Source organism: Prinia subflava, chromosome 15 (assembly GCF_021018805.1).
Source record: "Prinia subflava isolate CZ2003 ecotype Zambia chromosome 15, Cam_Psub_1.2, whole genome shotgun sequence".
Classification (NCBI taxonomy): Eukaryota; Metazoa; Chordata; class Aves; order Passeriformes; family Cisticolidae; genus Prinia; species Prinia subflava.
The window spans coordinates 7986245-8057901 of record NC_086261.1 but is presented as its reverse complement, the minus strand read 5'-3'; the positions used below and the strand labels follow the sequence as shown (position 1 = coordinate 8057901).

General features: G+C 43.5%; 2 protein-coding genes across 2 annotated transcripts; both read left to right on the top strand.

Annotated features, from left to right (window-relative positions):
- The first annotated feature begins 11431 nt into the window (after positions 1-11431).
- Positions 11432-14431, top strand: BCL2A1 (BCL2 related protein A1). The gene is made up of 2 exons (XM_063412550.1): positions 11432-12116; positions 13552-14431. The coding sequence occupies exons 1-2, from the start codon at positions 11697-11699 to the stop codon at positions 13654-13656; spliced, it is 525 nt and encodes a 174-aa protein (XP_063268620.1). The 5' UTR covers positions 11432-11696; the 3' UTR covers positions 13657-14431.
- Positions 14432-16697: 2266 nt separating this feature from the next.
- Positions 16698-40992, top strand: MTHFS (methenyltetrahydrofolate synthetase). Its single transcript, XM_063412731.1, has 3 exons — positions 16698-16974; positions 20827-21091; positions 39695-40992. Exons 1-3 carry the CDS (start codon positions 16837-16839, stop codon positions 39916-39918), a joined length of 627 nt encoding a protein of 208 aa, XP_063268801.1. The 5' UTR covers positions 16698-16836; the 3' UTR covers positions 39919-40992.
- Positions 40993-71657: the final 30665 nt, after the last annotated feature.

Genomic DNA, 71657 nt, shown 5'->3' with positions numbered 1-71657 from the left:
CTTTTGCTTGTAAACTGCTTGGTCTGGACTCAATGAGAGCAGCTTTCTGTAGCTTGGAACTAACATTTTTACCAAGTCACTTTTCACATCAGAACACAATTTTCAGTGTGTCATTGGGGTTGTAAATGTTTGTCTCAGCACTCTCATCTTGCTACTATCACCAGGAATTAGGCAGTATGTCTGCTAAAACTGATCCCTATTCAGGAGTGTGAGCTTCTGGGCCAGACTTTGTTACACAGCCCTGCTTCCTCAGAAGTGTTCAGAACCCTTTAGACCTGAGATAGAAGCTGTTCAGGTTGGATCCTGCAGCTGCATTCTACCTCCCTCCATGCAGGAGGATGCCCCACCAGCAAACCTTACACAGGTGCACGTGAGGCTGCAGGACAGGGCTGTAAATCCACAGAAACAATAAAAGGGGACAGGATAGCATGGATGTTTTAGGATGAAAACTATGTCTCAAAGAGAAACAACAGCTAGAGGTCCCCAATGCACCCAAAACACCTCCTGATTTCCCAGGAGGCCATGGCTAATGGAGACAGCGTTGTTTGGCAAGGAACTGCTGCAATAAACCCCCAGACATTTTCTTTGTTGGGTATCCAGCTGGACACCATGAACAGAAAACTTGACTACATCATGCAAGTGTTGTGTTTTTACCTTCCAGGGGAGATTAGTTTCCATTAGATTACAAGTTAATTAACAATAAATGTAGTTTATTGTTATTGCAGTTGTTTCCAATTTGCCAAACATTACATACTAGCCAAACCATTTCTTTATTTTAAAATGAGATTTTTACCCTTTAATGAAATCTATAATTCTAAACTATTTTGGAGAGCTACACAACAAATTAATTTAGTACACTAAACACTAAAGAATCTGACCATGACCAAATAGCAATGCACTCACAAAGTGACTATCCAGAAAAAGTGATTAGCAAATAACAAAGGACAAAATACAAAAGAAATGCTGTTCTACACCAATTTCCAATCTCTACAAAAATAACTTCTATCTAAGTGGTTAAAAAGGAAGAATGTTTTCAGGAGCAAGTCCCTTACATCAAAGATCAATGCACAAGAAAACAAACTGCCTCAGAGTGTGGTAATATAGTTTAATGGAATAATTTTACAGCTAGCAAGCCATATTGTGAAAGAAAAGTGATTTGAAAAGATGAACTTGATAAAACTGCCTTTCAGGTTGCCTCACTAGCACTCAATCTTAGGTGACTGAACCAAAACATGTATCCAAAGAATTACAAGCTCTACATCTTTGGCATCTCTAAGGCAGATCTAGCTGCTATCTACAATGTCATGTAGGGGAAAAATGGGATTCAAGACATATACACACATACATAGAAAAGCCAAACCCAGCCTCTCACTCATCACATGCTACATTAAGCTGTGTACTAAACCAGCACCTAGGCCTGGCTGAGATTAAGGTCCCAGTGTGTCAACTGCTGCATAAATAAACAGCTCCACTGACTTCCAGCAAAGGATGGAAAACAAATATTAGGGCCCTGACTCACACACAGATGGCAAATGACTGGAGTGATGCACCTTTGAGTCAGCTCTTACCTGCTTCAGCTCCCCTGAGCTCGTGCCTGCGGAATTATCATCATCAATAGCCTGAGCACGGTCCAGCCCAGCTGAGGCACCACATACAGAACCCCCTTGCCCCAGAACACCTCCTTGGGAAGGCTGCTCAAATACAGGCAACAGGCACTGACCTGAATGCCAGTCTCAAATTTCCTCTGTTTCAGAAGTGGGGAACTGGGCCATAGAGCCACCAATGGTTTTCTCCAAGGACATGTAGTAGGCATGACTAGAAAGTTAAATCGTGTTGCAAGAGCCAGCAAATCTTTTGGAGAAGCCATCCAGTAGATGAGGAACCCAAAATTTAGCAGGTTGAAGGGGTCTGCCACACACAGGAACACCAAGTTTTACACTAGATATAATGATTCTAGATTTTGTGCTTTGCCCACCTTTGGTAGCAAATACAGGCCCCTGCTGATACACCCAGCAAACCACTCTGTGCTCAGTGAGACAACAGCTCTCAATCCCCTGTAGGCAGACAGAAAAATTAACTCCCTCTGGAACTGCAGTGGCCATTTATTAGCTCAGGAATATAAAGGAGAGACCAGTAAAGTAAACTAATTACATTTCATGGGGGCTGTTTGGATCTGGGTTCTGAGTTACGAAATAGATTGGGAATGGCTGTTTATTGTCAAGCCTCCAAAAGGAGATTGAGGGCAAAGGAGAAACAAGGATGTTGCTATTATTTACGTTGCTTGAGCACTGGCCATTGGAAATGCGTTTCTCATTGAGTGATTAACAGTTATCCAGCACAAAGAGCAAATAAAAACCTTGTCTAATTCAGTCAGCCCCATTCTCCCTGCCCTTACTGCATTAAATCACATGCAACTGGCTGATTTATTTACTGTCGCTTCTTAATATCGTTACTGTGCTGTGATGCCATGTTTCAAAATCAAGAATAATTAAGAAAACATAAGAGATTTTTAACTAAAGTTCTTTGCTCTTGAAAATCGATAACTTTAGGCTTCATTTAGCTCCCTGTGGATAGATTCACATCCCTGCACAGATGAAGTTACCAAAATCAATACAGCTTTGCAGAGGCACAGGGGGTCAGTCTGTGCAGAGCTCCTCTGACTTCATGAGCAAAGCACTCGCTGCTGGGTCCAAGCTTCCATCTGCATTTGGGTTTAAAAAGGTTTCTCAGCTCCAGAATACACTGTGAAAGCCCTTGATTAAGTCATTATGATGCATAATTCCCTGGCATGCCAAGAATCTAGTCCCAAATTGATACAAAGGCAAGTCTGCTGAGGATGAGTGGGTATTCTGGGGGTTTATTGTGAAAACTCAGAATTACATGCACTGAGCTGCTGGTATGGAGTTTGCTTGCTCTTGCTACCAATAGCCATTAAAATGCCTCACAGATTAAACACAATCACCCTCACGAAAGACTACCACAGTCCCACTCCTGCAGTTATGTGAGGCCAGTGGGGTTTGTGTTGGCTCAGGGCTTCTCCCCATGCTCTGTGAGCTGGGGCAGGACACTCCTCCAGGTTTGCATGGGTGAATTCCCACCATAGAACAACCCCCACTCCCAGCTGGGGCATTTCAGAGTTGCTTTATTGCCCATAACAGCTGGCAAAAGTCGAGGTTATTTCGAAGGGTCTAAAAGAATTCAGCTTTCTTAAAGACAGAGCATTTTAGGGCCTGAGCAGGCCCTGGGATCAGTATCACTGCTAAGATGCTTACAGGCTTAATTCCCTCGATGACCCCAGGCTCTGCACACAGCCACGGCAATGAAGATGGACAAATGTAATTTGAAGGACAGAGCACTGTAAAGATCCATCATTAAAAAATGAGCTCAAAAGCAAATCTCTTTTTATTCTGCTATGGTTAAAGAATGGCAGCAGGTTTGGATAACTAGTCACGGTAGCATCAGCTTCCTTCACACTTACTTAACAGGACATCATTTCACTTAAAAAGATTGAGAGGACAGTGTTACATACTCAGACAGCACAGCGATGAATGTGGTATAAATACCTGGGGAGACAGATTAGTTTACTATTTCTGCTCACAGCCTTCTCCTAGGAGCACAGAAATGCCATCTCAGCATGCTTTTTGGAGGATTAGAAAATCATAATAAACACAAGGATAAAAATATGCCATGGGAGTTACAGCTAATTTCTTGCTATAATTTGCAGCAATTTACACATAATCATTTGAAAATACTGCAGAGTGCCAACAGCCGAGTGTCTGCTGCAATGGTGCAAATCAGGAAAATGAGAAATGCAGTTAGGGTTGAAGAACCATCCAGAAGGGGCATTTGGGACATCAAGTTCACAAGCTCTTCCTTGCTGTTGGGTAATGAAGGAGATTTTATTCTACCACACGGAGCCCAGTTTCTTAGGCTGTAGGTGGATGGAATGACCTTCATAACAACTGACTTTAGACTTCAGAAAAGTCCTGCCAAACAGCATTGTAGACTGTGCCTTTTTCTTCTACATGAAGGGGTTTTTAAAATTTTTATTAAAAAAGGAGGCTGCAAGCAGTAGGCACCAGCATCACGACATTTTCATGCAAATACACATTTGAAAAGGTAATAAAACTGTAGTAAAATTACTGAATTAGGGTTCAGAAATGTGTTTTAATATCAATATTTATTTTGAACATATGAAAATTACTGAAATCCCATTACACATTCATTTCCTAATCATAATTTCCATCCAAATATCTGGATTGCTTAAAAAAGAGGAAAATTCTATACACTGTACATTTGTATTTTTGTCTATTTTATAACTTTAAATATTTCAAAACAATTTGAAAGGGGAATAAAAACAAATGTGCCTCCAGACCAGAACCCTGCATGTAAAACTAAAGATGAATTATGAACCTCCATGAAGAGGAATTTGTAGTAGAAATACCAGTGTTGCTGCAACAACAACAACAGCAACAACCTCTTTTATAGAATCATCAACAGAGGGGATATGAAAAAAAGGGGGTGAAATGATTTATTAAGAGAATACATTCTCTTATAAAGGAAAGATATTTAATCTGTGGATCACCAACACTTGAGCCAGGGCAGAGGTTACCAGCAGTACCAGAAGCAGATGCAGCCTTGATTTAAATAATGGCAAGGTGCAGGAGCAGATGCAGGGCTGATGTAAAAGATGGAGAGGCACAAGCACACTCCTGGGAGGGCTGATGCAGAGAACTGCAAAGCTCCAAGGCACCCAGGTATCTAGTAATTGGGAAGGTGAGCTTGAATTTTAAAGTGATTTATTTTAAAAACATGAGATATATAATCTCTTGGAAAATCAAATAGCAAGGAATTTAAAAGCATGCCTAACTTTTAACTATTAGTAGCTTTAATGAATAGCTGCTTTTTTTTTTTTTCCCAAAGACACCTGAAGGAACTGGGCACCTATATCTTATCCATGCTCAGTGGAAACTCTTCACCTAAATCTTGTTCATATTTTGGAACTGTGATTCAGTGGGAATCTCTGTATGCTAAGCAAGACTCAGATTTGTCACTGAAATGCTGTCTCACCACATTTTGAGTATCACCAGTGCTAAAATAGGTTTAGGTGTTGAATGCCTGTCTCTCCTGGCAGCACTGGGTTGCTGAAAGACACAGATCTGAACAAAAGCTGCTGATCAATCACAAATGATGGTGCACACATTCATCTGCCCCAGGAAAATGAGCCAACACTCAAGACCACCCTTGTTGTGACACCCTTGACTTGTGGGTGCCAGGGACATGCAAAGTTTTGGTTATCATTTTGAGGCATGAGTTCTTGACTTCTTATTTCATGAATACTCAAAAGCAGATTTTCATTTTTCCCCTTCTGGGAGCAAGTATTTTCATCCATGAAGCTGACTCCAGTGTTTCTGCTGGCATCTGCAAGAACTTGCTAAGCTTCTACCAAGATTTGTTCATGCTCCATTGTCTGGGAAGCTTAGGGACCTTTACATTTCTGTGGCTCACTGCTGACAATGATGACTATGTGTTCAAATTCTCCTAATCCGAGATAAACATTTGGAAAGGCTTATGAGAATGTAGAGCATGTGTCTGCACACATGCACATGATGACACGTGACACATGCACAGTGCAGAAGTATGTTTGGCTGCTCCTTGACTCATGGTGATGACAGACCCAGGGATTCAGAAGAAAACAGGCTCTGACTTGAGATGAGTTACCAGGGGAAGTGACGAGGCAGCAGCTGAATCCTGAACAACACAGCCCAAGCTGGCCATTCCTACAGTTCCCATGGGTCTCTGGAGTGCTACAGAGGAGTCATAAGGGGAGTTGAAAGATCACCTTCTCCTGTGTAAGCAATGGAGGAACCATGGTGTACATTGCATCTGACCCATCCTCTCAGGCTTTCCTGTGTGGTATTTTGGGAGCAGGAGAGAGCTTATGCCATATTGCTCAGCCCTCAATCATTCTAGATGGCACTAGTGAGCTGGAGTAGTCACTTGCTTTAGTTTATGCTGGGACCACTTTGGCTTTCCAATTAGCCCAGTATACCTCAGCTGGCCCAGAGGATGCAAAACCAGCTGCATCCTCCCATCCTTTCTGGAGCTCCTTCAGTGCATGTCTGACACACAGAATGCAAGCTGGGTCAAAGTCTCTCTTTTAATTGCCACAGAATTTGAGATCCAGGATCCTGATATGTTGTCTCCATCCTAGAAACATTAGGAGATGGTCTTAAATGTTATAAAGTTAACTGCTCCCAAAATTTGTGGAGATGACCTTTCCATGCTTTGGACAGGAGGCTTTGGTGCCTCCTGGCTGGCAGAATTCATAGAATCAGAGAATCTGAATGGTCTGAGTTGGAAAGGATCTTAAAGATCACCTAGTCCCAACCCCCCTGATGTTGGCACCTTCTCCTAGACCAAGCTGCTCAGAGGCCCATCCAACCTGGCCTTGAACACTTCCAGGGATGGAGCAGCCACAACTTCTCTGGATAACTTGCTCCAGTGCCTCACCACCCTCACAGTAATGATTTTTTCCCCTAACATCTAATCTACACCTATCCTCTTTCAGTTTGCAGCCATTCCCTCATGTCCTGTCATCCATGTCCCTGCAAACATTGTCCCTCCATCTTTCCTGTAAGCGTCCCTCGGGCTCTGCATGGCTGGAATTAGGTCACCCCAAAGCGTTCTCTTTTCCAGGCTGAACAATCCCGATTCTCCCAGCCTTTGCTCACACGAAAGATGATCCATCCATTTAATCAACTTAGTGGCCTCCTCTGCGCCTGATCCAACAGATCCACAACCTTCCTGTGCTGGAGGAGACGGACACAGCGCTGCAGCAGGGTCCCAGGGCCGAGAGGGACAATCCTTCCTTTGCCCTGCTGCCCACGCTGCTTTGGCTGCAGCCCAGGGATTCAGGAAACGCGGCATCACCTATTAACATAGCTCATTATGTGTGTGCTGCACTGAGAGCCCAAAATCCCGGGCGTGCGGTGCTGCTCCCCCGGCGCTGCAGCGCAGCCGGCTGCGACTAGATGTCAGCACTCCACTGGGCAAGCGGCCCCGGCACGGCAGCATCCGCGGCCAGGGAGAGCAACACAGCATCAGAGCACCACAGCATCACAGCATCACAGCACCACAGCATCACAGCACCACAGCACCACAGCATCACAGCACCACAGCACCACAGCATCACAGCATCATCACAGCATCACAGCACCACAGCATCATCACAGCATCACAGCATCACAGCATCACAGCATCATCACAGCATCACAGCACCACAGCATCACAGCATCATCACAGCATCACAGCACCACAGCATCATCACAGCATCACAGCACCACAGCACCATCACAGCACCACAGCATCGCAGCATCGCAGCATCACAGCACCACAGCACTACAGCATCACAGCACCACAGCATCACAGCATCACAGCACCACAGCATCACAGCATCATCACAGCACTACAGCATCATCACAGCATCACAGCACCACAGCATCACAGCACCACAGCACTACAGCATCACAGCATCATCACAGCATCACAGCACCACAGCATCACAGCACCACAGCACTACAGCATCACAGCATCATCACAGCACCACAGCATCACAGCATCACAGCACCACAGCATCACAGCATCACAGCACCACAGCATCATCACAGCATCACAGCACCACAGCATCATCACAGCATCACAGCATCACAGCACCACAGCATCACAGCATAACAGCATCGCAGCATCGCAGCATCGCAGCATCGCAGCATCACAGCACTACAGCATCATCACAGCATCACAGCACCACACCATCACAGCATCGCAGCACCACAGCATCACAGCACCACAGCATCGCAGCACCACAGCATCACAGCACCACAGCATCGCAGCACCACAGCATCACAGCACCACAGCATCACAGCATCACAGCACCACAGCATCATCACAGCATCACAGCATCACAGCATCACAGCATCACAGCATAACAGCATCACAGCATCACAGCATCACAGCCCCCAGCCTTGCACCGGGCCTGGGCAAGGCTGCAAGTGAACAGGGCTCTTCTTTCGCAGTGAAATCCAATAACACACACACACACAAAATCTATCTATCTGTCTATCTATCTATCTATCTATCTATCTATCTATCTATCTATCTATCTGTCTATCTATATCTCTGTTGCGGACCTCAAAAAGGGAAGAAAAAGAGGGGTGAAAAAAAATCTTCACTCATTTTCTTAAGGCCTTGAACTATTCTTCCAGACACACACACAAAAAAAATCACAGTTCTCACAATGGCCTGGAACTGGATCAACTCTGGCAAGGCAGATGCAGCACGGATAGCTCAGCAAAGCTTTTGTTATTTGGCTTGGTTTTGTCTCAAACGCGATAACATTGTCTCTCACAAGTTTTATGAGGATCTGTCAACTCAGTCCCCATCTGTTGTGGAAAAATAAGCCTTTTCAGATTAGAGTAGGATGTGGATTCAAATACACAGGGCACAGATTTAAATCAAAGTATCTGGAGCCCCTTCCAGTTGCCAAGTAGTGAGGGGAGGGTTTGCACTTGAGCTTCCCTGTCAAGCTGGTTTCTGTTTCAAGCCTTTTATTGACAATTCACACTTAAACTATACCCAGCAAAGAGGAAAACAAGGAAGAATCCGTGCAGTGTATGAGAATGCAGTCTATGCAGCACTGGGGAGACAAAGCAGGTAGGAAACAAAGTGGAGTTTCATTAATTCAGAGGTATTCACTTACAACTACAAAATGAGAATTAAGTCTCCTAGAAGCAAGCAAGACACTGCCTAATGTAGAAAACGAGAATCAAGGCATTAGAGTGGCATGATGCAAGAGATCCCAAAGGTGATTTCTTAGAGTGCTCTGAGTTGACCATTATCACTTGTGTGTACAGATACACCAGCTGTCACTGCTACTGAGAATCCAACACTTGGAACTGCACCCTGCACTGCACACTATTGAAAGCACTGAAGGAGAGAGACCTGGGGCATTTTCAACAGCTCCATCCTGAGCTCTGATCACCAGTGTCACAGCTGGCTGTTAGAGATGTCTGCTCAGAGCTGCCACCCCATTCTGGGAGCTGAGCCCTCAGCTTCACCTCACAGCCCTTTAAGAAATCAAGAGACTGTAACCAGCAGCATCTGCACTGAAACTGCCAAGATATTACATTGATTTCTTCCAATAATGGTGACATATTCATAGTCTTATTTCATCACCCTCCTCAGAATCCTAAATGCTTCACTAATGAAGAAATTTCTGCATCTGCCTGTGCTCTGCTACTGTCAATGATGAAGAAAACAAAACTGGTCTCTTTAGGTATTGTTCACTGTTCTCATATTCAACTATTATATTCTCAGAGAATACCAAAAACTTTTCATTAATCAATTACTAAGAAATTCAGGAGCAAACTATATTTTCACAGACTTTGCTATATAGGAAGAGGGTCTTTTGATGTCTGCACTAGTACCTCCCTAAGCCCTGGTTACAGCAAGCATCTGACAGCAGGGGAGCTGGCTGGGTGAGCAATGACTTCCCTCTGCACCAGAAATTCCTGTCCAGTTGGAAAGAGTTAGGGACTGTCACAGTTGTTTTTTTTTTTTTTTTTTTTTTTTTTTTTTTTTTTTTTTTTTTTTTTTTTTTTTTTGTTTTTTGTTTGTTTGTTTGTTTGTTTGTTTGTTGTTGTTGTTGTTGGTTTTTTTTTTTTCCCATTTGCATTCCTCATAAAATGATAGCATTTTGCTGAAATCACTGAACATAACAAAGGCAAAGTCAGCCTGACAGCTCTGCCAAGGCAACAGCTGCAGGTACTGGATAGGAAACACCTCTGAACTTTCAAAATGAGCTTTGGTAAGAACGTTTGTGTTTTGGTGTATGAAAGAGGGGAGATCCAGCTTCCCATGCCCAGCCTCTTCCCAGTCCTGGCATCACATCCTTCCCTGGGGCCAACATCTAACATTTGATCTTTTAGCTCACACTGCCCTCTGAAAATCATTCTCTCCCAAAGATGAACACTAAGCCCCCTCTCTCTTTGCTTCCAAGAGAAAGTGAGGGAAATAATCCTGAAGTACTGGATGCTGTGCTGTGCTGGTTCCAGCTCAAGGTTTCAAGCCCCACTAGGATGGAAGATTACTGTGTCACTCTTGGCCAGACTCACCACATACAGAAAAAACCTGAGCAGGAAATGGAAACCACCCTGGTCTACTCAATTGGTTTCTGCAAAAACTGTGATGTCAGAAGCAGCAGCACACGCATTTTGGGGGCTGGCTAGGGTTAGCAGTGTGCTGACACCAGAGCTGTTTCACAGTCCAGACAGGCTTTCCCCAGTGTAATTAGGTGCCAGTGCTGTCCTGACACCTGAGACAGCACCTCTGCTCCTCCTCCATAGGTCTGAGCATCAGGGAGTGCCCAGGACTGAAAAGAGGCTCACAGCCACTCCTGGGACAAAGAAAAGCTGTTGGTGCAGGGTGCTGGGAGTGCCTTTTGCTTTCAAAGGAGGAAGAGCAGTGAAAAAGAGGTGGGTAAAAAGTAGAGGGATAAAGAAAGATGGAGAAAGAGAGGGGTCTCAAGGCATCAAACTCCTTGCTGCTCTTTGAAGCCTTTGCAATGGGGTGAAGTTCCCTACAGACACATCCTGGCCCTGAGCAAGATCAGATTGCTTCAGGAGAAGATGTTTGTAAGGAAAAAGCTGGCTAGATACCCCTGCTTCTTGTCCCAAAAATAACAGCTTGACAGAAGACTTGAATCTAAGAGCAGTTGTAGGTATCATAATACCTCTTTGTTACCTGTCCTAAAAGATTCAGGTGGTATCACACATCACTGGCCCTGTATCTTCTATCCCATGTTCTGACACGCTGCCTGCATTAGCATTGCCTTTTATACTTAAAATGCCTTTCACAGCACAATTCCCCACGGGGATAAGAAATCTTTGAAGCTTCCCATTCAAATCTTCAAAGAAGGACCTTGAAGAGCACTCAGTGAGAATGTGGGAAAGTCTGGAACAGGGATAATGCTATAAAGCTGACTTTCCCTTTTGTCCATCCATAATTGTACCACTGTTTTGCTTCCACTTTTTGCACTTCTGTAAAACTCCCTGAGTGCTGAAGAAAGTTTAACCATTCTTCCATCCCGTTGGGAATGTCTACCAGTTTCTTCACAAAGTTGTGACCAGAAATAAATCTGCAATTCAGATTGCAGCCTTAACCCTGGCAGTGAGGAGACTGAACTGGGGCTGCTGGGGGGCTGCATCTCCAGCAGCATGCATTTCTTGGGCATGTTTTTTCAAGCCAAATGCCTAACCTTTGCTAGCACACACCATTCTTGGAATTTTGCAAGCCAAATGCCAAACCTTTGCTAGTGGTATGTAGCAAAAGTCCCTAGAAAATGCCAATTTATGCTTCTAAAGAATGTGGTAAAATCTGGCCGATTTTAGTCACGGAATCACACTATTTGGAGAAATAAATCTCTTGAGACATAAAAGCAGACACTTTTTCTTTCATTTCCTCTATGACATATTCCCCAATGCGCACCATTTAAGTCACTGCCTTTTACAGGAAATTCTGTGGTAAAACCAGAAAGATTCCATCAAAACCAGACGAAACAAAACCCTGTGCATGTCCTGTGCCTGCTCACTGCCGACCCTGATTAAGAGCAGTGAACTCCTCCCTGCATTTTGTATTGAATGGAAACTGCTGAGTTCTATTACGTTTATTACTTAGCTCAGGATTATCTGCAGTATGTGCTCCAGGAATCACAGCTCGGACCAGCCCAGACCAGGGTTGCTCATGTCTTGCGAACCATTGCATCTTCCCTGCAAGACCAAACCGAGGAGGCTCTCAGGCCACTCCTGGACAGGATTGACATCACCTCTGTAGCTGTTGCCAAGAGAATTTTCAAAGGAGTCATGGATGAAAAGTTTGCTGATGGAAATACTAACTGGGGACGAATCATGACCATATTTACGTTTGGAGGTCTTCTCACCAAGAAGCTTCAAGAGCATGGGGTTCAGCTGACTGCAGAGGAGAAGGAGGAGATCTCCTATTTCATCACAGAGTACATCATAAACAACAAAGCCGAATGGATTGATGCAAATGGTGGCTGGGTGAGTTTCTCCTTTTCTGCCAAAGTCTAGACTAGGAGATTTCATTAATTATTGCAATAGATACTGGCAAAACCATTTTATTCAGAGTTGCATTTGGTGGTTTAATACTTGGTGTCTGGAATGTCTCATTGAGACTTATAGTGAAAGCTTTGCTTCTGCTTTAAACAGAACAGTGAAAAAAGACAACTTTCTTTTTAAAAGGCACTTCCCAATTTTGAATAATATGATCATATCATAATTCAGGTTGAGAATGACCTTAGAAAACCATTTGATCCAGCCTTCAACTCAAAGCAGTTTAAACCACACATACCCTGAAATTTCTATTAAATCTAAAATTAAGTGGCATCCTAAGGTCAGTGCAGAAATTTTTATTTCATATAGGAGTTGGTCCAAAAATACTTAAGTTCAAGTTAAGGAAAGAATACAGAGGTGTGATCCTCACAAATGAAGTCAGCACTTTTGCTGTGGATTTCAACAAAGCCATTATTTAATCCCCAATATCAGTTTTACTTACAACAAACGTACAGGTAAGTACAACTTGCATTAAATCTTTTCTGTTTGGACTGAGATCATCCTAGAACTTCCATCTATAAATGGTCTGAGAAAAATACTTGTTACTAAGTGGACTGTTTCGCCAAGCCGCTGAAATTCCCATTCTGCCAGTGAAGGGAAATATCCTCCTGCTCTACAAAGTTTCATCATACCAATACTTCTTTTCTTTTTATTTTTTTTCTTTTTTTTTTCCAGTTAGGGGAATCTGAGAATCAATGACACCAGTGTCAGTTATTCCCTTGGTACTTTTTTCCTTTACTTATATGTAAATGTTACTTTCTCTTTCCACCCCCTCTCATCCCACTTCTCTCATATTTCCTGCTACTTTTTTTCTCCCTGATTTATTTTCTAGTCTCTTGCTTTTCCTTTCTTTTTTTCTTTCTGCTTTTTTATATCTTTCTCTGTGGCAGAAAAAAAAGATGATAGTGACTCATGGCCTCTTGATGCATCGGATTTATTATAAAGGCTTCTCCTTCCATCTCTTTCAAATAGAGTCAATTTTATTTCAGAGAAGTATCAACTCCTGGCAACATTCTGTCATAATAGGTGGCTCATCATAGTAGAATAAGGAAGCTTAAAGGAAAATATTTCTGAGTGTATTACTACATCATAAACATAGCACTTGTACCTTCCTGGAAGATCTGGGCTCAGATGATAGAGTTCACATTTACACAAGGAGGGCATGGTCTTGACTTGGAGATAAAACAAGCATTCAGCAAGGTGCAGCTATTTTCAGCTACTGTTTTTAAAGCCCTATTCATTTTTTGGAGGCAGAGCTCTGAAAAGCTGTCCCTCGCTGCTGTTAATCTGACACAGAGAGTGATGTGGTTTCCCTGCATGTTGGTTTTCAGCTGTCCCTAACCATGCATGTTCTTTTCCACAGGAAAATGGCTTCCTAACAAAGTTTGAAAGAAGATCACTACTGTCTTTCTCCAAAATTACAGCCCTGTTCATAGCTGTTGTTTCCTTGTTCAGAGAGTACTACTGAAGCAAAAGGATCTGCTATTCATGTGTAATCTAGATATTGCCACAAGCTTCACTTCTCAGCCTTCCTCCAAGCAATATAAACAAGAGAATAATCTCCTTCCATAATTTGTTTTTAATTTATTTGTATTTATTTTGACTAAACTTAATGTTTAACATGCTATCCTGGTTACCAAATCTGAAGATGAGATCCTTCCAAAGGGGAATCTGCACAACATCATGCAGAAATTCAAGTCTACCTTTCCAGGCAGGATTGCTTTGAGATCATTTTTCACATCCAGACAGTTCTTGGAATCTCTCTTGCATCTCCATGAAAGGACATTGTTTTAGTGAAATACAATCCAATGGGTTAAGAAACAAGTTTTTATGTCATTTGTTTTGTAAATGAAATACTACTGTAATGCATTTTATTGCAACCTCTGTATAAGAAAAAGAGGAGGATTTTGTGAAGAAAAAGAAACGGGAACTCCAATATAGAAGTGGGTAGAAGTTACTCATACAGACTAAGTAATTTCTATGAAGAACTGTTTGTGGAAGCTAGCAACTTAAAAATGTGCACTCACTTACTGTTTTAGCAATGGTATGTGTTTCTGTGCTTCATTTTTTTAATCGCTCACATCTACAATGAATGTTCTTTCATATTTGTGTGATGTAGTCATCTGGCTGAACATTTCTTAAACTAGATGTTTAAAAATAGGCAAGCACAAAATATTTTTAAATGAGAAATTTGTGTAAATACACTAATATTTTAAGAAAATATTGTAATGTAAGAAAATACATTAAAATATATATTTTAAAGCCTTAAGATTGGTCTTATTTTTCCAGAAAAATTGATGCATGGGAAAAGATCTGCCTGAGTAAGATAATCTTAGAAGAGTTATCACAATGCTGCTGGAAAATCCAAGTAGTTTATGGGTTTGACCTGGTGTCCACAGCTGTCAAGACTTTCATTTTGTGTAATACTTTTTAGGTACTATCTGGTAGCTTATAAAAGAAACAGATATCTTGTGGCAAAATAAATGAACTGGGTCAGTTCTGATGACAGTAATTAGTGTTTTGGGATACATCATAAAACTCAACAAATTCAGAGAGTGATGCAAGAGACTTCCAGGCTTCTACAGTCTGGGTCAATTCATGTTTTTACTCAAATTCCATTTGCTTTCAAAGGCCAAACAGTAGTTCTTCAAGAGTTCATTCTAGAAGGGTTTTCTTCAGGTGCTGTAACTTTCCATTAGGGAACTAAGGCTGGGTCTAAACACTCTTCTTTTTTTAGATGTGTTGGGAGGTGAACCAAACTGAGCCAGCACTCGCCTGTGGCACACAGCACCACTGTTCTCTGAGACAGATCCTCTAGGAAATCCAGATTTGTGACACTGAGAGAACAAATCAGCCTCTTCTGGTAATAGGCTCTCCATCTTTCATCTCAACACAAGACTTTTCTGCATTTTTGCAGTAAGAACAATTGTTCACTGGAACAACCTGCCCAGGGATGTGGTAGAGTCCCTCTCCCTGGCAGTTTTCAGGATACAACTGAACAGGGCACTAGATAGTTTCCTCTAGGCTCCCTTTTCCAGGAATGGTTGGACCACACAAGCTTTCAATGTCCCCTGCAGCCTGGGTTGTTCTGTGATTCCATGGTCTAACATGGTGGGTTTAACCATAGAACACAAACTGATGCTAATGTTTGTTAGAATATATATTTCTCCCTCTCCCTCCCCAGTGAAAACCAGAAATATTATTTAGCATGCAGGCAGAATTTGTGAGGTAAACTTTGTTGCTGTTGAAGAGAAGATGGCAGTGTTCAGAAAGCAAGGGGCAGCTAAAGGAAAAAGCCCACCTCCAAAACACCTACAGCAGCACCTGTCAAAAATGACATTTTAAGATGTTATGACATATATGTGTTTATTAGCAGTCTAAGTCTTCATGGTAAGAACAGTAATTCTTACTCAGTTCCTTTTTGAGCACTGCTGCAAGCATGTACTACAGTGGCTAACAGTGATCTATTAATACTGCATCCACTTCCTTTTACACTGATCTAGTAACCTATTTTATACTCAGAAGTACAATTTTTTAGTTAAATATAAAGGGTGACTGTGTCTTTTCAAAATGTAGGTGATACAATAATTTTAGAAGTTGCTTTCGTGGTAAGGGCAGGGTTTAAACAAAAAAAAAGCCTGAATCATTAATGGTCCAGTGGGCTCCAGGTTAACTTCACCAGGACAAAACTTCCTTTTTTCAGTGCAGAGCAAGAAAAGCAGTGATGAGGTGTACCACCCCAATCCTAAGCATAGTAAAATGCCTGAAAACAGCAGGGCTATTAGCTAAGTTTTATAAAATAGTGTAGATGTAACTGTCATGAAATTATCCATACATGACACTGAGCAGTGCCCAGGTCCAGAGGCACTGCTGCTGAAGGGATCCTTGGATCTCCCAGAGGAGAACAAAGTGCTGCTTCTAGAGCCAAAGGTGAGGTTTAAGAGCTGCACAGTGGCACAGCTGATGACTTCATTGATGCACACAGCAGCTAAATTGAGATGTCATCAAAAGCACTCAGAAGAGATTTATGAAAACAGCTGTTCTCCTATAGAACTGTCTCTTTCTGAACTTAAAATCACAGAATCAGTTAGGCTGGAAAAAACCTCTGAGGTCATTGAGTCCAGCCTTTGGTCACCACCTTGTCAACAGGATTGCAGCGCTAAGTGCCATATCCAGTCATTTCTTCATTTCACACTTGCAGGAATGGTGCCCCCACCACCTCCCTGGGCAGGTAAAGGTGTTTGGGGGGCCAAAGGCCTCCCTTGGGACGTGTCCGGCACATCTTCCCCGTGGGCAGCGCTCCTGGGCTGGACACCGATGACCACCTGTGACCACCCGAGCCCCGGGCACGGCGCTGTCCTTCACCCACCGCCCACCGCCTCCGCGGGTGCCACGGGGGCCGAAATGTACTTTCCCTTCCTGCTGCAAAATTTGAGAAGGGGAAATTCTTTGCGATCCGAGCCAGGAAGGAAAAAAAAAAAAAAAAAAAAAAAAAAAAAAAAAAAAAAAAAAAAGGGCTGGTGTTGGCAGGGCCCCTCCAGCACGGTGGGGTCGGTGCCAGCCGGGCTCGGAGCGCTGACCGGGCGGGCCCGGCCGCCCCCGCGGCCCTGCCCGGCCCCGCCGCGGGCCCGCCCGGCGCACCGGGCGCATGGAGCGGGCCGGGGACGGCGCGATGGCGGCGGCGCTGAGGGCGGCCAAGCGGCAGCTGCGGGGGGAGCTGCGGCAGCGCTTGCGGGCGCTCGGCGCGGCCGAGAAGCAGCGCCAGTCCCGCCTGCTCGGGCGCAAGGTGGGTGCGGACAGCCGGGCACGGCCCAGAGCCGGGCACGGGCACGGCAGGCCGGGAAGCAGGGCCGGGACTTTCCAGGCTCCGCCGGTGAGAGCGAAAGCGTGACTCAGGGGCCCTTCCGCCGAGCGGGGGTGAGCTCCGCCTCGGAGCCTGCCCTCGTCCCTTCCTCGGCAGTGCCGGGCACCGGGGCTGGTGGCGCCGCTGTGATGGGAACTGCAGGCGGCACCGGCTAAAGAGGGGGTGCCGGGCACGCTTCACCCTGGAGCGGTGGGCACACATCACCCCTGGAGCGGCGGGGTGATCTCCTTTCACCGCCGGGGTGCCGGGGACACTGCTCCCGTGGGCCGGTGGGCACACTGGAGCCCCGGAATGGTGATCACCCTTCCCCCGTGGGGCGGTGGGCACACTGCAGCCCCGGAATGGTGATCACCCTTCACCCGTGGGGCGGTGGGCACACTGCAGCCCCGGAATGGTGATCACCCTTCACCCGTGGGGCGGTGGGCACACTGCAGATCAGGAATGGTGATCATCCTTCACCCGTGGGGCACTGGGCACACTGCAGATCAGGAATGGTGATCATCCTTCCCCCGTGGGGTGCCGGGGACACGGCAGCCCTGGAATGGTGATCACCCTTCACCCGTGGGGCGGTGGGCACACTGCAGCTCTGGAACAGTGATCACCCTTCCCCCGTGGGGCGGTGGGCACACTGCAGCCCTGGAACAGTGGTCACCCTTTCCCCGTGGATTTTGGGGACAGTGCGGGCACACTGCCACACACCCCAAGCAGGGCTCCTCAGGGGTGGTGGCGGGTGTTCATCTCAGACATTTCACACCAGCCTGGCTCTGGCCATACATACAAAACCCAGCCACTGCCTGATTTGGCCTCTTGTTTTACGCGCTGTCATCTCCCTTCTGTATCTTCCCGCAGTGTTTCTTCCACACAATTTTATTTGTAATATAATTTTTACACTCGGAAAGATATCAAGCAGGGTTTGTCTAACTGGTATCCTAGCACAGAGTGATATGGGTATGTACTTTTGAAATGTCCTGTTTGTGTTCGGATTACACAGTTTTTATATAGATGTATTTTATCATTTTAATAAACATAATAAAATTTTATTTTGCAGTCACTGCATGTAATAGAGCACAGTCCTCATTTTTTTTGCAGCACCAGCGGGTACTTCTAGATGATCTACATTTATATGGTTATTTTCCTGCCAGAGGATTTCAAATCATTTTATAGACTTCATTTACTACTAATGTGTAGCCACTTCATGAGTGGGATGTGGCAGCACAGAAACTTCAGGTTGCAGGAAGTTTTAACTGGAACTTACATGACCTTTTTTTCATTGGGAATGCTTTTTAAAAACATCCATGTGTAGTGTCCTACTTTCATGATAATGCATTTTGGTAATTATACATCCTAGACTTAAATCTCTCAATTTTTGGCAGATATTGGCATGCATCTTCTTCAAAAATTCAGAATCCTCAGCCAACTTTTAAGCACCTAGCCCATGTAGTAATGAAATTTTAGGAGCCCTCAACCTTTGTCTAGCTGCTGCTGATAAATGCAGCCACAGAGCACTCATTTTTTTCTAGTGAGCACACCAACAGATACAGCCTTTGTTTTGCTTAAAAGAAGGCATCAGGAAATATGATATAAATTGATGTTATCTTGCTGTTTTAATAATCTGACAAAAACTGAAAATCCTGAGCTCGCTTGAGACAGAGTGGCTCTGTGCAAGTGGCAGAAAGTAGAGTCAGTTTCCTCGTGGGGAGTGGGTAATACAGCAGTCATGGAGAAATTTTGGAAAAGGGTGAGAATATATTTTGAGATATAAGGCCAAAAATGTAGCTTTGTAACATACATCAGTTCTTGCAGCTAATAAAAGTGAGCAGGTTATTTTGTAACACCTGAGTAATATTTTAATAGCAAAATCTCATTTCAAAATAATCTTTAAATGCAAAATGAAATAGCTTCATAGGCTGACCAAGCCACCAGTATTTAATTAGCTTCTGGATGATTTTTTTTTAATGCTTATGTTCGTGATTGAAGTCATGCTATTTGCATGCTCTAATTCTGCAAGAATTGCCATCAGCTGGTGAACAAAGAGCAGATAATATTTGTTAAGTGTGGAAATTCTTTCAGTCTTCTCAGAAACTGCTCCGAGTCATAGCAGGAGCATCTACACAATTCTGAGAATATCTGAAATTGTGTCTTCCTGCTCAGATGTGGGTTTACATGTTCAACCTCATTTTTGTTCCTATACAGCCTAATTAACGTGTTACTGGATATCTCAGAGCAGATGGGGCCTGTGTGGTGCCCACAGCATACAGCCCTTGTCTGAAAGTGTCTCAGTGTCTCAGTTTCTCTCTTCACCAAACCCGTGAGAAGTTTTGGCTCTGAAGGCCGTCAACATGAGCCACAGCTGTTTTCTGGAGTCCTCAGTTTGACTAAATGGTCTGCTTTTTGCAGCAAAAGCTACCATGGAAATTCTGTTCTTTTAAGAGCTTAATCCTGTAGAAAAATCCAAGTGTAGGGTTAGGCAGATAGAAAAGGAAATAAAATATGGGTTTGATTGTTAAGATGTTTCTGTGGCCAAGCAACACATACACCATTAGTTAGTCTGGATTAGTTAGTTCTTTCCCTTACAAAATTTTATCCGTCTTCTGAATATTTCACCTGGGTTTTTTAACTGCTGTGATGGAAAGAAAATAATAAATTTAGTGGGAACCATATCTTGACTCAGATATGGGCATTTGTATCTCCAAACAAGGCCAGGGCAAAGGCTAAAGCTCAGAAGAGTGAGTTACCCTGCAGTTATACAAACACTGAGCAGGAGATTTGGTGATCTCTGTTCTGTACATACTAGAGAGTTTCTCAATTGTCTGGTATCTTTGACAGATTTTTGTAAGTGTGTAGAATAAGCGTAAATTTCATTTAAATGAGTGGGGACACATTTATATTTCCTTTGTCCAGATGTAAGTCACAAAATATATAAGGTGCTAGAGAATGAGAAGACAAGCTTTTAAAAGCCTCCTTTCAAATGTTAACGTGGAATTCAACCTGGAATGGGCAGAGACAGGTGAGGTATGAGTCTGCTAACACTTTTTCACCATATAAGCATTTTTTATTTTCCCTTCTATATCCAGCCTTTTATAAGCCCAGCACAGAGTCTCATGAAAAGCAAAAAATGGCAAGGCCATCTTTCCTTCAGGCTCTGAAAAATGTGCAGTAATAAGATCACCTGTTGGAAGCAGTTGACGTTTGAAGTCATGTATTCCCTCTTGCTGGAGGGAAGGCATTCAGGTTAACAAAAGAAAGAGGGGCCTGGTCTTGGAAGACTTTGTGCTCTGCAGTCATCTTTCTGGTGCTGATTTTCCTTTGAGTTATTATTGAGGCGCTTCCCGTTCTGCCTGGGCTGCAGTGAGAAGTGCAGCCTGTGAAAAGGATGGAAGAAGAGGAATGCTAAACCCTCATGGCTTGCATAAGCTGGCAGTTCTGGCCTGCTGTATCTTTCTGCAGTGATGTTGGGCATTTGAGGATGTCTGTGTTGTATGGCACAGAGCTGTAGGGGATTAGGAGATTGTCTGCAAAATTGGGGTTTTTTTTGCTGGCCCAAACCTGTGTTGCAGTGTTTAGTTCACTAGATGCAAAAAGTTGCCTACTTTGATTTTGCTAATGGTAGAAATGTTGAATTAGGCAACAAAGTCAGTTTATTCTGTTTATGATGCATCAAAGTTTGTGTCCCTACCCTTTTCAGTGAATATTGTGCTCCAGTTTTGTGTTAGGTTAAATAAGTTGATCTTTCCAAAAACTTTCCTAAACTGGTTGTGTCCATTCCCCATGTAGGTGATTGCTCATCCCAAGTACCAAGAATCCAAAAGAATTGCAATCTTCCTGAGCATGCCAGATGAAGTCCAGACAGAAGAAATCATTAAAGACATTTTTAAGCAAGGCAAGGAGTGTTTCATACCCCGTTACAAACCTCAGAGCAATCACATGGACATGCTGAAGTTATCATCAGCTGAAGACATTTCTTCACTTGCTTTGACATCCTGGAATATTCTTCAGCCCAGTGATGATGACACTGCAAGAGAGGAAGCTCTTGCTGGTGGTGAGTATTTTCTTGCTGCATCCTGGGATTGTTGAGCAGGAGTAGCCTGGAGGCCAGTAGGAAATACTCTGATAGCAAGAATGAAACGAAATATTACAGGTTGGATTTATACCTTGTAGAGGGATGCTCCTTTCTCTTGCTTGTTTTTCTCTACCCTGTGCCACTCCTGTGACAAGCCAGCAGGGCAGGAACAAGACTACACTGATCCAGCTGAAAGAAAACTCAGCCCTCCAGATAAATCATCTTCTTGATCTGATCCATGAACATCCTCAGCACAGTCTCAGCCAGTGTAATGTAGAGGCTCGTAAAGGAGAGAGGGGGTAGTTGGGGCTACCACTGAAACTCACAGGGATCCAGATTTAGGATCTGATCAGATTTAGTACTCTTGAGAACTTTGGTTTGTGCTGCCTGACAGGTTGGGAGCTTTTCAGGTGATGCCTGTAGACTGAAAATTTTCTGAAATCTTTGATCCTGTGAATTATATTGCATGGATGAATCACAGTGCTGATATGGAGCCTGCCCTTGTAGAACAGCTCTCTGGACTGAAGCCTTAGACTGAAAATAAAAGGACTTTCTAGTAGGCCTGCATGAATACTACAGTCCTTTCCAGCATTATTCTCTCATATTTTTATTTTGATCTTATAATGCTGTCTCAGACATTATGGATTCTTCATAGGGTTGGGAAGGTACAAGTTCATTAAGATCAAACTTGTGTATTTGTGTTTTGACCCCCAAATAACCTCTCTCTTAACCTAAAATTCCCTAGCTCCTACTTGTAAACAATTTACTTTTTGTGCCTTTGCATTCATTATTTGCATTCTTTTTGTAAACACTTTATCTTCCCAAAACATCTGCAGAGTGTTTAATCTCATTAATGGAAAACTCATATTGAGCTTGTGTTTGAAACCTCAGCCTGGGAAGGTTTTCTCCAAGTTGAAATTCTCTATGCAGACAGCTTCCACTTCTCACACACTTGCCAGCTTTTTAGTGCTTGATAAAGGAACATAACATTTCTATGACTCTGTTTGATTGAATTTGGGCTTGTATTTGCTTTGGGATGCCAATGTACTTTCCCAGAATGCTTAACCATGTTTTTTCCTCTTTTATTTTCAGTCATTAACTCTTCCCTAATTCAGAATCCTTTCTGTATCTACATTTTAGCTACCAAGGAATTCCACTGCTTCATGCAATCATCTTCTTTATATTTAATATTTAGCACTGTTCATCATTTTTCTAACGTTTGTCAAAAAATTGTGTATATTGGTTTGATTTAGGGACTTTTGAAGGTAACCTAAAACAAAATCCAGAGTTCTGTTGACTGAGCTTAGTTCAGGGACTCTGGACAAGCTTTTGTACTACTGATGAGCTGCTGTTAATTGAATTTAACATGTCTGTTACAGACATCACAGAATAAACACAGAGTTTGAGCTATGATGGGAGCAAGGACTTCCAGATATGGAGTGCACTGAGATGTACCTGGGTGCCAGACAGTGAAGATGGGGAGGGCAGGAACACACTTTGGTACCTGGCTAGTTCTAGATTGCTGCTTCCTTCTCTGCACCAGGCTATGGACAGAGAGCAATTGCAGAAGAGCTCCTGTGCTCTACAGAGAGGTGCCAAGAGACTACTTGTAAAAGCTGATGTATGTCTATGTCAGACTCATTCTGCCTGCAACTCAATATTAGTCTGTTTGTACTGTTCGTACAGTAATTTTGGAATAACACCATTTGGACGAGAAGTCAGACCTTGGTCCTTTATCCTAGAACAGTTTTTGTAAATTAGAGAATAAGTTTAGTGTTTTTCCACTGTTGCAGTATCAGACACACATCCCCAGTCTATCCCCACAGAAATACACACTTCATCTCAATATGTCTTTCTATTCCTTGTGCTGTATTTTTTGTCACCTATTATATTTTTTGAACTTTGGTACATTTGCAAGAATGCAAATTGCCTTGCTGCTGCCTCCATCCTCCTTTATTGAAATGACGCATGGATGGCACATTTATCTCAGAGATGTTATCAAATACTTTGGTGATCTGAGGCATTTACATTGTTATAAGGAGATAACACGGTGTTACATTAGTAATGTTCTCATGGCTGGCATAAGTTACTATGTAATTTCCATGAAATAGCCTGTGGGTGCATAAATAAGCCACCTCATTTCTGAGTGTATTCATTTTGCATGGCAAAAAGCTTAAATTCACACTGTCCTTAGAACTTCTGGCATGGTTACTGTTAAGAATAGCTCAAATATAAGACTGGGTGTAATTTTTGCATAGTTTCCCAGTCTCTGGTAGCACTCCTGGGCAGTGTTGAATAGACACGAGTCACTCCTTTTGGAGATGATCCTTTTTTCTCTTGGACCAAGGTTTACCTGTTTTCATCTTGGCAGTACTCACATCACACTGTGTTGGCATAAACAAAGATCACTGCTTTTGTGGTAGGAGAAAGTCTTCATCTTCTCTATCATGTGTGGGTGACTCACTGGCATGTGAAAAGTTGCCTTCTTTAGGTTAAATGGACACAACAACAGGAAGAACAAAGGTAGAAGAAGTTCAGATACTTTGGAGTAGGGGTGTGTGTAGGTGCATGACTTGGTTCATCTCCAGCTGTATCTATTGAAAAGACTTGTACAACTTCTGGGCAAGCCATTGGTACATTTTCCTAATAGGTACCAATGCCCATTTTTATCCTTGCCCATCAGAGCTATAAATGTGCACTGGTATTGGGGTTTGCCCAAGGTGGTACTGCTGATGAAAGTCCAGGCAGGTTGCAGTATTTGTTTACAGAAGTGTAGAAACCTTGCACAACTTTGGAAGGAACAAATCAGATAAAACTGTACGCCCTGTTTGCTTTTTATCACTACTCCTACAGAAGTTTAAAGAACACTTCGCCAGCAGCTTCATTTTCAGTGTGGTTTAGGGAGGTGTTATGATTCACCAAGCTGGACATGGGTTTTCCTCATTTGTAATGTTATTCATTATTACTTAGACCTCCTCTGAGAATTATGAGGGAAAAGTGAAGTTATTCCTCTGAAAAAGAGATTATTCTTACTGGGACACAAAAAAAAAAAAAAAAAGAAAGAAAGAAAAAAAAATTTAAAAAAATATTAGGTTGAGTGTTTCCATATGGTAAAACTCTTGGAGACGTCTTTGAAGGGCGGCATGTGGCCAGGGATCTCAGCTGGAAGGCTTGGCCCTGAGCAAATACGCTTAACTGTTTATAACTGAACTACTGACTGGTAGCTGAAGGTGTGCAATAAATTATAAACAGTGTTTCTAACATTCACCTGCATGATGGAGAGAGGGGGTTTGGCTAAATAGTTTTCTTGGCCAAAAAATGAAGTGTTATTAGAAATTACAGCTCTGAATCTGCTTACTCTAATGGATTGGGACATGCTTTTATAAGAAATACAAGAAATGGGATTATGTGTACAGACTTAATTCAGCCTCTTAATCTCTGTCAATTCTGCCCTGGTGTCATAGTACATTATTACATGGTCCTTGTCCCTCAGGTGTGAACTCACTGAAAGATGAACCCAGATGAAATGTTCTGGGCTCTTTCAAAGAGGCAGAAATGAACACTGCTTGCTGTTAACAAGTGCTACTAACAAGTATCTGCTCAGTTGTTTGTTTACTCCCTGCTCAGGTTAGAGCTGCAGGCCTCTTTACTGTGCGTTATTCAAACCTCGGGATGGAGATGGAGATCTGCATTTCTGTATGAGCTCTTCATCACTACACCATTCAGTGACTTAAAGATATTCAGTGGTATTTGCTGATGGAGAAGCAGCAGAGGCTCAGGATCCTATTGCAGCCTGAGTTGTACACAGGAGCTGCCCCCAGTGAATACAGACTCTTTTGCTTGTTTTTCCAACATTAGTTTTCTTCTCTGTTCCCTCCAAAACAATAGTTTTCCACATTTGTCTCAGCCTTTGACTGGACCTCCTTTCCCAAGCTTTAATTTCTCTACCACCATTCTGTCCCTTTCCATCTTTCTGCTCTTTGCCTGGCCCCTCTGAAACTCTCTCCTCAAGAGTCCTTCTCTGGCCTTTCTCACTATATTCCTCACATCCTCCTGCTCTCAGTCCCAGGTTGTCATTTCAGGAGCAGCTGGGCCAGCACAAATAGTTTGTTCCTGCCAAAAGGGAGGAGATCATGTGTTTTGTCTTCTTTCACTTGTCAGCTTCCAGACAAGATTCTCCGTCCCAGTTTACTCATTTCCTTCCCCACTGTGCTGGCTTCTTTCGCTTTTTCCTTGGTTTAGAAAAACTTCACTGTTTAATAGTACTTTTTTTACTAAATAGTACAAAAGACATAGTTTTGTGATTGTTTCTTTTGGGCAGTGCCTGATTAAATAAGCTGCTGCCATTTCTCCTCCTCTTGGTCCCCACCCCTCCTCTCCTGTGCCAGCACAGATGTCCCTGTAGCCACACTGGGACCTAAACTGGGAAACCAGGCTTGGTTAGGAGCAACCCAGCACTGGTGGAAGTCTCTTCTCAGACAGAACCACCACACAGGTTTGGACTGATGCAGCTGAAGGGTTGGTAGGAAGCTGATGGTGAAGGGTTGTGAAAATGGTGTCATGCCAAAAAAGTCTCAGTGAAACCTCAGTCATCATTTCCTTCCATGTTTCAGTTCCCAGTCTTGCCCCAGTCAGCAGGAATAGGAGCAGCCAGTGAAATGAAAGTGCTTGAGAGTCCTCCCAGCTGAGATGGGTCTGGCAGGAGGAGCTGAGCCTGCAGCCTCATGTGCTCGAGCTGTGCACCAATACTGGCCCAAGGAGCTTTCCCTCCTTGTGTTTTCAGCCTATTCCTGCCTCCCTCTGGTGAGCTGGATCAACCTGCTGCTCTGGGTGAAGATTATTTCCCTCCTTTCCCCTCTCCTGTTTTTGTTGGGATTTTTTGAACCCAGATGAGTGGATCCATGTGGCCAGATCAGTGCCATGTGTGGGGAGGAGGGAATGAGGAGCCAGGATGGAGAGAAAGTCCCCTGTGGCACAGGTTCCTAGAGAGTTGTGGGGCCACCCATGCAGATGTGACTCCAGTGCTGGTACAGGGAGGGGGCATCCTCAGAGAGCCCCAGAACTCACCCAGACACATCTCCCCTAAGCCTGTGCCAACGGCAGCTGTTCAAACATTTGCAGCATTGCATAAGCCTGGCTCCAATGGCTTTGAACAGGGCTAAAGCCAAATCATCACCAGTGAGGGTACTACAAGCAAGATTTCAAGTTCTTGTCACAAGGCATGGAGTGACAGAACTTCTCTCCTTTTTTAAAAATTTTTTGATTTCTTTTTGCTAGCTTTGTTCTTGGAAACCAATGAACCATTTTGCAGGAATAAAACAAACATTACCCCCTGCCCCCACCTCAGTTTGGCATAAGTACCCAAGCTGAAAACATGTCAGCATTTGACAATATAGCATCTTTTATGTAATGGGGAGTGCTGAATAATCTGCAACTACTCAGCTACAGCATAATGCATTTTTGCTTTAAGAAATGAAGGTATTAAGAATTTGGGTTGTATTTTGTAATTTAGCTTGGAGACTTCTGGCACTTTCAGCACTGAAAACTTCCGTGGCCTGCTGATCACAGCATTTGTGTTGTAACTTAAAGATAATTAGTGAAATATTAACTAGATAATCCCTGCTTTCAATAATGGTAAAAAAAATACTAGGAATAAAAAGAAAAGATCCAAATTTGAAATAAAATAAGGAAATACATATGTCTAGCAGCAGCTTCTTGCAGCTTTGTTTTCACATAACCTTTTGAATGTTGGCTTTTAAGGTTAAGGTAATTTTATCTTTCTGCCCTTTTAACTTCCAGAACACTGTGAGACTTTCTGTAGCATAAATTACAACAACCTGCTGGTAGCAGAAACAGGCAGGGACAGCTTATCTGTGGGGTGGTATTTGGTTTATAGGGGCTGTTTATGCCAGGGAACATGATTGTCTTGCAAGGAAACTGTTGGCTACCTCTAGGCTACAGTTCCAAACCTCGAGTAGTTTGAAATTATTCCTGAGTGACCATTAACCCTGTTTGAAACTTTGCCATTGGGATTTGCCCTGCAGAAGCACTTTTGTCTGCAGAAACTCTTTCCACCTGTCTTTAAATTCCTACTATTTATTCATGCATTCAAAGATTCTGCGTTTGCTGCCAGGACTGATGGCCTTGTGATACCATCAGTATTCTTAGTTATTCCAAATTTTAGCACAGTTCTTCAGAAGTGTAACTGAATTGATGGCAGCACAGTCTTAAGAGGAATAGGTTTGACTTAGAACTGCAAAATAAAATGGGATTTTAAAAAAGGGTAATGGGTTCCTCTCCCACCCCCAAAAATAATGCACCAGAAGTGAGAGGATTTTGAAAGATGAGGCACATTAGAGTTTAGAAATAAAAAACACTTGTGAGTAGAAAATGCTGTGGCTTGAAGCATAAGGAAGGTCTAATATCCTTCTTCAGCTGCATTAGATGTTGTACAGCTGTCCATGAAAGCATAATGGGATCATACAAAATGATGCTAATCATTCTGAAAAAAGATATGTAGTAAATAATGCTCAGAGGTAACTGGGAATATTTAAATGAGCTACATGCAGATGGGAATGTATCTGGAATAAATGAAATATGTGAAAAGCAGAGATGTTAAATGTTTTTGCTTAGCAAAAATCACACCTAAAAATAAATACCCCAAACAAGATTGTAAAGTGATTGAAGGTACTGTTAGATTTCTTTTCCTCTCGGAGACTTGATTAAAACTTGCACTACAAAATATGTCAAGGGATAGATTATAATTTAAAATCTTTTTACAGTGGTCATAAAAAAAAAACCTAGAGCATGGCACAATACAAAATTGAAAATCAAGGCTTAGCTGCTAATGTAATTTATTTTTTAATGAAATGATTTAAAGTTTGGAATGAACTTCTGTTTGGAGACAATGATCCATAGTATTTTTGATATGCAAAAAAAGAACAAAATTCAGTGCAAATGAGGCATTAACATTCTGATCATGAATCTTGCTGTGGAGAGAGGATCCTTCCCCTGCAGTGCTGGATCTGGAGGTGCAATACAGCATCACCTGTTTTACAAGAGCCAGGAAATCTCTCACAACTTGGAGCTGGGTACCAATAACTGAAGGATCTTCCTACCTCTGCAGCTGCAGTCCCCAGATTATTGCCTTACAAACAGGTTCTGGTTTCTCTTTCCAGCAGGCATTTAGAACGTTCCTCTAAGCATCTAATTTTATTTGTATTAAGCCCTTGGCTCTGCTGCCTTCCGACAGCTGTGAGTAGTACTGGTTAGTTAGTTGTAATGTGAAATATTATGTTCCTTATTATGTTAATATTATATTATACTCCTGTGACATGTGAAATATTATGCTCCTTGTACTCATTTTAAATTTGCTGCTTTCAGTTCAAGGGATATTTCATTTTTCTATGATGAGAGGTAAATAAGGATGTTTGAGTTACTTTTTTTATTATTATTCATTGTTCAGTTACACCTGTACTATATCTATTGTATTCTTTTCTATCAAACTTTGACTGTTTTATTTTTCTTGTAGAGAAGCTTTTCTGTAGGAGTTCCAGCCTTTGCTCTTTCAGCCTTTGCAATCTCTCTGATGTTATTCTGGAAAAAAGATGCGTGGAAGAAAATTTTATGCCCAGGGAAAGAAATACTGTGAAATACATGTAGTGGCACTGGAGATGTTAATTCTTTCTGTATATACCATAACACTGCTCTTCAAATCAGCTCACTGGACAGATCTCTTACTGGTTTCCACATCAGTGCTCCACAATGACACATCATTACAAAAGGGTTTGTTCCACTAGTAAAGATCTGTAAAATAATTTTATATTCCATCTAGCTTGTTCCTTAGCAGGTAGAGCTGGGAAAATGCTTTCTTGGAGAGAAAACATTTCAGGTGACAGCAAGTTTCCCTCAGGGTTTTTCTGCATCCCAGACTTCAGCTGAAAGATGTGTGACTCCATCCCAGCACTGGGGTTACTCTGCCCTGGAGCTGGTCTCAGCCCTTCCCTTGAGGTCTGTACCAGCTTCCAGAACTTTCTGAAACAGCTCAATAATCAACACTTAATTTCCTTAGTGAAGGCAAACTTTTAGCTGAGTTTCTTCCAGTGTTTGTGTTCATAAACAAGTATGACACAATTACAGTGACTTTTTTTTTTTTTGAGGCTTTTGAGAAAGTGCTCTGAAATGCAAAGTTCATATGTTTATATGTTGTTGCTTTGTAATGCCCTTTGGTGTCCTTATGTCCTGAATTTCCCTTGTGCAGACTAAACCACAAGCACTGTGTGGTTTAATTTTAATACCACCCATGCCAGGGTGTCCTGCAGTGAACCTGAAAGGCTGAGAGCTCTGGAACACTACAGGTTTTGCTTTCATAAAGTTCATTAAGGCTTTAAAGGAGTGTTTTTCCCTGTAATCATCTTAAGTGTCGCATCCACGTTTGCCTCCTTACAGAAAACTCATCAAAACAACTGAGAAGATTACTTCTCCTGTAGTCAATTAAAGTTTGAAGAGAAGTGAAAGCAACATGGGCAAGGGCCTTGAAGTCACTGCAAGTGACTCTCGAGGGTTTTGTTTCAAAGAGGGCTAATTTTGCTCCAGTGAGTGTGAGCAGTAGCATTGTCATTTTTTTTTCCATACAGTTTCCTAGAGACAGGAGTCTTTGAAAGGCAGATAAGAGGTGAAATTCATTTCTGGAGTGTGGCAGGAGTCTGTACATCTCATGCAGGGGAAATGCCAGTGTGCAAGTATCTCTGGCTGCAGTAATTAATCCAAACAGACATCTTTGTCTCCCTTTATTTTCATGTTTTGGAAAGGAAGACCCAGCACCAAGCCCATGTCCATACCTTTCTGCACACAGTCTGGGGAACAGGAGAGGAAGCTTTTCCTTGTTGCCCACCTGTGTGGGGAATGTGGGTTGAAGATGTGGTTTGGTGAGACAGCTGAGCCCTCCTTGAAGCTGCCTAGTGCCAGAGGGGACAGTCCTGCTGCCTTTTCCTTGTGCCCAGCTCTGTGCTCCCCTCATCCCAGGTACCATCTCTGGTACTTGCTGCTAAGCAGATTCAGCTCATGAATCTGGCAGAAATTGGTTACTTTTTTTTTCCTTTCTTTTCCCTGGGATTGGTGTTCCGCCAGCTTAGTGGGCTATTAAATCAGGTCAGCACTTTTCCAACTACAAAAGGTTTGTTTTTCTGGCACGGTTAATCCCTGCTGGTTTTGCTGAGATTCAAAATACACGGTTTTTCCCCTGGATGGTGGGAAACTCCTTGTACTGGCCCAGAGCTGCTGGCTTTCAGGGAGCAGGACACTCATGCTTCTGTTTCACGGTGTAAGGATAGCTCTGAATCTTCATGTTTGATGTCACGCTGAACTCAGTCCCTGCTTGGGCTGGCTGTTGTGCATGTGAGATGGGAACGAGTTTTTGGGATGTGGATCAGGGCAGATTCCTGTCCAGGAGTGACATGAAGCCTTTTGCCGGCAGGTGTCAGCATTCCATACATTTGCCATGGAGCATTGGTGTCATTTCGGCTGTTTTTCCTATAATTAAAATCTCATCCAGGCATTGCACTCACACACACAGGAGAACAAATGCTCCAGCCTAATTTCCCATAAAAATAAGGGATTGAAGTGAGGGAGAGATAGGATTCCAGAGAGAACCAGATTTTTTAAACTGCAGGCTTAAAAAGATAAAAGAAAATCTTGTGATGGAAGAAGCAGGATTTCACAGCTGTTGTGGTGTTAACACATTTGACAGCAACTGTGAAGGTGCCATCACCTCCCAGCCAGCTGACTCTGCATGTACAATAAACCCTGCCTGTAAGCAGCCTGATATTCCCATCAAGTAGTGTCACTCCTTACAGGAGCCAGGTTTATGCACTGACTTGGAGGTTATTTTACTTACCTGTTTATATTTCACGAGCGATTCTGTGTATTTTATGATAGGCTATCTGCTGAGTGAGTCAAAGGGTATTGGAAATATTGGTAGTGATGCATAAAGTATTGAAAAAACCCCAGATGATTCACTCTGTCTTACTTTGACTTAAAAATACCCAGACAGAAGTATGCAAAAGAGGACCAAGAGTGAAGACATGCACGTGTATCAGTGGGAGTATTTAAATGAATGCTCAGGCAATTGCCATGGAAGTGTAGCTGACAAGACCATAAAGAAATTCCCATAAAAACACATGAAGGTACACAAAGATCCTTGTATTTTAGGCTGCAGCAGTATCCCCACATAAACAGTTCAAGCATCAATGCCTTGTGAGTTTCTCTAAAGAAGCAGATTTGCAGTCAGCGTTTGCTGATTTAACAAGATATGTTGATGTGCTGTAAAGTGGCTCTAATGCCATTCCTCCTCTCTTTGGAATTGCTCCTTGGTACATCTGGTTTCAGAGTATTTTAGTGGTTTAAAATCACAGGAGACTCCAGGTGCAAGTCTTGGAACCAAACATTTTTGATTGCCCAAGTTTTCCCAATCAGTGCTCACATATATGAATATCTGAAACAGATTAAGTCATTTTTCACAGACTGATAACTGAGAAGTCCTAAGCTATTTTTTCTTTCCTCTGAATTTGCAAAACCAGACATTTTGTGGGTGGCATTGAGCGATCATGTTTTATTTACAGGGCTTACACAGGCTCGATGAATAATAGTGAAATAGAAAAATACATTTTGAATTTTCTTTTGGGTGGAACTCTGAAAATGAGACTCTAGTCCCCATCTTACTGTAAGTTAAACCTCAGGGGAAATGAGTGTGATGGTTATAGTCTCACATATTGTGAAACCAGCCAGAAATACAAGTCTTAGTCTTGTACAGTAGCTTCTCTGGTGGAACATGAAAGGATATTTATCTGTGGAGCAGGATAGGTTTGTTTGAGCAGGGCTGACAAATTCCAGCTGACGTTGTGCAGTGCATTTAGCTTTTCAGATGCATTGGCACTAAACCTGCAAGATTTTGGTTTAAACTAATTCAAAATCAGAGGTATTTACTTGAGCACAGCTCAGTAGCAGAGGAGCTGATCAAGCAGCTTTATTATGTGTTTTTGAGGTTTAATAACGGGCAAGTGGCTGCCACTCAGTTGTTTTAAACCTTTATGACTGATGGCTATCATGTAGCTTCTCAGGGAGGCGGATAAATATTTTATTATGCTGTAGTTCAGCAGGGCAAGTGTGAACTGTGAAGACCAATGTTTCATGCTGACACAAAGCACTGACATGGATGAGTAAATGGATAAACGCTGAGTTGCTCAGTGCTTGTTTGTAGATTCTGCTGATGGTTCTATTTTCTGCAAAATATTTTATTGAAGTAATAACAAAAGCTGTTTCTGTCATGCCAGCAGCTGGAGTGCCACATTTGCAGAGGAGATAGTCTGCTTGGCATCTGTATGGCTGTAAAAGGTGGGTTGTGGGTGTGCAAAATATTCTTTGGAGGACAAAAGGAGACAAAACCTTCCTAGTGCCTGCAATTCCCATACACAAAAATGAGAATAAAGCAATCACCCCTGGTGTTAAGAGCATTTCTCTCTGGAGGAGTTGAGGCTTTGAGGACTTAATGGTGTGTCCCATAGCAGGAGACCATGGATGGAGCCTGTGAGGTTTGGATGTGATACTCTGAGTTTTGATTCCTGTGCTGGGTTAAAGTGAGTATCTTTCTGGCTTCATGTGAAACATCCTGAGATGAGCTCAGCTGGTCAGAGCATGGTGGCTGTGATGCCAAGGTTGTGCATTCAATCCCTGTGTTGGCTGCTCATTTAAGAGTTGGGCTCAATAATCCTTGTGAGTCCCTTCCAGCTCAGAGTATTCTGTGATTCTGTGACAACAGGTGTCTGTGAATAGGTAGAAAACAGTATGTCCTGCTGAAGTGATGTGGTGCACAATGAAAGGTGTTCTCACAGGGGAGACACCTGGAGGAGCAGCTACTGACTGCAGTTTAAAATTAGCTGGTTTTTTACTCTAATATGAAGCACAACTTTTAGTCCAGTTAGGTATCTGGGATCTTAAGGAGGCTACAGACTGAGCACTCAAGGAGAGCTTTTTATGATCAACCAACATCACATATCTACAAGAGAAAAGAATTCATTCTTCCCAAACTCATGTCAGTAATACGGGATATTTTTCCTGTAGTTCCCAAGGTGGATGCAGAGAGGAGTCATTGGGGCAATGTCAGTTTAGAGCAACTGAGGATGGGGTCCTTCATGTTGTAACGTGGGTTTCCACGGAGATGAGAAGTCACACTGAGATTCTGACAATGTATCATGTGAGCAAATAAGAATTATCTGTTAAAAGTTTCCTTTCTTTTTAGAGGATTGTATTTGCATTTTACCAGACTGGCTGGGGTCAAGGCAAGCTATGTTGCTGTTTATGTCTGCAATGCTCATTGTTACTGGATGTGCACCTCATTGGGTTTGGATGAATGCCTTTTTCTCAAATGTTTATGAGTTGCAGCAAAGGATGATGTTTTTGTCTCCTTGGGCATATAACAGTGTCTGTCTTCTCCAGGGTTTTGAGGGGAAAAGATCTTGTTTCCTCTGGAAGCAATCCCAGCCCTTTGAGAACCATGCACCTCATCAGGGTCTGGATCAGCTCTGTAGTGAGCAGATGTGGAATTTCCCTTTCTGATCTTATACCAAGAGACGTGTAAGAGCAGAGATGCTGTGATCGAAACCCAGGGCAGGTTTTTTCCAAAGGGCAGAAACGTTTTTATCTGGAAGGAAACCGTAAGCGTTGGTAACCTCAGGAGTGGTGCTGGGGCACCCAGGGTGTTCTAGGAGAAACCATAAAGGGGAAGGGATTTGTTTTGCTGCAGCATTAAGTGAAATTCTTTTGTGGAGTTGTTTTCCCCAAGATCTGGTGATTAAGTCAGACCACAGTGTTAAGTGCTGTGTAAATACAGAACAAAAATTATGATCTTTGCCCTATAGAGTATGTGTTGGAAGCAAACACCTACCCAAAAGGCCTAACTATGCTAATGCTGACAGTAATTAAAGTTGCAGTGATGACTCTGTCATTTAAAAATTTCTGAGTTTTTCCATTTCATTGGCTCATACCCTGTGTGTCACCAAGACTGATACTTAGATATTAGGATCAAGTGATTGAGTTATTTTTTTCCTCTCTGCTGAGGTAGCAGATACAGCAGAGGCAGCAGATGGTTACTGCACTCTTCATTCTGAAAAGTAAGGCTTTCCTGAAACAGGGTTTGCCTTTTAATCCACTGTGGTCTTTGCTAAGTCAGAAAAGGACCAAAGTAAATTTTCATTCCTTGTAATCAACAGCTTTTAATTACTTGTGAGCTCAGCAGAGGTTTTGCACAGATCTGACATTGTTTATGGTGTGCCTAGCAACATGAACTCTCCTTCCCTTTAAACAGAAAGCTGTTCTTGGCCTGGTTCTTCTGCTCCTGCACCTTATATAATAATTTACATCCGAGCAAAGCACGAGCGAGGTACGCGTGGAACAAAACCAGCCACTGGAAAACTCATCCTTGCCTGAGGTAGCAGATTGTGAGGATCCAGCCATCCTTGTGGTGATGGAGTAAACAATGCACAAACCTCTGTGCTTCAGGGGAAGCTCAAACTGCACAGCTGCTGCTGTGAGGAGCAGCAGCAGTGACACCGAGCTGATCACTGCTGACCTCTTGTAGGCTCAGACGGTGTCTGTGCTGTGAGCATGGTTCGTGTGAGCACGTTGCCATTCTTCACAGGCAACAGGAGTTCAGGAGTTGCTGCAGCTCGGCCTCTGCCCCATCCTCTGTCAGTGCTTTTGAGGAGAGGATCAAAAGAGTCCTAGCTCCCACTGTGACGGGTCCCAGGCGCTGTGCTGTGCCCACAAAGCAAGAGGCAGCAAGGGATGAGAAGTTGGGATGACAGAGTATTTCACTTTCAGCTTCCATTAGGACTGTCAAGCTGTGCAGGGGGAGATGAGTGACCCCACACAGCAGGTGACAACGGGCTGGCAGAGCCCCTTCGAACCTGGGAGGAGAGAGGCCATGCTGGCTGCTCCTTCTGAGGGCAGAACAAGTCCCCAGCAGTCTTTACATGACCTGTATCTGTGCAGTTTGATGGACCCTTCTATAATTAACCATTGTCAAAAACACTTCTGAAAATGCTGGCTGGCATTTCAAACAGGAACATCAGATTAAGGAGAAGAGAGGTAATGAGGTGCAAGGAGAAAATCCTTCCCTGGGGAACAAATCAAACCTGATACCATCATGAAAGGTAATGAGAAATGCACTGCCAAACTGAGGTTCACTGCGGCTGCCTAGAGGAAACAAAACCGTGTATTCTTATTTAAAACACTGAGAGGGGATGCTAATGCTTTGGTCTGCTGCCTAAATCAGGGCATGTGCAGCTTGCACATCTGCCTCTTGAATGTAGTTTTGCCCCACATTTCTTGAGTCCTTGGGCCAGTCATTTCACTTCTCTGTGACATGAGATATGTCTACATTATTGTAAGGGAGTCAGTGCAAACAGAATGTGCCTGTACACCCACAGGACAGGTTCAGAAGCTGTGACTACATCTGCTCTGCCAAACAACAGAGGGCTAAGTACACAGGTAAGCCCTGCCCACACTACACAGAACCTGGCCTCTCTTCTTTTGTCTGGAGGAGCCAGACCTGTACCCTTCTGTCTTTACTGCACATGGCAATCTTGTCCCCTGGAGCAGTCATGGGTGTCACCTGGTCGGGCAGTGCCAGACACTGTGCTGACAATTAAGGTATTGACCACCTGTGATCCTGTAAATCAATTTGTTTTCTGGCTGTGCTGCATTTAGCAGTATAAATGAAGCCTGTGTGGCCGTGTCAGCATGGCTGTATGCCCACACTGATAGATAAGTCAGGGTACATTATTTCACGCATGGTGCTACACAGTTGAAGGAGGTGCAGCCACAAGAGCTTATGCCATAGATCCATTGAGTATTAGGTGACTGTCATCATAATTAGTAACGTTGCTGGTATACCCAGTAGCTTGAAGTGTGCAAGAACTATGGATATTCTCTGCATAGAAGCTGGAGTAAAATATTGTTCCTTGAGACAGTGTGTTCAGCCTTCAGCAATTTGCAGACCACATTCAAGTTTTCTAGAAGAAGCATGGCTCACCTGTAACAGAACTCTCTTGACTGTGGATGTGCTCACTGGGGCTCCTGGCATGTGGTCACGGGACCCTCAAGGATCCAAGAACCACCAGTTGATATCTACAGACACATTGGAAACAGTGGACATTACAAGACGGGCAGATGTAGAACATGAGACATCCCTTAACATGTTTTATGAGGCACTAAAACACCTGATGTTGTATTTGGTTTTCAAGTACCTGTTCTGTCTTCTCAGGGACAAGGATGCCATTTCACACAGTGGGCTGTAAGAGCAAGGGCAGTAGGAAATGAGGACAGAGCAAGCCACAGTCCTGGGTAGCAGACAGTAGTCCTTCAGGACTGGGAGAGCTGGGTAGCATGAGGACCCCATGCCACAGGGGGCATGTTCTTATCTCAGCTGCCATCCTGTTGATGTACCCTCTGTGCTGATAGCAATCTCAAGTGTCTGTAATCTTGGTTTCATCTGTGTGTCACCTCTCTTCCTGTGACACCTCTTCCCCCACACTGCCACAGACACCACAAGAGGTTTTGTTTCTCCCCAAGTTACATGTCAGGGAAACATTTGCTCCATGCAGCTCTCTGCCATCCATTCTAGATCCTGATATAGGATTTGGGACTAATGCTGCTTGAGCTGCCCTTGGGCTTCTTGCAGGGTTAGTTGTGTCATTTTTTCTACCAAGAGTCTTGAAAGACATTTACTTAAATCTTGTGCAGTGTGAGTTGCATGGATATCAGAGAACATGTTGTGAGTCAGAACAAGACTGTTGGTATTGCTGTGCTCCACAGAAGAAAAATATAAGGGTAACTATTACAGTATTTACAGCATAATTTTTTCATATTGAGATTTGCATAAGCTTGTTTGAGTTCTTCAGCGTAAAACTCCCATGATTATAGAGGAGCTAACTTGTTAAAAGTCTCTGTTTCTCCAGAGAACCCAGAGGAAAACAGTGCTTTAATACATCTAAATTCATTTGAGGTGCCTGATACTATCAGTTAAACTCCACAGAAAATATATTTCTTCCCTTCACTGTTTTTGCCATTTTCCTCTTTCCCTAGTGTTTCCCCTGACTTGTCTTCTTCGTGTCTCTAACACAAATGTAAGGAGAAATGGCACCTCTTTGCTCTGCAGATTTGCCCCCTGTGTGCATTCTTCCTGCCAGCAGCAGACTGCAAATGTTTCCTGCTTTTTGTCTTGAGAGGCACCTGGAGTGAAAGCGGCTGAATCAGACTGTGAGGCAGAGTGTGTTTGGTTCTGTGCATTGTGACTGATTGGTACTTACTGGTTTCTGGGCCACCTGAATACCTGCACAAGGCTGATGTGATGCAGGATGTGGAGAGGATAAATAGGAGCAACTTGGAGAGGATTTGACCTGCAGAATCTGTTCCTGACCTTGCTAACAGAGGGGCTGGTTTCTAGGTCTTGTCCATAGGACTGACAATTGACAAGAGCAAACTGAGGGGATGTGACAAGGTGTGTCCAATATGATGTACACGGTGGTACCGTAAAAATGGCATCTCTTTCCAGGGAGATCATACTTCTGCCTTTTGGCCTCTTTTTCTTTGTTTGCCATTCGCTATTTCACTCATTTCACTGTCCTGTGAGTCAAAAGTTGACTGCAGTGTGGTAAAACACCCCAATCCTTTTTAGTCCAACCAGTATTATCCTGTGGTTTGTCCTTTGACTAATTCTCTCCCCTTACTCCCCTGACCTCCTTAGAAAAGCTGTGCTTCTTGACTGTGCGATGCTGGATTTGCAAGATTGATGTTCTCTAAGCATTTTGCACTTGTTGCCTTGCATATTTTATATCAGTGTTCTAATTAAGACATCAGATCATGATGGATGAGTGTTCATGTCAGTGACTCTTCTCTGAACAATGAAGAGTGGAAGGAAATCTCCAGGAGCCTGGGAAGAGTGAGCAAATGAGTTGTTCTTATGTGAACTGTTAATACACTCTTCCAGGCAGAGTTTGGAGTTGATGTGTGATCTCAGATGGGATTCCCTCTAAACTGACAAACTCTGCTTTGCTCTGGCTTTTCCAGTACATGCTCCACACGTCCCCTTCAATGGTGGGCATCATCCCTCAGATGTAGTAAAAGCAGCTCAGCACAAAACGGCAGGAAGGAGTAAGTGTGGATATGGAAAAAGCAGAAAAATACCTGACTAGGTCCAAGCTCTGGTGAAGGAGCAGAGTCTGGTCACAGAAAAGCTGCTCAAGTCTAAGCACTGTGCCTGTAAGAAGGCAGAAGCAGCGGACTGAGACTTTGTATTTGCTTTCTTTCCAGACTCGTGTCAGCTGTCTTTTAGTCTGTGCTGCCTTTCCACTCCTTGCTCTTCTCTCCTTAAGTGTCTGTCTGCTACAGCAGCAAGAAATAAAATACTTTCTTTGCATTGTGAAAGGAGTAAGTGGGATGTTCCTGGGTTCAGGAGTCAGCACCAGGCCAGTCCAGCTCATTTGTTTAGAGGATGTCCATGCAAGACTTCTCACACTGAAGGCACCAGCCTTGCAGAAGTGAGGGGGATGTGCAGCAGCCTCCGTGCCTGTGGTCACTCCTCATGGCAGATGGTTTCAGTGATGTGAATCAGCTCCTGAAACAAGGGTGCAGCCAAGTGTAAATTGGAGCTGGCTCCCTGGCATGGGGCCGACCCACATCCCCTCACAGACATGAGCAAAGCCTTTTTATCTGGAGCTGGCTGGTGGGCTCTTCTGTTGGAGTTTCACCAGCCAGTCCAGGTGATCAGCAGCTGATGCATCTTCTCTCAGTTTTCTAACTGATTTTGAGTTCCAATCAAGTGCCATCTCACAGGAATCATGGAAGGAGGGATATTTAGGGCAAGGAAACAGAATGCCTGTGTGTGCTGCCAGAACAGTGAAAATTGCTGGAGGCTGAGAAAGAAAATCCTTTGGGACAAAAGGAACCTGACATCACGAAGGGACGAGCCTTCAAATCTTCATTTTGATATGGGAGGGCAAATTACCTCTTTCAGAGTATGTTGTATTCAAGGCTTTTGGGGGTTGGAAAGTTCATGTCATCTTACAGTGGTGTCAAAATGTCTTCCCTCTCTCTTACACGTCTTCTTTTCATTCTTTTTTTCCTTTTCTATTTTTGTGTCTGATGTTGAAGTTCATTTGATTTTCTGATCCCTCCTGTATTTAATTTCCCTGAGTTCAGTCTTGTCTGGATTTAGAGTAATAATCATTTGTATTTGGAAATGTGGGGTTAAAATGATAAAAAAATTGTTAAAATATAGGGGATTTTTTCCCATCCAGCTTTTCAAGATCTAATTATTTTTCAGCTGAACTAGTATCCAGTTGATAAGATGAAAATGTAAATTTACAGGTTTAGTATTCAAAGTATTTTTCATCTGATCAAAGAAAGGGAAGCATTTTACAAAACAGAAAGCTTGTGTTCTTGCAAATGTCTGAAGTTATGTGGTTGTATTCAAGCCATCAGGAAATCCACAGGGCATCCACTAATGCTTATTTCATTTTTCTGCAGGAGGTCTTGACCTTATCTTCATGCCAGGCCTTGGGTTTGACAAAAAAGGCAACAGATTGGGAAGAGGGAAAGGATATTATGATACCTATCTTGAAAGATGTATGAAACATCCCCGTGGAAAGCCTTACACGATTGCTTTGGCTTTTAGAGAACAGATTTGTGAATCAGTGCCTGTGACAGAAAACGATGTTCCAATAGATGAAATCCTTTATGAAGACTGCTGAAAGTGATACCAGCCCACCTCCAGAGCAAACAACCAAAGGTGTCATATCCATCAATCACGTTTTTTTAAATTGTCATATATGACTTTGGGACCAATAAAATACATTATTTGTGTTTGGGGACAAAAACCTCTAAAACCAGTGTAACTCTGATGATAGTTGTGAGGATTATGTTGATTTGCTTCTAATTAGCAAATGTCTGGTGTGAATCCTTATTCTAGAATCAAAACAAACAAGAATGGGTGACTGTTTATTACAGTAAAGGACCATTGCTTCTCGTAATATTTTTGAGGTACAAGCTCTTTGATACTTAGCAGTTTCATAGTTCTAGTTTAAAAGTGAACTGTCTATTAATGACAGTTCTTGATCCATTCTAGAATAAGATACTTGTAATGGCAAAAGTTCTTAGTACTTAAATATTGTGTTCACCCATGGGCAAAACAAGAAATTTATGGAGACGTCTTAGAGTAAGCTGGGAAAAAATGGTAATGGGAAAAAAGCCTTACTTAATTTTAGTGTATGCAGTAATTTTTACTGTTTACTTGGCTCCTTGCAGTTGTCTTAAAATAAAGGGAGTACCTGTTAATAAAAAAAAGTTAATGTCCAGAACTTTGGTATGTTCTTTCCTTTATCTGAATACAAGATTGTAATGTGGTCTAAAATGGGGCCAAGAAGTTCACTATCTGGAGCCAGCTCTTTTCTGATAAAATGATATTCAAAGTTACTTGAAGTTCTCTAATTTTGTACATAAGCCATTCATAATGTCCCAAAATACTGTGTGGTGCTATGTTAAAAAAGGAGAGATGCTGAGAATTGCAGAGAGCAGGTTTTATGGATGGAATAAATTTTTGTGTGGAAGGCTGGTTGTTCTCTGCTTCTCCAGACAATCATGGAAGTCCAGCAGAAGAAAGTGAGTTTCCTCTGCACACTGTCCTTGTAGTATAAGAACACAGTATTTCCAGTCAGGATCAATCAAACTGTCAGAATTTTGGTTCCTTCTTCTATGCTACTTCGTATTTTCTGTGCATGTTTAACTCTTCCCTTGATCAATAAATCAGTGTGTTTATTTTCACCAAACTACTCTGTGTCATCATTAAAAAATCCATAAATTCTCAAGAACCAGCTCCAGAGTGACCTTAAGGCTTTCTCAACAGCAACTGGTTTTGTGAACAAAACCATGCCTGCAGTACCTGTGTTCCTTTTCTCCTTGGAGTGCTTGTATTGAGTGCTGTTTCCATTCTGCTGATACAGGAACTATTTAAACCCTCTGGCTCTGGGGTGAACATAAGCTTAGCAGCTGAGGTCTCTCTGGCCTGTGCTCCCTGGTGCTTCTCCATCCTGTGTTAGCTGAGGTCCATCTGGCCAGGCTGAAGATCCCTGTGGTGCTGGGCTGCTGGGCATCCCACGCTGTGTGCAGGGAAGCTGCAGCCTGGGCAGGCAGCTGGTAGCACTTTGCAAACGGGCTGCTGAGTAGAACAGTGGTGATCAGAGCTGGCCTTCCACCCCTTCCTTATCACACCGTGTCACCCCTGCTAACCAGAGGTGTGTCCATGGGTGCACGGAGGGTGGTGCAAGCAGAAACTGAGGTGGCAGCACTGGCGCTGGTGTCATTGGGGTGTCCCCCAGGTCCTCTCAGCTGTGAGTACTGCCAGCTGTACCACCTCTCATGAGGGAGACAGAGTCCTACCATTCCAGACCTTTGGGGAATAAAAGTGATGAGAAAATCAGACTTTTTTTTTTTAACAATCTCTGTCCTGTCAGTATTTTAATTCCTTCTTCATTTCTGAACTTCTGTTAGCATATGGAGAGCAACAAAATGAAACAATGGGGCAGGTTTTATGTGTGGCAGGCCTGTTTGTGGGTTTGTCTGCAAAGCTGCTTGAGTTCACCTACCACATTAGGCTCAGCCCTGTGCCATATGGCACGGCCTGCCAACATCAACAAAGCCACGCTGAAGCCAGTGCTTGTCACAGCAGAAACCTGGAACCTGCATCTGATACACGTTTTAAATGCATATATTAGGTCCAATACTGTGCGGCCCTTTGGCTTAGCTTTTGATCTAGCTGTCTGAACTTTGATTTATTCACTAGAATAAAGGCTGCTTGGCTTGTAGGTATTTCACTACGGATGATACCAGGTGAACAACCGTGTACAGAAAGGCCAGCATATGAGAGGAGCCTTCAGAGCCAGCACTAGCAGCTGTACAGAAATAAAGGGCTGAGAGACAAGGAGTTGGTTTTCTTGTGTGAGAGTTCAGAATAGGAGTGGGGGGAATGAAAGACAAGATTTTGGATGCAAAATACAGGCCCTCATCCAGCACAGCCGCAGGTAGGCACCAAGCTTTGTCCTTGTGGGCTCACTGGAGTTGCTGGAATTAATTGGTGTAGAAAAAGCAAGCAAGCTTTGAAGGTTTTCAGGACTCGAGGCAATGAGTGTCCCCAGACTTCTTATGTCTCAGATCACTTTTCAATACCGTGTGCAGCCATTCTCTCCCACTTTCACTCCAAACTGCCCTTTTGGCTGCAGCTGCAGTGGGAAAGGATGAGGAGACTATTTAATGTACTGTATCATTGGGAACAAGAGGAGCTGGTGCTTTGTTCCTTGCCAGCCTCTCCTGAGTCAGGAGTTGATCATTACAGGCTGCTCTCCTACAGGGGAGCTGCAGGACCCTGGCTGATGCAGATAGCTCTTAACATTTAGCTGGTGGGGATAGTAAAGCGATATTTATGTATATTGTCTTGAGAATCACGGAGCTAAATAAATGTGACAGTTTTCATTTGGCATCCCCAGCCTTGCTGCTGTCGCTCAGGGTTTTTCTCTTTGCCACAGAACATGAAATCACTGTCACTTTGATAGTATATAGCAGTGTTCCTGAAGCACAAAGGTTAGGGGGGTGGGAAGCGCGTCAGGATTATTTACGTTTGCTATGCATGAAGTGGCACTCGGGGAGCGAGGCAGGCTGCCAAGACAGAGAGGAATCAGGGCTGTCTGCTTGCTCTCCTGTGTCTCTCCATGCTGGATTGTCAGGGTAGGATTTATAAAAATTGCTTCAAAACAGTATCATCTTTCCTCAAATGAACGTGCCCCCGTCTGGCGCAGCGATTGCCATTATTGCTGTTCTCATGACAAAGCGTCTATCAATCTCCACTTTGTTTATAAACAAATCTGCCTGCCCTGCATAGGAAATAGATAGACTGAGGAAAAACACCATTACCAAAGGAATAAGTTAATTATATTTCAGGATCTCAGCGGGGAATGCTATCTCAGACTATTCAGTAAGATCTGACCAGTGGAGTTATAATTAAAAAATGTCCCCAGGGAGGAACTTGTAAATTATTTACTGTAAGGGGTTTTTCCAGGCTCTTTTAGTTTAATTACACACTCTGGAAGAGAAAGGACTCAGAACCAAATTAACTAAGATGTTGAAATGGCTTTGTTAAAATCATGTTTACAGCTTAGCAAGTGGGTGACTGTGAGCAAGGTTCAAATATAGGACAAATCTTTGAAAGCTGACATTGCTCATGGTTTAAGAATTACATGGAAAGCACCAAAAAGTCTGTGCATAGAAAATGCAATTGTTGGTTTTGTCCAGTATTCCTGTTGGCCTCAGAAGGCTTAATATGAGCCCAGATCTGACAGTGCCTCATGGCCATTTCTTTTGTGGGAAGGGAACTGACTTCTGTGGGCTTTTCCATAGGGTACAAAGGAAACTGGTTGGAACTTGATGATCTTACAGGTCTTTTCCAACCTGAACGATTTCATGAGTTCATGATTCTAAGCCCTAACAGTGGGAGATAAAAGATTAGAGATGATGGAGAGGCAGAATAAGAGGATTCTGGGACAATCTGAATTTTCCATCACTCTCTCACCATGTGGGACATTTTAACTCAAAACAGGCTGGTTAACCCCTAGTGGAAGGTGGGCTGAGTGTGTCCCTTGATGCTGAGGGACAGGCAGATGTTGTGACCTTTTCAAATGTGTGGATGTAGACAGCTGGCATGATCCCTGGTCAGATGTGGAGAATGGAAGTCAAGAAAGCTCCCCCTTCATCTCAACCACTGACTCATTGCTTGGCCAAGAAGAAGGCATTATCTAATATCTGCTAAGGCATAAGGCAGCCAGCAATACTCTATCTGCCTGCCTGTTGATGCCAAATTCGATGTATGTAATGGCCTTTCAGCTGCAGTTGCCCTTGAATTTGTTTCTTTCTGAAAAGCCCCAGGTCTGCTGTGGCACCTTCACCACAGAGCCAAGGGCTGCAGAGAGCAGCCAGCCAAGCACGGCTGCTGGGGCCCAGATACATATATGGACACTTCTCTTTACCCTGGCTCTCCTTTTTCTTGCAAATTTATTGCACTTACACGTCTTGCTTAGATGGAAACTGCCCCAGAGTTACGAATCTCTCTACCCCCTGCATGTGTACAGTCTTCAGCAGCTGCCTGTGATTGTAGCCTGAGGGTACCATTATCACATCCTAAGCAATAAGTTCTCCACCTTCAGGCAAACTATCTGCAAATCTGGAGATGAAAGCTGCTTTAGTCGTTCATCAGGCAGATGAGATCTCTGCTTTTATTTTGTTATACTGTAAATCTGCTATTTAGTTTGCTAGTCTCTCTGCAAACTACTGAATCATAAAAATGCTTGTAGCAAATGCCAGCTTGTCTGTCACCAGTATAATGCGTTTTAAATGGCTTATCAGCTCCAAGAGAAGACTACAATACTTTGGAGATGATTTGGATATATAGTTAGGGAACAAAATATGTTGTTCAAGCTTTTGAATTTTCTCGATCAGTAGATTTTATTTTACTATAGTGTATCCAGTAGTACTTTGGGAAGAAAGAAAAGCTATCCCTAAATGTCTGCAAATGTAGCCTTTTGATGGGGAAAACTACAGAGGAAGAGTGGAGTAGGACAGAATGTAAACCAAAGGATTCTTCTTGAAAGGGCAGTACTATAAGGTTTGAATACTCTGAGCAGAAGTACTGCCATTTAATTATTAGGAGTGGTGAGTCCATATTAACCTTTATGGAAAAGTACTGTTGGCTATAATAAAGCTGAATACCTTTCTATGGTCTTTTGATATCACCTTGTCAAATTTGATAAAATATTACTAACGAAAAAGTTCTATTAAGATGGCTTAAAAAAAGTACTGGAAAGGATCATTTCCTATTAAATAGTTCAGATTTGCCATTCCCTCCACAGTATAGGAGTGTCCAAGTGGTGGAGCAAGTCACTGATCATTTCCCCTTGAATTATGGGGGCTTCATTCTGCTCCTTATCCCTGTTTTCCAGTTCAGAGGGGTGGGTACCTGCTGAAGAACAGGTCTCACCTATTAGAGACCAAGGCAAAGAAGGTGTTAAGTACCTCCGTTTTCTCCTCATCCTGTGTCACTAAGTGTCTTCTCACATCCAATAAAGGATGGACTCTCCTTAGCCCTCCTTTTATTTGTAATGTATTTAGAGAAACATTTTAAAGCACCTTCCGAAGCAATAGCCTTGTTAGGTCTAGTTGGGCTTTGGTCCCTCTAATTTTCCCCCTCCATAACCTCACGACATCCGTGTGCTACAGCCAGGCCAATCTTACCTGCTGGCTCATCTTTTGGCACATGGAGATGGCCTGTTCTACACCTTTAGGGTTTCTTTCCTGAAGGATATCCAGCCCTCCTGGACTCCTCTGCCCTTCAGGAGCTGCCTCCTAAGGGACTCTGTCAGCCAGGCTCCTAAAAACAGGTCTAAGCCCAAGGCAGCCAATCTGCTGACCCCCCTCCTTCCCCAAGAATTAGGAAACTATTGATGATTTTATGATCACTGTCCCAAAGAAGCTTTGAAACATCACATCACCACTTCTGTAATTCCTGGTGTGGGAAAAACCTGTGGTCTCCTGGGAACATCACTTTTGGAACCTACTTGTCCTTTAATACAGGCAAAAGTGGAAAACGTAGCAAGAAAAAACAGGTAAATTTAACAGAAGGCTGGAGCTGAGGTGTGAATTTGGGGAAGTTTAGATACAATCAAGTCATGCTGAAAAAGGGAAAAAGAGATTACCCTCTAAGAACTGGATTGCAATGACTTAGTGGGAGATGGAAGGGCTTAAGCTCAGACTTGAGCAGTTTTGCAGCCACCCTCCTGGGGACACCTGCAGGAGGCAGTGACCAGATGCAAACTTCCCCTTTACAGCCCTGACAAACGCTCTGCAAAGGCTAAAAAAAGCAATCTCCACTTTACAAAGGCTGAAAAAGCAATTTTGCAGCTTGCTAGCCAGGAGGACACTTGTTTCCCTGAGACTCCTCCTGCCTGGGCTGGCAGGACTTTGCCTGACCTCCCTTGCTGTAACGCTGCCGGCTGTGCTGCCGTGTCCCTAACTCGGGACCCTCACCCTGAACAGCGTTGCTATCATAAATTCAGAGCGCTGGGAAGGGCCTGGAATTTGGCCATAAATCTGGTGGTAAGCGAGCAGCAGGGGCTGGGCTGTGCATCATTAATAAAGATGTTGAGGAGGCACAGGCGCTGTTGCTGTGGATGTTGTTGCTCAGGGCTCCACCACTGCACAGCTGAGGTTTGATACACACGGGGCTATCAGTCAAAGGCTCTTTGCTGGCTTCAAAACCATCCAGGCTGCTGTTGGTTGAAGCTGTTCTTGGTGATGAGGTTCTTGTTTTATTTTTATTTAAAGGAAGAAAAAAAGTCTGTCTCCGTTTCTCAAAGTAACACAAATTCCTGACGGAATTCCCCAGCTTACTGAGCAGTGCTGTGGGCACTTTGTTTTGAATAATTTGCGCCAAAATTAAAGTGAGGTTTAAAGCTCTGTGTGACACTGGTCTTGGCTTTGTAAGCAAAATCTCCAGCACAACAGGCCTCTGTCTGGGATTAGTCCTAACACAATGCAGATTATTCAAGAGCAAGAATAAAGGGGTAAGAGGAGAGGATTATAGTGCAATAGGTTTAAATCTGGTTTTGCATAAGGGCTGGGGAGCAGCAGCAGGACCAGCCAGGCTATTTTCTCACCACTTGAATACTTCAAATACAATCTGGATGTATCATTTTCTGGCTTTGCCTCTATTTTCCCTGACGAGTATACAAATTTTTGCCATAAGTGTCCTCCTTCAACATTTATAGGACTCTCTATGGTACATGGACAGAAGCCATAAGGGCATAGCAGCTGTCTTGCTTATTGTGGCACCCAGAAATGAAATGTTTCTCCCTGAGGACAGCAGGGAGAGGGCTGCAGCTGTCTGGGCATCATAGAGGAGGGGGGAGAGGAGCAGAAAGGATGAATGGCCAAGGAAGAGGGAAGGGAGCAGCTCTTCACTGGGGGCTGTCACAGACTCACCTCCTGTCATTCAGGAAACTTTATACAGAGCCATGGGAGCACAAGTATTTGCGTTTTGTTTTGTTTTTTAAAACAAATGTAAGTTGGATTTTAAGGCAAGCATTTGTCTAAAACTAGAAGCCATGGGCCTGAGATGCTGTAGCAAGTGACAGGAGAAGGGGCTAACTGTAAGCAAACTTCTACTCCTCTTGGTTATTGTTGTAACACAGAGATCATTAACATGATGGCCTAAACATGAAATAAGTTGCTTAAATATTAAATTGCCAAGTCCTTTTTCTGATCTCTATGTCACTACCTAAAATAGGTGGGATATGTGTAAAAAATGAGGTTTGGACTCTGCCTCTGTCTGATGCTGTGTTGCCCCCTGTCAACGTGGTGACTGCTGCCAGGAGGCTGCAAAATGGCATTTTCAATCTTCTGCTTTGTTTGTGGGTCTATTTAATAGCTGATCCCACATGTTCTTCTGCAAACTCTCATGTGGGCATGGAGGCTGCTCCCTCCTGTGGTCCTCCCTCACCTTCTGGCTTCCAGCACAACTGGCCCTGCCTGGAGATTTAGGGCATTTGAATCAAGGGAGGTGGGGAAGGAGAGAGGCCATTTGCCAAATGAGCTTTTCCATGGTTTGAGAAGGTGCCCAAGTGCCAGGTTATGCACTTTCAAACTGCTGTCTCCAGGCAGAGGAGGAGGAAGAGGAGGCAACCACCATGGACAGCCTGCTCATGCAGGAGGAGAGTTGCATAGGTGACCAAGTTCTACACTGTTCTCCCATTTTCTTAGCCGATGGAACAGCACAAACATCACTTTGGTGTTTAAAATACAGTAAAGCACTTCCCAGAGAGGAAGAATTTTCCTGAAGCTGAACACTCTGCTTCTTTTCAAGGTATCCACAATGCTGTTAGTCCATGAAGTGACCTCTGTTTGCAATCACCAATGGGTGATGGGTCAAGAGCAGTGTAAGCACACTAAAATCCCATCATTTATCCTTCTGCCCTTTTGAATTTTATTTCTCAAATAGCTGTTGTGCCATGCAAGAGGTGGTGTACAAAGAAGACCCAGTATAGGAACTGTTTTGGAAGAGAATAATGCTGTTGGGAGACAAATGCAAGCATAATAATGATATGCAGACCAAAAAAAACCAAACCAAACCAAACCAAACCAAACCAAAACAAAACAAAACAAAACAAAACAAAACAAAACAAATATTCAAAAACTTCTAACTCATTTTGAGTCTGGCTTTGGGATATGTATGTGAGACACAGATCTACTTATCCTCACTCCATTATTCTATGTATTACTCTGACAGCAGGTAGGGTTTGAGGCAACACTGAAAAACACTATTAAAAGCAATGAGCCCAGAGCACTTATTAAGGCAACTATTTGTTCAAGGAGGAGACTCTTAACAGCTTTGGCTTCGTGGCTTCCTTCCTGTGTAACACTTTGGAGCACAGGAAGGCAGGTCTTGACTTGAAGGGTTATAGCTCTGTCTGCTGAAGAGCTTGAGAAGGATCAATGTAAAATGAATCCTAGCACAGCCTATCCCCAAGAGCACAGCAAAATTAATCCACCACTAGTTTCTCTCTGTCTGGAACAGGAAAATACAAACAGAAAGTGAAATTTGTGCTGATAATTACTTTGGCAGCTGTCACGTTTGCATGGTGTAAGGGATCAGCACAGACACAGCTTCCAATATGGTGATAGCCCGTGGTAATGGCTATGATTAAGAGGAAGCTAATTAGAATATTTTACACATTCAGTCCCCACAGTTCACTGCTCTTTAAGTAAATTTGCATTTGGGAAGGGAGCCTTGGTTTTGATGTACATGGATAGTGTTCCCTGCAGACTTCCATTGATTTACACCTTAGCTATTTGTACCTGAGCATTTTCTTTGGGAGCTCACCAAACCTTACAGCTTTCTTCCACACAGCAACAAAACTCAGGAAAGATTTGTCCTAGTTCTTCTTACAAACAAACAGATACAAATACACGAAGAAATACACAGAACAGAGATTTTTAAGGTTACCTAAGGAATTTAGTCTAATGCTTCTTCTTTAGCGTTGCTGCAAACACCAACTGCTGTCAGAATATGTGAGGAGTAATGGAGTGGGGATAACTAGATCTGTTTCTCACACACGTCCCAAAACCAGATCCAGAATGAGTGAGAAGCTTTTGAATAGTACTTTGATTTCTAAGTCACGTTAGTATTTGCAGTTTTATCCAGGATGGAGTTGCACATGCAAACAGACTGGTTTCAGGCAGCATGAGCATACTCATGCTTTTGTGTTGGAGATATTAATCCACATATGGGTATTCAACTACTATCAGAACAAACTGTGCCACTGCACTAGAATCAGATAAAAATATGCAAAGCAGGTAGCTTAAGGCTCATTTGTACTAAAGTTCCTCTAGCTGTTTGAAGAGACTTTGTAATGTCAGCATACTCCCACCTGAGCATATGCTTTATTGTGAGCATTGTAAAGTGGCCTTCCTGGATGCAAAAATGGGACCTGAATACATTTACTTCAAGGATGCAAGCTTTTTTTTTTCCTCTTAAGTAAAAAAATTACCAGAATCAAGCTAACTTAATTTCTTTCTCTCTTTCTCTCTCTCTTTCTTTCTTTCCTTCTTTCTTTCTCTTTCTCTCTTTCTCTTTTGAAATTACAGAATTATAGAGTGAGAATTGGAAGAAATATATAAAAATATGGATTATCCCCCTCTTATTTCTCCTGCTTATCTTTTATCCTTTCCTGTCCTTGTCATTGCTTCTCTCTCTCCCCCTCATAGTTATCATCCTTGTTATCCTTATCAGCGTTATTAGTTTTGTTGGCATCCAATTCAAAAGCCCTCCATCCCATCACAGGTTTATATTTTCAGATGCAGGAGAGAGGCTTTGGATAGAATCCCACCTTTTGGGGGCCCTTGGAGATGCATGGGGGAGAAAAGGCAGATAAGAACAGCAAGTCTATAAATCTCCATGTCTATAAATCTCAAAATGGATTACTGATGACAGTGACTCTTTAATGGAAAGAGTGACAGTCCATGTAGATGAAAGGCAGTGTAATTCATGGAGGCTATTAAATTTGAGAGGCCTTTTCATTCTCATTTGTCTTTCAGTGTTATGTGTTGATCACAGGGAGATTATTCTCTGGGGAGAGATGTGCCCTACTCACCAGGGCCTGAGGAGTACTTGTGTTTGTCTGTCTGGAATTTGCTGTGGTGAGTAATAAATTTGCTCCTCCTGCACCAGAGAGGAAAACCCACAGTTCTGGTAGGGGATGGGGAAGAGGAAACACAACTGGCTGCCCTGCTTGTGATATTTGAGAGCCTCCTGGTTGCAGACACCAGAAACCAAATGCAGAGCTCATGGTCTAGTTCTCCCCATGTGTTGATCAGCTGGGATGTGGCTGTGCCCAGGTAACTCCTTCACAGCACATCAAGACTGTCACAGGACAGAGGCCACCTTCACTGGGTGGGATGTGATGGTGGGGCTGTTTTCTGGGGTCAAGAATGAGGCCTGAGAGGTCAAGCCACGATGGAAAAAGCAAAAGCACCCAGCAAAAGCAGCTTGTGGTTTATAAATACTGCTGCATCAGAATAAGAGCTCAGAACCAGGAGAATTTACATCTAAAACCACTTACTTTGCCAAGGTAGCATCCCTTCATTTTGGTCAGGGACTCCAAAGTTATTGTGCAACCCATGGGAAAGTAAAGCCCAGCTGAGTTTCACGAAGAGATGATTCTCTTCTTTGCCTCGGGAGAGGTTGGGAGCAGGGTGGTTTCACTGCAGGGTGTGGATGGATTTGCCATATCACACTCATTTCCTGCAGGTATGGGCTGTTGCTGCTGCCCTGACAGCCGGGGATGTGCTCCCTTTGTGTCCTTGCTGTCGGTGCAATAGTTCATCCCGGGGCTGAGGCACTCACAGCGCATCCAATTCCTGCCCGTGCGAGCGGATGCGATCCCATCAAAATCAATTGACTGAAGTCACACCCTGCCTCTTCAGTTGCCAAGGAAAGAAAAATCAGTGTTGCTCATGAGAGGACCACTGGTGCAGAAAGTCACTTAGCACCAGCAGCTGCTTTATGGCAGCAGAGATTCAGGGATGCAGCGGAGGCTGCGGCAGGGTCTGGTGTTGTGCTGGAGTCCTGGGGACACGCATGGGAAGAAACCTTGGGTAGAGGGTGCTCCTTGTCTGTCTGTGGAAAATTCCCATTTGTTTCTGAAGGAAAGCACATAGTGAAGTTTATTTATGCACTTATTTACACAGCTAAGAAGATCAAGGACATTGCTGACAAACTACAGAGATCTGGATCCATACTCTGTCACTGCAGCCAGGGAGTCGACAGCGGCTTCGGTGTCCTAAATGACTTATTGGCTAATTAGCCATTGTCTATTAATTATTCACTTATTACTATTAGCTAATTAGCCCCTTGCTGGGGCAGCCCCATCTGAGCCGTGAACCTGCAGAGGTGACAGTGCTGTCACTCCCAGGGCTGTGTCCGGCCCCGGTCACTCCCAAAGCTGCTGCCCTTTCCTACAGCCAGTGGGTGGCTTGGTGTCAGCCCAGGCACTGGTGTGTGGCACCTTTGTCACAAGACCCCGCTGGCATTTTGGCAGCCTTGCCTTTGTGTTGGGATGAGTCAGAGGAGCTGCGCTCTCCTCGGGGCTGGGAGAGGTTTCAGTGCTGAGTCACTGGCACAGCAGTGTGGGCAGCCTGGGGCTGTGGTTTGTATCCTGCTTTAGAAAGGACTTTTGCTTATTTTTGCCCCTTTAAAAGGTCACTCATCTCTAAGCAGTCCCTCTGTAGATGTTCCTCCAGCACACCAAGCTAAGGATGGGTTTGCTTGTTCTTGGTCCTCACTGTTTAACATGAGGGTTTCACCATGGTGCACCCTCATGGTTTCACCCTCATCCACTTTGTGTCTGCCTCCAACATGGCTCTGACACCAAGACAGATCCCACTTCTTCCAAATATTGTTATTGTGACGCATTATTTATACCACAGAAAAGTATTTGAGGAGACAAAGTGGGAAAAATTAGCTCATTCTTTCTAAAATCTGCAAGCTGATGAAAGACAAAGAATGTAGAATTTAAAAAAAACCCAAACCCTCAGCTAATTTTGGAGCATGTTTCATCTTCACAAGAGCCACTCATTTTCTAGATAATTCTTTGTAAACCTTTATTCCTTTTGTTGCAAGTTTGGTATAATTTTGCATTATACCAAGTTCAATGGAAGAAAAAAAAAAAAGCATGATGATTTGAATTATTCTCCATCCCCCCATCCCACAAGAAAAACCCAGGTTTGAACTTCACTTTTTAATGTGCAATGACCCAGCCAAAGATGCCCTTGCTAGTCTTTCAAAATGCAGCATTTTGCTCCTTCTAAGTCTTAAAAGATGCTTGGATTTTGACTGAACATGTAACCGTGTATTAAACTTCTAATGGCTAATGATACAGAACTTGGTTATGAGGACTAAAATACAGAAAATATAAATCAGTAGCCTAGAATGAGTACTCATCCTCTTTTACTTTCATTAAATCCATTTTAAACTAACGTTACCATATATCTTTCATTAGATTTTCATTACTTTGCCATCCATTGAGGACAAGATGGAACAATCAGTTTTATTGTTCATTTGTCTAATTTTTTGCTTTGCTGTGGGTTATTCAGGCATTTGAATGTGATATTTCGCTGCCAGCCCAAGCTGGTGTTTTAATCTGTGCTGTCCCTTCTCCTCCTCCTGTTCTCTGCCTTTCTTCCAGTTGGAAGAACAAAATGTGCAACTGAAAAAAAAAAAAAAAAAAAAAAAAAAAAAAAAAAAAAAAAAAAAAAAAAAAAATTCTCTTGCAGTGGTGTTCTAAGCTGGAACAAATCATGGAAATGCTAAAAGTGGCTTTTATCAGCTCTGTTTTCCTCTAGACTTTTGCATCCTTGGTCCAGACAGATTTTTCCTAGCAGGGGTGATCTCCTAGATCACTTTTCCAGCAGAACTGCTGCTCTGGATTGGGTTACCATTTTTGCACAGTCTATAGGAAAGCTGAAGCTGTATCTGTCCAGTGGTGTTTCACTGGCTAAATAATTCTTACTGTGGGAAACAAATGTAGCAGGAGTTCCCTGGGCTTCATCTCGTGTGAATAACGTAGCAAGGTCTTATTTGATAATGTCAATGAAGTTTCTGACCTTGGCCTAACTCTGAATCTTTAATTTTGTTAATGCACACCTATGAAATCCCTCACAACAATGGCTCCTGTCATCTAGAAAACATTTGAAGAACAAATGCAGCAGGGTTTATCTAATTGTACAGTTATTTGTGGGGACTGCAGTGTAACTCTGCTGGAAATAATGGCAATTCTGCAGTTACTCATGTCAGCGGAGTTATGATATCCCCTGATTGCTCTCCAATTAACTTGTGCCATTGCAGCAGCCCAGGAATGGAGCAGGCAGGACACATCATTAAGGGCACCAGGCATTTTAAAGGGGTTCCCTTATGGCCACCAGCCCCCAAGCAGTCACTCTGTTTAAGCAAGGGCTGGATAGGCACTAGCAATGAGGATCCATGGCTGTTTTTTTGGAGCGAAGCGAAGCTCACGTGATTGATGGGGTCGTGTGTGAGGGAGGCTTACACAGAGGGAAGAGTAATGGCATAAAGAGAGAGAATGGCAAATTGGCTGGCTGAGAAATGACCTGTGTTCAGCCCTGCTGAGTGGAGCCCTGGCAGCTCGGGGCAGGCTGGAAGGGCAAAGGCACAGCAACACAGCCGTTCACTGAAAATAGGGGAAAAGCCATTTTTAGTGGAGATGGAAGTACTGATAGGACTTAAAAAGAACAGGGCAAGGGATGTAGGCTGTTCCCTCTTAGGTGGGGTTGGATGGAGGGTAATTATTTGTTATTTCATTTTTAAGGAGTTTTTTTAATTATTATGGAACAGGTGCCTGTAATTGGAGCACTAAGGGGCAAAACCAACCAGGCACATGGGCCTTGGGAGCCACTCCTCATCTGAGCACTGGGGGAATTTACAAGTGATTGATCTCCTCACAGGGCACAGGTTTGGTTAAGACAAAGCATGGCAGGAAGGCCGGATTTGCTGTGGATATTATTACCAGCAATAATTCCACTCTTGTCACCTCCCTCAGCACAACCAACTGCTGGAGCAGAGCAGAGGAGATGCTGGGCAGCGACATGCAGATGTGGCAGGGACAGCAGGTCAAGTCTCAGGCCTGGGGGACAGAAATCAGGACAGACAGCTCCCAGCAGGAGCCTTGGTGGCTTTCTAAAGCCATTTCTGGGCTCTTGGGTAGACAGAAATAGGGTCAGAGGGGTGCAAGGAAGGCAGGTGATGCTGTTTCTTAGAAAGCAGATGTGCATTCCCAACGCGTGCTCTTGTCTCTGCCTCAACAGCTGGATCTCATCCTCATTCCTGTCACTCACTATTACTGCTCTGAGCTATTGCACATTCAATATGAGGATTTTGATTCATTTTATGGCAAGTCTCACCCATCTGCATATGTTGGTGTTGAGCTGGCTTCTGTACAGAGCTCCAGTGCTAAATGTGGATGGAGAAATGTAGGATGAAAGGTTTGGCCCCCTCAGGGACACCTCATGGATAACGAGGTGTGGGCTCTTCAGTCCAGTGAGCAAGGAATAATTCACTGCAGTTCCAAGCTTGGCAGCTTGTTTCTTATAATTCCTTGAGAGGTGGTAATTAAATGTCATTGCATTAGAACCAATATGTCCCAAGTAGAGAACAAACTCATACTCATAATTATGTAGCCATCACATTAAACAAACAAGCTGCTCATTAAAAATAGATGCAAAAGATTCAATTAGATCTAATGCTGTATTAAGGATTTGATGACATGCTGGCTTTATCTCCATTGGTTGTAGGCAATAATGAAGCAGCTTTTCAGAGTGACTCAAGAGGAATATGTTTCTTTTTTAAATACCCATTTTCTTTCTTAATCTTAAAACTGCAATTAAACACCTTTACCTCTAAGTAAAGAGGGAAGGGGAAAAAAAGGGAAAGGAGCTTTATTGTTTTCTAGCATTCCATCTGTGTTTAGAGACATAAAAGAATGAGGGAGCCCAATCTTTATTCTGTGTGTGACCTCTAATACAATTCAGAATAATGTAATAGGAAATCAAATCTCTGTAAGGGAGATTATTGAGTGTACAGAAAAGGATGATTATTGAATGTACAGAATTTGCTCTAAGCATTATCTGCCTCCCCTATATGTGCACCTCTCCTGTATGTCTTAGCACCAGAGGAGCTGTGTGATGGTCATTTTAATCTGTTCCTCCTGATGAATCTGCTGCCTTTGGTCCATCCTCCCCGCCCAGCTGGGCACTGGCTGCAGCTCCCACGGAGCTATAGATCTTTCTCTCACAAGCTGGTTTTATTTAAACCCCTGCCTGTGGCCCTGCCCCTTGTGTTTTGGAAGCACGTTACATTTTGCCAAACGATCAAGACTGTGCTGTTCCATCACTGCTTTCCTTTCTCTGAAAAATCTGCCCAGGGGACAGAGCTGTAAATTGTATCCCAGCTCCATCTTAATCCATCACTTGGACCAAGCAGCAGAATCCTTGCAAAGACTGAAATAAAATCAACTTTGCTTTTTCCTTGACTCTCTCACCTAGCTTGCAATACAGATACTGTCCACTTTTAATTACATGTGGGCAGATTATCCAATTGCAAATGAACCTGTTACACCAAAAATAAAACACTTTTATTCCCCTCGTTGACCTTTTCTACATCATCACTCCAGTTTTTGCTGGGATTATTATAGAAAATAAAACATTTATTTCCACAGTCTGATTTACATCAGTTTTGTTCAACTGTGCTTCACTTTATTTGGGTTAGTTCAGCTCCCTCCCTGAGTCTGGATAATCAAAAGTTGACTGACTATAGGGAGGAAAGACATATTAAAATTTATAGTTATCAAATAGCCTGATGCAGTGTCTGCTGTAGATGGCAAAACAGATCAGAATGATTGGGAATTTGTCTCTGAAACAGAGGGTGCTTTTGATGTATGTGCATAATTTGTAAGAGAATTTGCTTCTCCATAGCAGTGCAGTGGAGATGCAGTGGTTGATGCAGCATAATTAAGAATTTCATCACCAATCTGAAAAGTGTCTTTTGGTTTTGAACATGGTTTGATTTCACAGAGAAATCACCTTCTGGACATGATGTATTTGGAACCCCAAGAATCCCAGTACCTCTAGGACAATTGCTATGATGGAAATTTAAGAGATGTGTGCTTGTGAGAGATATTGTTTTAACAACCAATTTCTTGACTCCACCTTGTAGATGAGTGTATTCCAGCAAAGGACAGAAGCCTGAAAAGTTGTAGATTGACATGTCCATGTTAATTTACAAGTAATAGGGATAAAGGAATATATTGGGTAGGTTTTCAATTCAACTTCATCTCTTGCTTGTGTCCAGTCTAAAGATAGCTGTGAAATCTCTCTTGCATTCCAAGGTGAGGTACAATGTGGGAAAGACTCTGCAGTGCTGCCAGTGCAGAGCAGGAGATGGTGGTGGGGAGGTGGATGGCTTTGCCAGCCTGGTGCTTGCTGGGTTTTCATGTTCTCAGGGAGATACAGGCTCCTTCAGAGTGTAACAGTTGCTGATTTGGTCTGTAAAACATATAAACTTGTGTTTTCAGGTAGAAAACTGCAAACTGGAAAAAACCAGACTGTCAGTCTCTACAGAAACATGAAGAACATATTTTTTCCACTTTTGCTCACATATTTTTCCCTAGTCTGTTCATTTTCCTTTTAAAATATTTCCCCTCTTTTTTTCTTTTCTTTTTTTCCTTTTTTTCCCAAATGAGTAACAATACCTTGGATGCCATTTCACTGTCATCTCCATTTCAACTCCTCCAAGAAAGGAGTTGCCATGAAAGGAGTAGAAGTCTATGGGAGAATTTCTCCTGATAAGGGCAAAATTGTGACCATCCTAGGCCACTGTTGGCATTTCCCTTCACACCACTCTCTGAAAGCTCTTGACCAGAGGAAAAGGATATCCAAAAGGTGAGGTTTTCTTTATGCTTATAGAGCCTTTCATCCCCCAACCCTGAATTCATTTCATCCATAAAACAAGAGCCTTGAAGGATCCCACCCTCTTGTGCATGGGATGGGTTAATTTGTATTCTGCTGCTGGTTCTGTAAGATAACAAATACAGGAAGAGAACATCAATCCTGATTTCTTTTCTTTCTTTATCTCCCCTCCTGTTCTCTGTTGTGCCACGACTGCTAATAACATTCTAGTTTAGTGGTGGATGTAATAAGATATGGATGCTGGATATTGGTTTTTTATACCTGTTGCACCTATAAAAATGTGGATGGCAGACTTCCCTCCTCCTCTCCTGTTTCTCTCTGAATTGAATTCATTTACCTCAAAATTACAGCGCTGTAGTCACAAATCCATCAGGTCAGAGAGATACTTAGAAGAAAGATGTAGTCCACTCACCCCTCCTATGTGCCCTTACATTGTTATCAAACCCTCAACATTCTCTTCTCTTTTTTTCTGAAAAAGAGGGACAAATACTCCATTTTTTCACTTAAATTTCAGATCACTTACTAAAGTCATTTTGTGTAAACAACTTTCATTATTGATAAAGGTGAGACTTTCTATACTTATAATAAATTTCTATATTCATAAAAAGCCAGGGATTCAAAACAGCCAGATCTAAATTATTTATCAGTCAGAAGGACAGCTGGATGCACAATACAGGACATTTCTAAGGACCTCAGCTGACCAGAGGGGTCATCTGCTTTGGGTATGACCTTGATCTTTCTGCTCCCTAGAAATTCCTAACAGAGGGAACTGGTGGGCATTATTCAAGCATGGATAGGACCTTGAATTTTATAAATTTGTGGTGGGAAAAATGCCTGGAGATGTGATGTGAAAGTTGAGAGCTGGATGTCCCTCATCCATCAAATGCAAAGGGTGAAGGTGATCATCAGAGCCCCAGGGCTGGTGGTGCAGGGCAGCACCTGCTGCTGCTGCTCCCACTTTGCCCAAAGCCCCAGGCTTGGCTGGCTCTGAGCCACCTGAGCTCAGGTGATGTCACCTGTCCAAGCTCCTGGCACGGCGTGGCTGGGTGGGTGTCGAAAGGCACCCATGGGTGCTGGATTTGGGCTTCAAAATGTGGGTGTGGAGAGGCAGTGGGTGCAGATTCACCCCTACAGTCTCCAAACTGGTGTCCCCAGTTTCCACCCCCAGTCTTGCACTGACAGATCCCTGATAACATTTCACCACCCCACACGTTTTTCACCCATCGTGTGCACTACCCCAGAGTTCACTTGCCTTCACAGCAGTGACATAACCTGGAGTTCCAGCCCAGAGCCTTAGCCCATGCAAAATCTGTTTTTTCTATTCTTTTAATGAAATTGCAACAAATAAATAAATAAATAAATAAAAATTTAAAAATCCACCTGTGCCCAGGAAAGCAGAACTGAGAAATACAACAGGACAAAAAGCAGACAGAAGAAGAAAAAATTTCCACTTACCAGAGCTGTTAGGTGAACCTCATCACACATTCATAACTCTGCCTTCCACCAGCAGCAGGGCTTCAGGAAAAACATCTCCACAGCAGACAGCAGCACAGGTGATCTAGTGCAGAGAATCAAGGGCAGGAAGTTTCCCTAAGATTTGTATTTTTCTAAGTAACTGAGACTTTTCAGTTTATTTGCACAATGAAGGAAGTGAGCAGAAGAGAAAAAAAAATCCCAGCTCCCTCCATCATGAAATACATATTGTGGCAGAATGCTTCATGCCTTGTGTCAAAGGATCCATAGTATTGATTTCTTGAAATGAAAAATAAGTTTAAGGTGGAGTGCTTGGGAAAAAAAAATCAATAAAATTTCAAGTGACTGAATAGAACTATCAATTGTAATGACAGCAATCAAAAAGCCTTATCCAGTTCCATAACATTTTGGTGTCTGGACCTTTATTTTCATTAAATTTGTCATTGACAGAATGCTGACCTTACCTTACCAAACTGTCTGAAATTAGATTAAAATTAGTGTGGCTGAAAATGCTTGATTTCATTCCATACAATGTTGTGTAAGCAGAAACAGGAAAATGTGGAGCAGAAGTGTAAATGTCTGCAATGCAAATTGGCATGCAGCAACCCAGTCAACTCAGAAGAATAACTGAAAATATCTCCTGAGATTTAAGGAAGAGCCTCAGCCCCCAGGAGCTCTCACTGAAACATCTCTCAGGGTGTTAGCAGGAGGACCAGAACATGAGAACCTCTGTCTCTTCCAAAACTGCACATTTTTTTGGTTACATTTTCCTTTAATTCCCACAAAATTCAGTGAACAACCAGCCCATGTGGGACCAAGGGCTGCAGCTCTCTGGGGAGGTTTCTCCCTGTTTTCAGACTCAGGATGAGGAACTTGCATCTGAGCCATGCCCATCACCATCATCACCATCATCATCACCATCATCACCATCATCACCCTCATCACAGGGCTCCCAGACAGCTCTCCAGGACTCAAAGCTGTGCCATCCTGGACACTCTGCTCTAAGGGCTGTCATGTTTGTGCCCCAGTTAACACGTGGAGGAATTCATTATTCATTATTATAAATCACCTTATCTGGCTATAAATCATGTAAACAGCATCATCCTTTTCCAGAGGGGATGTTCCCCACGTGATGATCTCTGTAACCCTTGTGTGACTGAGGCTTTGCTGGTGCTGGGGAAGGGCCAAGGCCAGGCAGGGACGGGTGGGTTTTCTCCCTGCTCGTTGTTTCAGAGCCTTGCTCTCTCCTTCATGCTTCTCCCTGCTCTGTCCAGGGCTGCTGTCCCTGCTTCTCCCCCTCTATTCAGTCAAACAGGCTGTGGCTCAGCAGCTCCCAGGGGACACACGTGGCAGGTCCCCACAGCCACAGGAGTGACCACAGCTCACTCTTCACCACACTTGGCTGCCATATGGTTATCCCCCATCCCCTCCTCACTATCCACCAGAGAGAGCAGGGACAGAGGCAGCCTGTGCTGCTTTATTCTCATAATCTTCACCCTCTCTATTTTCTGTCTTCTTTCTTTAGATTTTCTGCTCTCTTTTTTTCTCCTTGTGATTTTGCAGCTTTTGCTGTTAAAGCTTCCCAAAGCATTCCTGGAACCACCTAATCGTCTACAGCCCCAGAGCATCAGGCTCACAGATGCTCTGACCTTCACTGCTAGGAATGTCTCTGCCAGTGGACATAAGAAGCTCAGACCTCCCAGGATGTCTTCCTCTCCTACTTAGGGCTAGAAAAAACATCCTCAGGATGAGACAGAAGAACCTGTCCTTGCATTTCTGGGCCAAGAGCTGTTCTTTGTGTCTCTCTGAAGTCCAGGGTATGCATCTTGCAGCGGCTTGGCAGCAGAAGGTGCATCTATACAAACCTTTCAGGATAAAGCATCTTGGCCACCCTGAGTCACTGCCTGGTACCACAGGGTTCATGTCTATGGCTGAGGACCATGCCAGGAATAGAAAAGAGGGGAAAGGGGTAAAAATCCTACATTTTCCAAACCTCTTTTTCATTTGTGGTTCTAGGCTGGATTCTGGTTTGACTGCACAAATGGTTTCAATGCAAAGTACTTGCTTTTCAGGACCATTCTTAAAAGGCACAACCACAAGGAGCTGCCCCTCTGTGTGTGCAGCAGTTCCTCTGATTTGGAACACAGCAGACTCTTGGTTGTCATCAAAGGTATCATGTCCTCCAACATCTAGAGATTCAGCTGTGCTCTCTGATGGAGAATTTTTGCCTTCTTTTGTTCCAAGTGATGACACTGAATTTGTACCATTTTCCTGGAAATACTTCTTTGCACTTATAGAAAATCAAGACTAAATAGGAAGCTGGTTGGAAAGTGATTCTATCTTTCCTAAAGCCTTTTGAACTTTTCAGACCTCAAAGTGTTTGATTTACTTTGCCGTTCAGGTGTGATCTGAGGCTGATTTTTTTCGAGACGACTTCTCTTGTCCCAGGTCATTGAGTTTTGCACTTGATCTTCAAGAGCACCTTGGCTTCAGCTATTTCCTCAGGAATGCACAGGCTTGGATTCACCTGCAGGGACAGCAACCTGCACTAAACTACTGGAGTCGATTTACAGAAAAAGGGCCAATTTTTTCCTTTATCGCTTCTACTGTTGCAGAGAGATGAATTCTCCATGGCATAATAGCAGAACAAAAATAGATTGCTTCTGTAATACTCTATACAACAGCCTGGAATACATCAGCCTTTTTCCTCAACAGTTCTTTGACAAATGGAACTTTATCTAACCATGTTCACCATGTTATTCTCCTTCTCCTTTTTGCTCCATTTTTCCAGATTCCTGCAAGTGCCAAAATGGTGATTGTGCAGTGACACAACTGCTGTGGTGCTGCTGCCAGAGATAGGCAGAGGGACTCAGTGACACTGTGAGCATTGAATTTCTTGGTGGATAGACAGAGGTTTGCATTTATGATAGTGCCAATGAACACTGGTGATGCTTGGGCTCTGGTTCGAGTACTGGTCAGGTTTCCCTTCATTTTGGGCTGTATTTGTTGTCTTGAACAGCTCTCAGCAATTTTTGCAGCAAGTTTCCCATTCTGTTCAGTCTTGATGCAGGAGAAGTATCAGGGAAATGTCCTTGTCTATAGAAAACCTTCTAATTAAAACAACTGCTTGGCTCTGCGCTATTGAAAGCAAACAACTCTGAGGGGAGCATTTGTTTTATCTGAACGTGGAGAGAAGGCAGTAAATGCTCACAATCTGGCTAAAAATAGAAGTCAAAGTGAACTCCTTATTTTCAGGTCTAAAAAAACTAAACCCTTTTTTTATAAAATTATGCTATTTGTCAAACACATTCAGACTCTGGGGAAAAGCCATTCCTTTTAATTTGGGTGAAATGTTCCATTCAAATTGAGGACTTTATGGTTTCATCCTCCCCCAGCATCTCAGCCCAGTGTTTCTGCAGAAAAGGGTATTAAATGAGATTAGCAGGAAGCCGGTTCCTCCATAAATTAGGATTTTGTATCAAGTATGTGTGCTTTGGCCAGTTTTTCTTTAATTTGAATTATTCCAATCCCCATTACTTTCACAAGTCCTTATGGATGCTTTCAGGGGCTGCATGCTGAAGGCTGCAAACCCAGCCAGCCCCAGGAGAAAATGCATCTGCTCCTGTCCCACCTTCTTTCTGCTACTGCCCAAGGACTTTTGCTATCACATTCAAAGGAATCACCCATAATTGCAGCACTATAAAATGTATTTGGAGAGCCTGGGTTTAGGGACTGCTGTGCACTGCACTCCCAGCACTCCTGGTGCTGCCTGGGGCCAGCACAGACCCAAGCAATGCAAACAAAATGTTCTAGCAGGAAAATGGGTATTTTCTGATGGGTGAGGCTGACAGCTGGGTGGTACAGTGAATCTCAGCAGATTTCAAGAGTTGCACATAGGAAGAGCAGGCAAAACTTCTTCAGAGCCATTTCATGCAAACTTTCCTCTTGGGGTAACAGCTAAGAGGTATTGCAGGGCTGCATGCCCTGAACAGTGTTAGGGTATTCCCTGCATCCCTTCTTTGTCATCCCTGGGAGTGCTGAAAACATGTCCTCAGATATTTCATGAACAAACCACAACACCCCATCTGCACTCCCAGGGAACAGCGACAGCCCAGCTCTGCCCTGTGCCATTCCAGGGTCTCCCCTGGCTTCCCATCCTCATGGTGGGGGTTTGTCCCAGCTGGGGACAGGTGTGCAAAGGTACTTGTGGGAAGCTGCTGCTTAAATCCCAGACTGACAGGCTCCAAATGAAGGAAATGGTGGGGTTTGGCCTCATTTCAGGGTGCCCCTGCTCCGACTGGTCCTGCCCATCACCAGGGCTGGGTGCTTTGGGTGAGCCTGCCAGATTTTGGGTGAGGGCTGCAGATGGCAGGCACAGTTTGTGAGCTCACTCTGCCACCCCGGGCCCTGCTGGGCAGGATTGATTGCACGGCTCAGGAAGTGGCATTAGCAGATGTTATTGATGTGGGACTGGCATTATCCACAGCACATGCTGTCGGCGGAGAGAAAAAAACACAGATGGCATAATTTTTTAAAACCCCTCTGCCAAAATCTTTTGAAACAAAACTTGCCATTTCTGTTTGTATTGATCCTCCTTTCCTGCTATTGATTTTTGCTCTTTGCCATCACTGAAGCAAGGAGGGGGGATGAATGGGGAGCAGGCACCTGGATGAAGGAAATCATCTTCAGCAACCCCGTGTTTGGTGGGGGCTCCTTGTTTTGTCTGGGGTTTGGCTTTTGTTTTTGTTTTTGCTCTACTCTTACTGCTCTATGTAGCATCAAAATAACAGGGCTGTTAGACTGGCTAGCAGGTCCCCAGATGCCCATAAGGAGAACTTGGTGCTGTATTTATGTGACGGCTGTACCATAAAAATGGATCAGGAAATGCTTCAAGCCTAGAGCTTGGCTTGAGCAGAGTGACCTGACATGAGCTGGAGATGAGGAAGGATTTCAGAAGCTGCTGAAATAATTACAGCTGTACCTGTACCAGAAATATGCAGTTTTGATGAGAGCTTCCATATTTCAGTCCTCAGCTACCTGGACAATGACATCTGGAATAGGGATTGAAAGGCCAAATCTCTCCCCCTTTTTTTTTCTTAATGAGCAAACCCTCAGGATTGAAAAATAGGACAATCCAAGAAATGCAGATGCCTGGGAGCCCATGTATTAAATGCAGACCATAACAATTACGTGTGTTTTCAGCATTATTACGTTTACAAGGACAGACTTTTGCTTGCATCGTATTCACACGGAGGTTTCTGTCAAACAGCAGATAATGAAAATCATCCAGGTTCTGACTACTTTGGAGGCAGCCTGCCTTGAACACAGCATTCAGTTCTGGGACACCTCATTACTAGGAAAAAACCAAATTGCAGACAATTCAAAGAGCAGCTAAAATGATTTTGGGGTTGAAAAGACTGATTTATGAAAGAAGATGATGAACTAAATATATATACCTTCACTGAGTAATGACTTGTGTTGCTGTTACTGTGTTCAGGCAGACAGAAAAGAATTATTTTGTGTGTACAAAAATGTGATGCTAAGGAGGGCATGATAAAAATGACAGAAGGAAAAGTCTGAGCTAAGAAACAGTACAAAATCTCTGTGAAATTATCTCCCAAAAGGCATAGGAAAAGCTCCCATCTCCTTACTGACATTTTAAAAAAGACAGGGAAAACAGAGATGATACAGTTATTCATCCAATTTATCCAATAGCTTTTTTATAAATCTCTAACCCCAAAATAAATAAAAAATAAAAAAGGGGATTACTTTCTCATATCCTCAGTATTCCTTAAAAATACAAACTGATACTTTCTTGTCAAAGTATGATGAAGAAATTTGCTCAGACTGTGTAACTCCTGGGGGAGATCCGCATTTTGTAACCTTGGCAGTTCTCAGCATGCAACAAACACTCCCTCACACAGGGAACGACATTTCTAACCTAATTAGCCTGTGGGGTTTGGGGTTTTTTTTGGTTTATTGCACACTGCAGGACCCAGAGTGTCTGTTCCTGAGATCACAGTTGTGCCAGGGGCAGAGAGCTGTGCCAGAGCTGCCACCCACTACCCTCTTCCCAACCAGTCTCACAGGACCCTCCCAAGGGAAGAGGCACAATGAAAAACAATCCTGCCTCCAGCCTGCCCTTCTGACCCTGTCTAACACCTCCCCACATTTGCCAGCAGTGCAGGGGTGCTGGCCTGGCCCCGCTGTGCAGGGGACACTCCAGCAGAGCGGAGCCTGAACCTGCATGGTGTTGACTAAAGGGACAAAATCCCTTTATCTGCTGTCTACAGAGAATGTTCAAAGCGGAGGAGAAAACACGTGGAGGGTGAGATGAAGTATTTTAATCAGATCTATTTTTCCATACAGAAATGCTGTAGTTTGAGAAAAACTACTTTGGTCTGGCCCACCCGAATTTGTTATTATCACTAACCCTGGAGGAGCTGCACAAGAGACTGCTGTTGATGCCGTATCCAGCTGAGAGTTTCATGAAGAAAATCTGCACTTTTAAAATCAGCTAATCATCAGAATAGCTATGGAAATAGTTCCTTCCTTTGGATCACAACGGTGCCAGCACTTCATGCAGCAAAGGCTGTAAAAGAAGAACCATGCAACATTAAGTGACATAAGTGAATGTGTCATTAAAGAACCAAAGGGCTAATTTTTTTCTAAATATGTCATTTAAAAAAATAAAGATGCCTCATTTAAACTCATCCAAAAGCTGTTAAATCAATTTAACACTTTGCTGTTTACTCCTGAAAGATGTTGAGAGCTTATCTTATCTCCTCCTACCACTGTTCAAGGCTAATCAGAATATATTAATGCATCTCTTTTCCCTTGCAATAAACCAGTAAAATGAATGTGGAGATTTCTGTGAACTCTGTTTACCAAAGACCTATTCCTTTTCTTTCCAAAGTCAATATAGTGGCTAAGAGTCTGGAAGGGAGGAAGGGACAGAGAAGCACTGGATGACACAGGCTCATGTTCATGGAAATGAGCTACATAAAATCTAAATGAGAAAACAATGGTAGCTGAAAACAAGCTTTAAAATTACTCAGGCTGTCCCAAGTAGGGAAACTTTCCAAAATCTAACCATCATCAGGCTAGGGAAAAATTCTCTCTCCCTCCTCCCCAAAAGAAACCCTGTTTGCCAAAGGGGAAAATAGCAGCCCAACAATAAAACCCTCAGTTATCTGCTAGTAATGCAGGTTGCCTCCTCCTGCAGAGCTCTGGATCAAGGGCAGTGGTGAAAGCTTTGATATACAGCACACATCAGGACTTTATTTTGTTTGCTCTCCCTGCTTAGAGGGGGAGAAGTAAACCCAGCACGTTTCTACCTTTGGCTTTCTCTGTGCAAGAGGCTGGGAGAGAGAAAATTTCAGGAAGGACAGGAGAGACTTTAGAAAATTTTGAGAGATAAAAACGAATGAGGATCAGGAAAAGAGTGGACAGCATAGTGCAAAGGACCTGGAGATTTGCTTGAGGCATATGGGTGGAAAATTACTTTCTTTTTCTCAGCATCAAACAGATATTTAAAAAAAAAGAAAGAAAAAAGCCCAGGCATGGTTTACCAAGGGTCAACAGATTTATAGTTAGCTTTAAATCAGTGCAACTTCACTGGGAGGTTTAGTTTTGGGTGTATTCAGGATGGGGAATAAGCATATGAATTATTCTGGTAGAGTGGTAGTAAATAGTCTGGCGGTCTCAGACCAATTTCTGTGGTGCCATATCTCATAAAGTCTGATAAATCCAGCATGTGCAGCTGCTGAGGACTTTTGGCAGTAGAAAAAAGCCTCTATAGCATTAAGTATCTATATACCAGAGAATCACTGACCATGTACCAGCCCTGGCAACTTGCTTTTGTGGTGCTGAGATTTTGTTACTGCCTCAATCTCCTGTGTTTTGGATGAGAAATGAGAATAGTACTGGGGAGTGCAGAGCAGCTATGGATGAGCTTGCTGGACTGTGTCTGACTGAATTCTCCAGGCTGATAGCAAAGTGCTTCATGTCTGGATCTCTCATTTATGAGTTCATCACATTTAGAGCAGGTCCAGCAGGTCCAGATATTTTGGGGTTTGTTGCTTACTGGGCTCTCAAAGTTCCCTTTCCTGTCTGGTTGCAGTGATTTGAATATCCTGGATGAAAAAGGGAGGAAAATGATCTCCTACTTACTACTTTTGGGAAATTTTATATATTCCACATATATTTCTTTCCAGCTAAAAAATCCCTTCCACTTACTCCCTTAGCTTAAACATCTTAACTAAACTCTGTCCTTTTATTCTTTATTATTTGTGCATGAGATTCAGCTTTACATGCAAAACACCCCAGCCTTTTCCTCTGAAGGATAAATGTGATCCTTTTCAGTACAAAGTTGATATTCATTTTTGACAAAATAGTCTTGGAAAGAAAACCTGTTACCATGTTAGATAGCACCTAAAGCTATCTATGCAGCTGAAAGAGTGACTCTTGTGACCACTACTATAAATTAAAAACAGAATTGTAAAAATATTTCTGTGGATAATGTCAGCCGAGAAATGCTGAGCAGATTTTATGAATGTTCCTGTTTTCACTTCCTGGCAGAACTGTATCCCTCTTCAGCAGGAAGAGGGGGGCTTAACGTGTTTAGGAGGCTTGGGGAGCTGTCTGAGAGCAGTCAATCAGTCTGCACTGTGATAGTCTGGGTCTGACTCTATTTTGTTTAAAAACCAGAGGTAAATATCGCCTGAGGGCTTAAAAAGAATTGAGACAAAATTCTGCCTATGGAAGGCCAGCTGTCAGTTTTCCAAAACATATTTAATACTGGCAAATGAGTCTCCAATATCACCTCAAATCAATTTTCTCTTTATTCCCTTTTCCTCCAGCCACAAACAATTTTTTTTCCATCAGGGCACCCAGAATGAGCAGAAAGTCTCTGCTCCCTGAACACCACCACCATGAAGTTGGTTAGACCAGCCCCAAATCAAACAAAAGGCCACCAGGAGCACCCCCTGTGTGGGATGTACTGCTGGGGAAAGCTGGGTGTCCTGGGCAGCCCCGAATCCTGCACCACCCTGCAGCACAGCAAACCCACCCTGCATTCAGAACCCAGCCCTGCACAGCTCCCTCTCAGTAACTCGAACCCTCCTGGCCTCCAGGGAGGTGTGATCCCTGCACCAGTGTGCTGCCTTTGAATCAACCAGGTGGAAACCCACCAAAAGCTGCCTTCCAAATCCTAACCTAACTTTCCTCAGAGGGGTAAAGCAGCAGGATTACCCTGTCTGCAGTGCAACATACAGCTGAGGCTTTATTTGCTGAGTGCATTTGAGATGTGCCATTCTCTTCAGGGCTGCTGGATGCTGTGTATATGTGGGGGGTGGTGGCTTTTGCCAGGGCACTTTGGTTTTTGCAGCAGAGGCTGTCAGTTCAGCATTGCTGGATATTGCCCTTTGCTCAGGAGAACTCTTGTGTTTCCTCGTTTCCCTTGCAGCTATTGCTGTGCCTCTCCACGGTGCTCTTAGCACCAGGTAAGCTGTGCCAGCACATCCTATTTTTACACACTGGGAAATGGCAACCCTGTAATGAGATATGGGCTGGAAGGGGAGCGGTGCAGCGGGTGCTGCGCAGCGCTCTCCGTGCAGGTGAGTACATAAAACAGCCCTGTGTGCAGCATCCCCAGGCCCTGCTAGAGCCTGGCAGCCTGTTTCCTTCTGCTTACAGCTCAAGCTTTAGTGCAGTCTGCAAACACTTGTGCACATTTGCTTTGGGCTGCTTGTCTGAAATATCTACCTCTGCATCCTGAGCCTTGCAGAGCTGTCACATCAGATGGGGTTTTTAGGCATCTGTTCTGGGAAAGAGCTCTGTAGGGCTGATGCCACTGACTCCACATGATACAAAAATGCTTATTTCCCTGACACTGGGTCCTAACAGTTGTCTAGTGTGCAGAAAGTTGTTCTTTCAAGCTGCACACTTGAGGAAGGCAATAGCCAAAGGACCAGGGGACTCGTGGCCCTGGCCAGGCAAAATTACCATCCTGCATAGAGAATTGTGCTGGAAGAGAACTCTGAGATGCCTGATTGCCTGCTGATGGGCATCATCTGCAGCTCCCTCCCATTACTGCACATCAGCTGTTAGAGGCAATGTGAAACCCTCTCAAATTTGTGGGCAACTAGAAATCTGACTGAGGATATTCTGACACTTGTGAGAGCTTTGCTGCCTTTCACCAGACAGGCAAAAGGCACCTGATAGAGTATTAGAGTCAGCCAGACTATTTAGCTGCTTCTGTAATGTCCATTTCTACATGAAAAGTGGCAAGGTTGGGGTATACAAATCCCTCTGGCTTTTGATGGTGGATTTTTTTTTTCCTTTGGCCCTATGCTTTTTTTCCCTCAGCAGGGAGGAAAAAGAACACACTATAGAACATCATTCTCCAAGAAAATCCAAATGGCCTGAAGCCACAGTTTAGCTGCTTGTGAAGGTCTGAAAACATGTGTGAGACAAGTCCTTCAGGGAAGTGAGAAATGCTCATGCCATGGGTTTGTCTGGAAGCTGGGCTCTCTCAGCTGCAACTGGGGCAGAGTTGGGGAATTATGGATGTGTGTTATGTGGGCAGCAAGAGAGAAAGGGAGGGGAGGAGAAGGGTGGCAATATGTCTGGCCAGAGCCAGTGAGACATTTGGAGGCTCAATGCCTGGGTAATTCAGCCTCAGCCCCACTCCAGCAAGAATAGCAAAGGCAATTTTTCTTAAGTTTATCCACTTAACACTTGTGCTTTCCCCTCTGATGATAGGAACAGGCAGCAGGGAAAGCACCTGCAGTTTTCAACTGGAAATATTTGCAAAACCTTCTCTGACCTGGGCAGAGCAGCTGAGACAAGAGCATACAGCAGGGTTCAGGTTTCTGCTTTTACAGCCCAGGTTTGCCCACTCTGCAGGCTGGACCTTGTGCTGGGTTAGGGCTGTTGTGCGCCTTCACCTTCCCTCATCAGTGCTCAACAGCCTGTGAAGAGGAAAAGGCTTTGTTTTAGTGGGAGCAGGTGTTTGATTACCTCGCCTCTCTCTTTTTATATTAAGCCTATCCCCGTTTCACCTCTCTAGGAGGGATAAACTCATGTTTGTGAAAGTGGCGAGGGAAATCATTTGAAAGGCGCCATCAGAGGTCGGCTGCCTGCACTCATGGCTTGATGAAACAAAAGAGCAAATGAGCTAAAGAAAAGCATTCAAAGTATTTTCTGCCTGTGGAGCGTGGCTCAGAGCAGTGCTGCAGGGCTGTCTGCATCTACCCCAGGGGGCTGCCTGAGCCTGCACACGTGTGGATTTATGAAGAAAAGGGACAAATTCAGCCCTCTTCCCCATCCATCCCCAGTGCTCGGAGGCTGGTGGCAGGTGCTCTCCTCCCCTTGGACAAAGGAGCTGTGGCAGCCCCTCACAGGACAGCATCCAAGGACAGCAAAGGCATCCCTGAAGGGAACACGAGCTCTGTTACTGCCCAGCCAGGCTGTGGCCAGGCAGCAGTGCCATGCCCAGGCACAGCAGCTGTGTCCTTGGCACCTGAGCTGTCCTTGGCCCTGAGCTGTCCTTGGCACCTGAGCTGTCCTTGGCCCTGAGCACTGGGCTCATGGTGCCAGCACTAAAGGGATGGTGGGCTGGAAACAGCAGCTCACTCAGGATGGACTCATGGGCCGGCATTCTGGGATGTAGGGACAGGACCAGGGGGACCCTGCCTGGTTTCAGAGCACCCCATGTGAACCTCCACCCACTTGCCTCGGGCCCCTTTAAGTGAAGGAGCAGAGAAGGGATAACCACGTTATGTCTTTGTTTCCAGGTGAAATTGGAGGCAGCCATATCTGGAGAATAGAAGCCCACTGCTCTGCTCTAACCATCTGCCAGGCTCCCTGCCACAGTGTCTGTGTGTTTGCTCAGGCATGGGTAGGGAATTACCCACCTCATGTCACGGCAGATTGCCTTTCGCCTTCTCACTACTCCATTCTCCTCCTGAATATTTTGGATCCTTGCCTCCAGTGGCTCAAATGTGTTGGATTATAGCCATGGAGAGCCAGGGACAGAAAAGAAAGAAATTCTTGGGTGTCTTTGGATGAAGATGAGGCTGGAAGGATTCTGAGTCAGCTCTTCCAGAGTTTTCAGATACCAGGACAGCAGTGGGATCAAAAAAGTCACTGCTCCCCTTGGCACAATGCTGAGGATGTTATCTAGGGACTGGTCCAGAGTACAGACTCATGGCCAAACTGGAAACACTTGCCTGTTGGAAACATCTGCTGTTCTCCTCTGCTTCTCATACGATTTGCCAAAATATATTTCTTGTACTTTTGCAGCTCAGAACAGCTTGTTATGAGGCTTAATTCATGATGTGTAATCTTGTGACACTTTGCTGCCTGATGAGGTAGGACATGTAGATGAAGAAGGAGTGTAAACCCACCAGAAAGAGTGCAGTGCCCAGCTTGGAAGCTGTATAAAGTATCTTCAAAGCATTATCCAGCTTTGCTGTTATTAGTCCTGAGAGCCAGAGAGAAAGTTACTGCAGTCAAAGATAAAAGAGCTTTCAACAAATGTGCCTCACAATTGAAAGTCCTGCTGAAATTTCCAAGGTTTCTCTGGTCTCGTTCATGTGGAAAGGAGTGTACTACACTGACATCTAAGCCCCTCACTCCATGTGTGGACATCAAAATATCCTCAGGATCTCTGTGCACTTAGATGCCCTTCAAACCACAATTCTCCCCTCACAGAGTCGTGTGCCTCCCCTGTCCCAGGTAAATCCTATAGCTCCACTCCAATCCAGCTCTTCACTTCAGGTATATCTTCAAGTGTTTTTCTGGATCAGAGCAGCCTTCAGTGCCAGGAAGGGTGGGGATGCTCTCACTTCACCCCAGCTCTCTGGAGTTCTCCAGGTTGCCC

What these genes read in the sequence shown, in the direction of transcription:
- BCL2A1 (XM_063412550.1), top strand. Translation starts at nt 11,697, where the DNA reads ATGGAAACTGCTGAGTTCTATTACGTTTATTACTTAGCTCAGGATTAT. An exon ending in TTGATGCAAATGGTGGCTGG is followed by an intron (nt 12,117 to 13,551) that starts GTGAGTTTCTCC and finishes TCTTTTCCACAG; the next exon opens with GAAAATGGCTTCCTAACAAA.
- MTHFS (XM_063412731.1), top strand. Translation starts at nt 16,837, where the DNA reads ATGGAGCGGGCCGGGGACGGCGCGATGGCGGCGGCGCTGAGGGCGGCC. An exon ending in CCCGCCTGCTCGGGCGCAAG is followed by an intron (nt 16,975 to 20,826) that starts GTGGGTGCGGAC and finishes TTCCCCATGTAG; the next exon opens with GTGATTGCTCATCCCAAGTA. An exon ending in AGAGGAAGCTCTTGCTGGTG is followed by an intron (nt 21,092 to 39,694) that starts GTGAGTATTTTC and finishes ATTTTTCTGCAG; the next exon opens with GAGGTCTTGACCTTATCTTC.